General features: G+C 44.2%; 3 protein-coding genes across 3 annotated transcripts in view; 1 reads left to right on the forward strand and 2 right to left on the reverse strand.

The window, feature by feature from the left end:
• Nucleotides 1-43,560: 43,560 nt before the first annotated feature.
• Nucleotides 43,561-52,959, reverse strand: synm (synemin, intermediate filament protein; the record flags this gene model as incomplete). Its single annotated transcript, XM_083654297.1, has 4 exons — nt 43,561-46,178; nt 46,330-46,409; nt 49,381-49,505; nt 52,162-52,959. 4 exons carry the CDS (start codon nt 52,957-52,959, stop codon nt 44,140-44,142), a joined length of 3,042 nt encoding a protein of 1,013 aa, XP_083510423.1. The 3' UTR covers nt 43,561-44,139.
• A 1,285-nt stretch (nt 52,960-54,244) lies between these two features.
• On the forward strand, nt 54,245-56,079 carry pgpep1l (pyroglutamyl-peptidase I like; the record flags this gene model as incomplete). The annotated part of the gene is made up of 5 exons (XM_083654801.1): nt 54,245-54,275; nt 54,375-54,427; nt 54,539-54,655; nt 54,862-55,088; nt 55,905-56,079. 5 exons carry the CDS (start codon nt 54,245-54,247, stop codon nt 56,077-56,079), a joined length of 603 nt encoding a protein of 200 aa, XP_083510927.1.
• Nucleotides 56,080-65,654: 9,575 nt separating this feature from the next.
• Nucleotides 65,655-70,000, reverse strand: part of igf1ra (insulin-like growth factor 1a receptor) — a gene marked incomplete at its 3' end in the record, with an annotated part of 164,779 nt that continues 160,433 nt past the window's right edge. The window contains exon 21 of the mRNA XM_083654296.1: nt 65,655-66,177. Coding sequence (XP_083510422.1) covers nt 65,655-66,177 — 523 coding nt within the window. The remainder of the gene's footprint in view (nt 66,178-70,000) is intronic.

Below are 70,000 nucleotides of genomic sequence, written 5' to 3' on the forward strand. Positions count from 1 at the left end.
CACACACATACTGTGTTCCATCACTTCAGGTTTGAGAGGCTGCAATGTTTACAGTTATGCAGTTTGGCTGATTCTAGTCTGACTGGGTGGAAGCAGCATGGACATGGTGGACTTAGCTCTCTCATTGGTGCCGACCATTTCGGTCGGTGCCGGATGGAAATCCCATTCCGCTGCCTGCAAGCTCTGCAATTGGCTCTGACTGTGGCTGCGACCATATTTGGATTTCCTTTCCACGCCCCCGCCCCCGTGTCAAATCTGTCTGCCTCTGCTGCTGTAGGTGTCGAATCTGCTGAGCTCAAATGCCTGCGCCGCTGCCTTTGAACCAATAACAACAGCAGCGCTAGTCGCTACGCTAGCTCGTTGCTACACGCTGAAAATGATTGATGTGGATTATGCAATGAAGCCAGCCTGCATGGTCCGTTCTGTGGATGGCTGTAAAGAGCCTTTTTCCCCTCTAATCCACAATAGAAAGCGTCCCCAGCCAGACTCTCTCCCCGCCCCTTTGCTGGGAGAGTCTGGCAAGGGAGACTAGTCGGCCTGGTAGGCCGATTGTGGACTGTATTTCATTCCAATAAAGTGGATTCAGTTGTAAATGGATCTGGCTTGGTTGTACGTCACTTCTTTTGGGGTAAAGAAAGAAGAGAGTAACTAGTAACGTAGCTAGTAATGTAACTAATTACTTATGAAAAAGTAATCCTTAAAGTAACTTTTATTATTTTTTAAGGAGTAATCAGTAACTAATTACATTTCCCAGGTAACTTGCCCAACACGGCACTGCAGTTGATTTAGAGTACATTTTTGATGCGTGTTGATTTTATAAGAAGCAGATATAGTGAGCAGACAAATCCTTAGATTGGTTCCTTCTTTGACTCAGTTTATCATTATTCTTATGCCATTTCCCATTTCAGACCTTTAATTGGAGCAAATGTTAATTCACACAAGCTTAAATGATAACTATTCATCCAACATGTTGTTTGGATGAGAGGTGAAGACTCTAACTGAACAGTGTTCATCGATGCTCTATGTAACATATCTAGGCGAGAGTTATCCGTTTCAGTGTATTCGTTCCTGCTGCAGATATGGATACAGACATTCTATATTTGGTAGCAGAGATTTTGAAAGCAACAGCACTGGCTACTGCTCAGTTAGCATTGATGGAATATAACTTTACAGTATACAGTATTGATGAGGAAGTCTGTTAGTGAGATACTGAGATACCTGATCAAAGATATTTTAAAAATGAATGTAATCCTATTAGCAGTGCAATGTAATAACAAATCCCATTGCTATGATCAATGTTAAATAGCATGGACTCCTCTGTCTAGGTTAGGCTTCTTTTTGATGGGCTGAACACAGTATCTCAGCACACCTCTTTCAAGCTATGCCAAAGTCCAAAATCCAGCTGCGTTCTCATCTCTCTGGTTACACGTGCATCCTGTTCCATCCATATGTAACTGAGGATCTGACTCTCTCTTCTCTTTGTTCCTTTGCCATTCACAAAATATCAATATGACATTTGGTGGATACTTCACTTCATCCTCATTTTGACCAAACATATCATGCTGATGTGGTTTGACTTTTTCACTGCTGGACACTAACGAAAAGATTGTGTTCTGAATGTTGATGAGGTAGAATACAGAACAAAATGTGATGAGATGTCCATATCTAATCTATGCATCTGTGTATCAATAGAGCGGTTTGCTGTATATTCAGGATCCAGCTGTTGTGCAGATGCCACATTGTGTCATGTGATGCAAGATTGTGATAGGTCTACAAGTTACATTCTACATAAAAGTGTGTCGATTTGATGGTTTTAACCCAATTAATGTCACAAACATATAACAGAGATTGTATGCATTTTAATTTTTTATTTTAACACGTTGCAGTTGGCCATCATACTTTGAGAGAACATGGAGGGATATGGGGTGTGGGGGGGGGGGGGGCATGTAAAAGAATGTATAAGAATTTAGAAGAGGAGAAATAGTAGGACTATGAGTACAGAGGGAAGGGCAACATCTTCTCTCTCGCCTTTCCAGCTGATGTGTAGGATGGGGGCCCCTTTGGTGAGCGCTTGTTGTCAGCCGAGACAAACTGCAGCTCCTGGGAGTGCCCCAGATCTGACAGAATCCTCCCCCTCCATCAGTCACGTCATCTGAGTCAGTGAAGGAGTCTGCGCCCTGCTCGCGGTCACACTAACCAGGAGACACAAGCTGTTCCTCTCCAGGTGCTCATTAATGCACTTGTCCTTGATACCTCCACCATACAACAACACAAAGACAAACACGGGCCTGCCGTGTTCTAATTACACTTGCGCACACACACACACACACACGCACACACACACACACACACACACACACACACACACACACACACACACACACACACACACACACACACATACGGATGTGCATCATGCATTTCACTAAGAGACTTGTAAATGTCAAACAATGGCAGACACCCCGTTACTTCCCCCTCCTGCTGTTGCTACTGCTGTTATTGTTCCTTTTTTTGGTATCTCTGTCTAACAGTATCTCTGTCTAACGGTATCTCTGTCTCGCACCGATACTGAACGCGTCTGAGTGAGATAGAGAGCATGCAGTGCTGACGTAAAGATGGTGAGACCATGCAGTGCTGACGTAAAGATGGTGAGACCATGCAGTGCTGACGTAAAGATGGTGAGAGCATGCAGTGCTGACGTAAAGATCGTGAGACCATGCAGTGCTGACGTAAAGTTGGTGAGAACATGCAGTGCTGATGTAAAGATGGTGAGCGGATGCAGTGCTGATGTAAAGATGGTGAGAGCATGTGCTGACGTAAAGATGGTGAGAGCATGCAGTGCTGACGTAAAGATCGTGAGACCATACAGTGCTGACGTAAAGTTGGTGAGAACATGCAGTGCTGATGTAAAGATCGTGAGACCATACAGTGCTGACGTAAAGTTGGTGAGAACATGCAGTGCTGATGTAAAGATGGTGAGCGGATGCAGTGCTGATGTAAAGATGGTGAGAGCATGTGCTGACGTAAAGTTGGTGAGAGCATGCAGTGCTGACGTAAAGATCGTGAGACCATACAGTGCTGACGTAAAGTTGGTGAGAACATGCAGTGCTGATGTAAAGATGGTGAGCGGATGCAGTGCTGATGTAAAGATGGTGAGAGCATGTGCTGACGTAAAGATGGTGAGAGCATGCAGTGCTGATGTAAAGATGGTGAGAGCATGCAGTGCTGATGTAAAGATGGTGAGAACATGCAGTGCTGACGTAAAGATCGTGAGACCATGCAGTGCTGACGTAAAGATCGTGAGACCATACAGTGCTGACGTTAAGTTGGTGAGAGCATGCAGTGCTGATGTAAAGATGGTGAGAGCATGCATTGTTGATGTAAAGATGGTGAGAGCATGCATTGTTGATGTAAAATTGGTGAGAGCATGCAGTGCTGATGTAAAGATGGTGAGAGCATGCATTGTTGATGTAAAGATGGTGAGAGCATGCATTGTTGATGTAAAGATGGTGAGAGCATGCAGTGCTGATGTAAAGATGGTGAGAGCATGCAGTGCTGATGTAAAATTGGTGAGAGCATGCAGTGCTGATGTAAAGATGGTGAGAGCATGCATTGTTGATGTAAAGATGGTGAGAGCATGCATTGTTGATGTAAAGATGGTGAGAGCATGCAGTGCTGATGTAAAGATGGTGAGAGCATGCATTGTTGATGTAAAGTTGGTGAGAGCATGCAGTGCTGATGTAAAGATGGTGAGAGCATGCAGTGCTGATGTAAAATTGGTGAGAGCATGCAGTGCTGATGTAAAGATGGTGAGAGCATGCATTGTTGATGTAAAGATGGTGAGAGCATGCATTGTTGATGTAAAGATGGTGAGAACATGCAGTGCTGATGTAAAGATGGTGAGAGCATGCATTGTTGATGTAAAGTTGGTGAGAGCATGCAGTGCTGATGTAAAGTTGGTGAGAGCATGCAGTGCTGATGTAAAGTTGGTGAGAGCATGCAGTGCTGATGTAAAGTTGGTGAGAGCATGTGCTGACGTAAAGATGGTGAGAGCATGCAGTGCTGATGTAAAGATGGTGAGAGCATGCAGTGCTGATGTAAAGATGGTGAGAACATGCAGTGCTGATGTAAAGATGGTGAGAGCATGCAGTGCTGATGTAAAGATGGTGAGAACATGCAGTGCTGATGTAAAGATGGTGAGAGCATGCAGTGCTGATGTAAAGATGGTGAGACCATGCAGTGCTGACGTAAAGATGGTGAGACCATGCAGTGCTGACGTAAAGATGGTGAGAGCATGCAGTGATGATGTAAAGACGTGAGAGCATGCAGTGCTGATGTAAAGACGTGAGAGCATGCAGTGCTGATGTAAAGATGGTGAGAGCATGCAGTGCTGATGTAAAGATGGTGAGCGGATGCAGTGCTGACGTAAAGATGGTGAGAGCATGCAGTGCTGATGTAAAGATGGTGAGAGCATGCAGTGCTGATGTAAAGATGGTGAGAGCATGCAGTGCTGATGTAAAGATGGTGAGCGGATGCAGTGCTGATGTAAAGATGGTGAGAGCATGCAGTGCTGATGTAAAGACGGTGAGAGCATGCAGTGCTGATGTAAAGATGGTGAGAGCATGCAGTGCTGATGTAAAGATGGTGAGAGCATGCAGTGCTGATGTAAAGATGGTGAGAGCATGCAGTGCTGATGTAAAGATGGTGAGAGCATGCAGTGTTGATGTAAAGATGGTGAGAGCATGCAGTGTTGATGTAAAGATGGTGAGAGCATGCAGTGTTGATGTAAAGATGGTGAGAGCATGCAGTGCTGATGTAAAGATGGCGAGAGCATGCAGTGCTGATGTAAAGACAGTGAGAGCATGCAGTGCTGATGTAAAGACAGTGAGAGCATGCAGTGCTGATGTAAAGATGGTGAGAGCATGCAGTGCTGATGTAAAGATGGTGAGCGGATGCAGTGCTGATGTAAAGATGGTTTGCGAGCCTTTGAAGTGGGGGACATTAGGGACAGCTGATAGGAGTGCCAGCGTTGGAGTGGAGAGCCGGCCTGGAGGAATTCATCGAGCTTCCTCAGCAATTAGCATATGGGCCTAATTATCATATGAAACCAATCCTCCATAACCAGTCTCTGCCTCCAATATGACTTCCTATCCTTCTACATGATCACCCATCCCGCTGAAAGATGGCGAGCGGGGACGACCCCGGCGTTTGTCTTATACCTCCTCTCTCCGAGGCCCGCTTGAATAACTACCACACCTCCAATGTTCCTTTTTTCCATTATGCAGTTAAGCCAGACAGTTAATTATCCGGGAGCAGGGAGGCCGGGGCTCTTTGCTGCCTGCGATAACGATATGCTTTGCTGGGCAGAGAATGAAGAGGGCCAGCCCATAGGGAGCTGTGCTGATGTCAGGCAATCGTTCAAAAAAAGGCCCAGGCAATTAGATGCACCAGTGCTACCAGGGATGACTAGTGTTATTGAGGATACTGGCTAGCTTCTCTAATGGGGGTATTTAGGGCAATTATGATAAAGATGTCAGGGCGACCTCCCCGCACACTGCTGCTCTTACATGTGCTGCCTCTCTAAGTGCAAGATCACAGAGCAGAGAGAAAGAGTGACTAAAGATGTGGCCAGTCCCGTGTGGAGGTATCTACCAGCAGCAACAACGCTGCTCTAAATACCGCTCTCATTTTTGGAAGTACTCGTCTAGTGTTGCTAAGAGGGCCTAATCTGCACGCGAGGGTACAATAAGTCTCTCAGTGGAATTTTGGAGAATTATGAAAGGTAAAATAAAAGAAATAAACGCAACACAGTGGTCAATCAAAGCGTAAAAAGGCTGGCTAATTTGTCCCCCTGTAACACCGTTCTGATTCAGCACATCTGGCCTGGTGGGGAGAGAGATGGGAGGACTGTTATTATTTAATGGACGTGGGAAGCTGACCATCTGTGAGGTAGCGCAGACCCACAAAGACGTCCTTTCATGTGGCTACTGTCGACTACACACGGCTCGTGTCTGAATTGTTTCCATCCAGCCTCTTCGCCTCCGTCATCACCTTTCCACCATCGGCAGCAGCCACCCCGCTTCAGATCAAAGTCGCCGGCGCTCTGCGACACGACCCACAGCTACTGGTCACCACATAGACCTTTAACCAGCGAGCTAAAAAAAAAAAAAAAAAAAAAACATTGTAATGTTAGCATATGCCATCCACATGGCTGGCATGACACTAAACACACATTGGCTATTATTGTTTGAAGTAGGTTCAAAGAGGCACAAGCGGAGACAAAGTGCAACGTGGAAGCAACCCATGTATCCTCCTTCCTCCTTTGAAACAGCCGTGCAGCTGCTCATGTTCTTAATACAATACATTCCTGTAGGGTTTTTTTAAATAATGTGCAATAAGAGCCCTCTCTAGCTCTCTAAAATAACACCTCTGGATGGATATTGGAAAGTCATCGTGGAAACAGCAAATCTATTGAGATGAAGAAAGGCTCTCCAGTGAAGCACATAGCAAAGCTAAAAGTAAGTGTTTCTTTCTGGTGTAGCTCATGGAACACAGCCACATCCACCAGCGTCCAGGAGAGACTGCTCTGATTAGATATGGAGTGTAACGCACTAAAGGCAGCCCTCACGACACAATGAGCCTCTCGTCACCGTCCTGCGATGAAGGGCTGCTGCTGCTGGAGATAATTAGCCAGATGACAGAAATGTAAAGATTAACATAATAAACCGATATTGTGTTACGTGTTTGTCTTTGCGCGCAGGTATTTATAGTATCGCTGTCTTCCTGACTTTGATATGCGAGGTACTTTGAGATTTGTGTATTATTGGGTGTGAAGTTACTGCTTCCTCTGTTGGCAGTTTTATTATTAATTTACCAAGAGTTATGTTAAAAAAAAAAAAAAAAAAAAAGTAGCAAAATGTCCACAGAGAATTTTGACGTATATTGAATTTTTACTCATGAAACACCTGCACCTTTGTCCTGTGAAGTGAAAGATCAGCAAAGCGAAGCAGCGATCAGCTTTCATAGTGCACTTTGTTTTGCTTAACTATAGAAGCGTTAGAGGTTATTCTGATCTGTTCCTTTGGCCCCGTTCTCGTTCACCCTCAATACTTTTCATTATTTGTCTCTCCACCTTCTACTGTACCAAAAGGCTTCCAAAGCATTCCAGCATCATAAGCAAATGGGCATGGGGGCCTCTCTGAAATACTAGCCAATCAATCAGGCCAGGTTTGCCCTTCTGGAGCAACAAGCCCCCATCCCACTCCAGCCATCAGTCATGGCCCACCTCTGGTTGTCCTCTTGCCTATTTTCACACCATCTCTTTCACTCCGCGGCTAACACGATGACTTATTATGTTTTCCCACTTGATTCCCCCCAATGTTTGCGCTGTAACTCTCTCACCGCGTCAGTTACAAATCCCCCCTCGGCCCGATTTTCCATCACGATAGCTAGGAGAATTAGCACCAAATGTCTGGCAGAGCGTCAAATGCGAGCGGAGGGGGATTGCCGGCAAGAGAAAAGAGAGCGCTTTGAAAGATTTTGATCTTAATTTTCCAGCTATTTGCCTCTGTCAATAATATTCATCATGACAAGAAAAAAGAACATCTGTTCCCTTTGAATATACCTACAAAGGGGGGGTTTGTTGTGATTGAGGACATAATTCCGACACGAGGCTCGTAACAATCTCTGCAGTGTCTTCAGTTGGCCGCGCTTCAAAGTTCAGCGGTGAGTGAAAAAGTTTCCATGCGTGCACGCACCGCTCTGTACAAGGGCAGTCAAAGAGGACACTGTGTTAAAAAGCGTTCAATGACAAATTGCCACTTGTGCAAATCAAATTTATAACGCCTGTATTGGGGGGGGGGGGGGGGGGGGGGTGTATTGTCTTCTTGAGCGCATGGGCCTTATAATAAAAATGAAACAAAAGTCAAAGCTTTTCCCAAAAGGGTGATACATACGCCGACACTGTATGAGGTGACCTTTAAGGCTGCTGTGCTACACTACACACACCTGCCTAAGAGGTATATTTAAAACTACAGCTAAGCTGAGCAGCAACCAGCAGTGTCTCTCTGCGTGTCTATTGTTTATTATTGTAGATTCTTACTTATTACCTTGTGGGCTGTTCCTTCATCCTCTACATTTGATCACAGACGTGAAGAGAGATGAGATCAGTGTGTGTTGACATCCCATAATAAGCCTGAATTTGCGAGCAATGTAATCTTGAACATTACCGTAAGGGGAGCTGCATAAATCAAAGCCTCACAGACAGCCACATGTCATCCAAATGGAATGGCACACCTCACAAAGTGCAACAATTTGAGTCCCCCCCCCCCCCCCCCCATTCTGATTCCCCCTCGGTACTTGGCCAATTTCCCCCTGCTGCCCTGGTCGCTAGCTGCTCCACCCCCTCTGCCGATCTGGGGAGAGCCGTAGACTAGCACCATGCTTCCTCCGACACATGTGCAGTATGTTGCCAGCTGCTTCTTTTTTTCACCTGACAGCGGGGAGCTTCACCGGCAGGACTTAGCTCGTGGGAGGATCACGCTATTCCCACCAGTTCCCTTCCGCCCCCAAACAGGTGTCCGGGACCGACCAGAGGAGGTGCCATTGCAGCGACCAGGACACATAACCCTAATCTGGCCGCATGCGTGTGTTGGGTTTTCTTCTTCTTCCACCTGTATGGACACATGATCAAGCCCGAGGTAACACGGACCTAACACGAACCTGCAAACAATTTGAGTGGTTTAATGCCATGAGGGAGAGTTGTTCCTCTTAATGTAATTCATTAGGGAGAGGTGTTTCTCTTAATGCGAATGGTGTGATCAGGAGCTGTGCAGCAGGTGCAGGACAGTGCACCAACATGACCTGCTGTGTGTACATAAACCACAGCTGGACTGATGGATAGCTGGCTTGACAGGGTGTTGTTCTGTGACGCAGTGCAAGAAGATTCCCACTGTGTCAGTCCACACACCTAGCTACTGCCTCCGTCTCCCATACACCATCATGCACACACACACACACACACACACACACACACACACACACACACACTTGCATGCGCGCACTCCATGCACACACCTTCCAGGCAAACCACCACATGCCAAAGTAAGTAGATGCTGGATTTGAGGATGTCAAGAAGTTGTATGCTTACAGAATATTAAAGTGATGAACTTTGGTAGTACCTTGGATTGGGAAATCCAGTCAGAAGAAGTGCACATTACACTTGTAACTGAAAGGTTTAATGGATTCACTTAAAACAAAAAACAGCAGAATTACTATTTTTTTTTGTAATAAATTGTCAATCTGCTTTGTTCGCATGTGTTTATGTGCTATAGCATAGTGATTTTGATTTCACCATATAATGGCAGTGGATGGAGAGAGAGAGAGAGAAAAAAACTACTTTCCAATTGTCTCTATTGGAGCAACAGATTACAGAGAATAGCCGATTTTGTCATGGCCATTATACTATACAACAACCCTCCCAAGGCACTACCAAACTTCACCATCACTTTAAAATGGTGTTTGTTGTTACCGTAGAAACTACCGTAGAGGCTACAGCTCACCTGTCTGGTTACACCCAGAGGTCAAAATCACAGTCACCTCTGCTACAACTTCTACTCCTCTGCTGCTCTCCACTCCATCAGCGGTCAACCCAGGGATAACAAAGGCAGAGAGAGAGAGAGAGAGAGAGAGAGAGAGAGAGAGAGAGAGAGAGAGAGAGAGAGAGAGAGAGAGAGAGAGAGAGAGAGAGAGAGAGAGAGCAAGATCCACCACCCTTCCAGGAAGGACCCTGAAGGGTTTGGGGGCCCTGAAAAATAAGGCTAATTTGAAGGTCGTTTAAAGAGCGCCAGGCTGTGCGGCTCAGAAGGGGGGCTGTGAACAAGCGCAGGGGGAGCGGCTTGGGTTGCAGTGCTCTGAGGTAGGCGCTCCGACGCTCTCCCTGGTGCTCTTCATCAATCTCCCCCATCCGCCGAGAGCCTCCCCTGACCCACATAGCAGCCGGAGGGAGGGGCTCTGCCTTTCCCTCCATTATTGATACCACTGCATCACATGACCTGCACTTACCTGAACCAAGTCAGCAAAGGAGCCGCAAAGGTCAGAGGACCACAGGCACAGACGTTTAGCCTCTCATTCACAGTCACAAAGTAAGTGACCAAAAACCCCCCTTTGAGGTTACTATTGTATGCAAACTATACATATATATATGAGGCGTACAAGAAGGAAGGTGGCGTGCACCCTAGAGGATTTCTCATTGGGACCTCTGCGGAGGCGCAGAGGAAAAGTCCTCTGGAGCACAGTTAACTTTTCAGACACAGAGTCTGAATCTCAGATGTTATGTGAGGTCAACTGAGACAGGAAACATCTGATCTTCATGCAACTGGAGAAACTGAAAGGCTTTTAATGGGGAGACCGTTTTTTTTTTTTTGCCCGGTCAGGTGCTGCACATTTATTGAACATAAACACCAGGATGACCGGGGGTGTGTGTGTGTGGGGGGGGGGGGGGGTGGGGTTGTCCACCAGGATGACCGGGGGGGGGGGTAGGATGGGTCAACCAGGATGACTGGGGGGGTGGGGGGGGTTCCACCAGGATGACCGGGGTGGGGGGGGGTTCCACCAGGATGACCGGGGTGGGGGGTGGGGGTTTCCACCAGGATGACCAGGGGGGTGGGGGGGGTTCCACCAGGATGACCGGGGTGGGGGGGGGGGGTTCCACCAGGATGACCGGGGGGGGTGGGGGGGGTTGTCACCAGGATGACCGGGGTGGGGGGTGGGGGTTTCCACCAGGATGACCAGGGGGGTGGGGGGGGTTCCACCAGGATGACCGGGGTGGGGGGGGGGTTCCACCAGGATGACCGGGGTGGGGGGGGGGGGTTCCACCAGGATGACCGGGGGGGTGGGGGGGGGGGGTTGTCACCAGGATGACCGGGGTGGGGGGTGGGGGTTTCCACCAGGATGACCAGGGGGGGGGGGGGGGGGGGGGGTTCCACCAGGATGACCGGGGTGGGGGGGGGTTGTCCAACAGGATGACCGGGAGGGGGGCCTGATGGGTCGGGTTGGACCACAGTGTACCAAGGACAAGGAGCTGCACCACCTCATCATATTGAGGGATGTTCTTGGCAGTGTGTGTGTGTGTGTGTGTGTGTGTGAGGGGGGGGGGGCAGAGCGCTCTACATCCTTTTGGAAACGTCTGGTGAACAGTTGCTGTGCTCTGCCTGTGTTTCAGCAGCTAAAGCTTGATCGCAGAGCCATTGGTTGGCAACAAAACCTCCCCTTTACACATGATCTCCCTGTCACAATGTTACTAAAACTGCTATTACAAAAGAATGTACACGCTGTGGGCAAACAAAACACACTTATTGGTTTAGAGCGACTATTGTCTAAAGAAAAGAAGGCGATATCACCTCGAAAGCTCTCCGTAATCTTTTGATTTTGACACTGAATGGGAAGGAGAGAAGCTGCTTTAGCGGTGAAACAATGGTAGATTTTGTTCCCTGCATATGCCTCAAATTAGGCCAAGGTTTGGGGAAGGATAAACACAAGTTTAAGCCATTTTAAGTCTTTGCCATCGCAGAAAACAATTCATATTTGAATGTGAAGCTATTGTTAAACAACGTGCAGGAAAGGAATGATGGTGGTGCCGGATGGAAAGACGGCTTATCTTCTCGTCCTGTAACTATCATGTCGCTGCTGTGGACTCAGTTCAAAGCGAGGGCCGCCTGGCTTCAGTGCCTGGCTTGGTTTCTTCTTCCAAACTGTACTCGTCGCACCAATACTTTGATGAAGGTACTGGAACACATTACTCATCTCCAATGTGCGAATAACAAGCTGAAGCTTTATCTGAAGTGCAGCAGCTGTGAAGACATTAGCATATTTGCTCTTTGACGTGTTAAACCACTTTATTTAACAATTTAACAGCCACGGAACTGTGTCAGTTTTTCCTAAATTTGGAATTTCAGCTGAAAACAAAATGATCACAAGATGATATAGTGTAAAGTCTGAAGTACATCATTCTTAAAGAAATAAACTAGGAGTCCCCAGTCTCAGACAGGTGGCACTATATTGTAACTTAACACTGCTGTAAAAGTCTGGGAGAGAAAAGATAGGGAAAAAGTATACAACTTTTGACACTGATCTGTATTAAATACTTGTCAAATGTAAAACACAGCACTGTATCGGCACTGTTATAGTATCTAGTGTAGCAGTTTCGACATTAGCCTACAACTCTTTCTGTAGGTTGACGTAGGAATCGTGTGTATTGCTGAGGGATGGCTGTCTGTGGGCTAACTAACACAGGAAGTGGGGACAGCTGTATGAAAGTTAGGTGCTAGTTTGTGGTTTTGACAAATAACTGCGACATATCTGACGAGCATGAGCACGAAGTGATCAATGACTCACGATGATTAAAGAAGATCAGAGTTTGTAGGCGTTCGGGCTCTGATATTTCCATTCATCTTGTGGTTTCACCTTAGATCTTCTTCTTGATATGCAAGACGAGCACATTGCTGCTCTGACAGGCAGAGGAGTGAACAGTTGTGCATTAAGAGGTGATAATAACACAACTCAACTGTGCTAAGCTCACTCGTGTCAATCAACAACAATCAAGCAGCATAAGCAGTCTCTGTGAAGTTGCTGTGACAGTTGGCGGAATTGAAGTTTACTATCAATGGCTGCAATGTAGAATATTAATTAGCTACAGGAAAGAAACACGCACTGTGTCACAGACAAATTACCCTCGATGCACGACGATTGGAGTAGAAAATAAAGGGAAATGTTGCACGGTGCTGCTGTGTGGTTCTTTTCATCTTGAGTCAGCTCAATAAAGACGGTGTTTCTATCAAACCTGTTCCAGTTATGTGAATTATACTGAAAAGCCTACATACAGTACAGGATGAAAAGCCTACATACAGTACAGGATGAAAAGCCTACATACAGGATGAAAAGCCTATATACAGGATGAAAAGCCTATATACAGGATGAAAAGCCTACAGTATAGGATGAAAAGCCTACATACAGGATGAAAAGCCTACATACAGGATGAAAAGCCTACATACAGGATGAAAAGCCTACATACAGGATGAAAAGCCTACATACAGTACAGGATGAAAAGCCTACATACAGGATGAAAAGCCTACATACAGTACAGGATGAAAAGCCTACATACAGGATGAAAAGCCTACATACAGTACAGGATGAAAAGCCTACATACAGGATGAAAAGCCTACATACAGTACAGGATGAAAAGCCTACATACAGGATGAAAAGCCTACATACAGTACAGGATGAAAAGCCTACATACAGGATGAATACAGGATGAAAAGCCTACATACAGGATGAATACAGGATGAAAAGCCTACATACAGGATGAATACAGGATGAAAAGCCTACATACAGGATGAATACAGGATGAAAAGCCTACATACAGGATGAAAAGCCTACATACAGGATGAATACAGAATGAAAAGCCTACATACAGGATGAATACAGGATGAAAAGCCTACATACAGGATGAAAAGCCTATATACAGGATGAAAAGCCTACATACAGGATGAAAAGCCTACATACAGGATGAAAAGCCTACATACAGGATTGTTCCTTCCTTGGTATTTTGAACAAGCTGGGGACAGCGTGGCTTCACAGCTGCATGCATGTGACTGGGTAGTTGTGTGGCAAGAGTTCAGAGCACAACCACAACGACACACACACACACACACACACACACACACACACACACACACACACACGCACGCACAAACACCTAAAAGTGTAAAGCAAACACCTTGAGCGAATTCGCCCCGAAACTCCGTGTGCGATCAGACGCAGGACTCAGGTTTCCAGTGAATTGATGAACTAATTACGGCGTACGTGGCTGGCAGCTGTTATCCTGTCTGCAGATTCTCTGAGTGCTTCACTGCTGCCACCTTCCAACAGACATGAGGGGTTTCTCTGTTCATCTGGAGCTTTGAGGTGTGCAAGTGAAGTTGCTGCCACCAACCTCTTGAACTGTGAACAGGAAGGGCAAGTGCTAAAGTGCTTGAAGGAAGACTTCTATGGTGGGCTGTCTTGACAGATGAAGATGGTGTAATTTCAGGCACACGATGAGCAACCTGATCTCACAGAAACATGTGAAATGACTACGACCTCTTACAGTAACACCGCATCACGTGGTGGTGGCACGTACACGTCATGTGTTCACATGATGTGTCAATGCCAATGGAAAGTCAGTTGGTCTACCCATGATCCTCAACGACCGTTACTATGAGAAAAGATATCAAAGATAAAGTGTGGTTTCCAGACTGAATTTCAATCAGGAAGGCCGCCATATTTGCATAATCCAATCAGCCCGTGACGTCAGTCAAGTTCAGGTATGACGTCAGTCATGACGTCAGTTCATCCTAGTACATAGCAAGGGTTCTACGTCACCTCCCGCTCTGGCGGATCGTAGCGGCAGCTGGCATCACGGCTGTTCGTCTCCTCTGAAGCTGTCTTTTCGCTATCTTCTACCATCTGCGGATCGATCCGGGTTCTGGTTATTATCCGTGGATCAGTCAGATTTCGATCGGGAACGGTGGCATGCAGCTGTTTTCGGAGCTGTCTAACCGGACGACGCGGCGCGTCACAGGCCAGAAAACGTTTCATCTCCAAGGAGGACAGAAAGGCCGGGCGCGCGAGCACTGCGAGCGCCCCTATCGCTCGTGGCTTTGTTCCTGTTCCTGAGTCACCCTCCTTTCTCATCGCTATGAAGAGCTATTACGTTTTTTGTAAAATATTTATCTCCAAGAAATGTTTATCAGGGTCAACTTAGTCTCGCTGGCCAGCCTCCCCTCCCTACCGTGAGAAGAGTCGTAGGATTGTGCTTGCGATGGGCGGCGCTTGGCGGCAGTGCCCTTGGAAAATAGTTTCCAACAATCCAACTTGCCATTTTCAGCGTGTAGCAACAAGCTAGCGTGTAGGTTTCTGCTGTTAGCTTGCTAGCTAGTTAGCATTGTTGTTTTCACTGAGGCGGCAGGGCACTGTTTACAGCGACACACAGGGAGGAGGGAGGGGAAGCCGCTCTGATTGACATGGTCGGAGCCAATGACAGAGCTTGTAATAAGCCGGGAGCGGACATCCGGCAGCGACTGAAACAGTCGCTCCAATGGGAGAGCAGCTGTAGAGCAGGGGAGGGCTTATCCCAGTAGCCTGTTTCCGTGCAGCCAGACGACTCTCACGGAAGGGAGAGGAGGCTGGCCAACGAGACTAGGGTCAACTCAACTGCGGGATTCGATGTTGAACGCTGGATTATGTCAGAGAGCATTATTACGTCATTACTGTACGTTACGCCAATCATCAGGAAAAACCAAGGCCAAGTTGGGAAGCGCCAAGTTGGGAGCCAAGGAGGCCCAGTCGAAGCGCCGAGTTAAGACATTAAGACGCCAAGGTTGAAGGCCAGGCCAAGTTGGGAAAGGCCAGCCGTGAGTTACTGTAAGACGTCAAGTTGAAGGCCAGAAATGATAGTCAAATGATTTGTTATTTTCTAGTGGAAGTAAGTCAAAGTAACGGACTGATCTCAATTAACCACGGGAAATTAGAGCTTCCTTTTTGGGGGATTCTCTATCCTAGCCTATACAGATGCCCTCCTCTCACCTCAAGAGGAGCGCCACCTTACAACGGAGTCATACGCCAAAGTAGTTGTAGTAGGCCTAGTACAGTACATGCCATTTGCTAAATAAAGCCGCTTGTTAAATCTTACCAACTGGCCTCTCATCATTGAAGTATATTTACAACTGAATATATCAAATATATATATCAAACTAGTAATTACACTGCATCTAGATGATCTATGTTAAGAATGGTGGTAATCAGTATTTTTTTTTAAGAATGTGTTGGATACATATCGCTTCACAAAATATGATGAAGAAATAATGTACTAATAAAGAGAAAATTAATCTATACAACTACTCAGGTTGCAGGAAAATGGTAGTCGTAAGATTGTGGGTCTCCAGAGAAAGGGCTGCTGTAGAGGGTGTAAAGTACCACTTGATAGTAACCTATTTCCAATTGATAGTAACCTATTTCCAAATCTTTTTCAATGTTTTAACTCTTTAATCGTAGCCTTGGGGTCCCAGATGATTCACTGCTGCAACATCGCAACACAATTGCCTTGAGCAGAATGCTATTGCAGTGGACGTCCACACATCTGCACTGTACGCTATAGCTTTCGCCCTGCAGACGCTCAGCCGGGTTGGAGTACAAGGGAAGAATGATTAGAAGAGCTTGAATGGAGTTTGGCACGGGTGAGAAATTTTAAGTGCTCACCCCTGGAACCTGCACCCCCACATACACACTCCCTTGAATGTCTACACATGCACACACGTACACACGTGCACACACACACACACACACACACACACACACACGTGCACACACACACACACACACACACACACACACGCACACACGCACACACACACGCACACAGATGTAAGAGAGGTCTGAGTGACTCGACTCCTGTCACTGGGTGCCTGCTGTGAAAACAGCCCCCTCCCCCCTCCTCTCCCTCTCCTCCCTGGACGCCCGCCTGACATACCAGACCTTGTTCGTTAGCGCATATTTTTACCCACCGTTACTAAATTAGGAAGCCAGAGAGAGAGCAAACGCAGTGTGGCTGCCAAGGCAAGAAGAAGAAGGGTCTGATCGGGCCTGGGTTTGCTGAGGGCCCATGCCAACCCTACCAGCTTCATTAAGAGCCACTTGGGTTTCAGAAATAGAAGCCCAACAGGGACCGGGGCCAAACAGAGCCCCTGAACGGCCGGGCCAGAAACTCACGGGACAAACAAACAAATAAACGGCTCGTCTCAAGGCCTGCCAGTATCAACCGGCAGCAGCCACCCCAAGGAGCCAGAAGAAGTTATCTTAGGCAGTCTTGCACACAAAGTGCGCCCCTGCCCAGGGTTTAAAAGCAGTGACAGTACACAGTACTGCCAGCCCCATACAGAATAAATTCACCCAGAAAAGCTGTCTCTGGAGAGCAATCTCTCAAAGCAGCCACAGAGACCTTACTTCTTGTTTGTTTGGCATGGGTGTTGGGCACCGATGTAAGCAAGGATATTTTCACAAGGAAATGTACATTTCCTCCTCTCTCTATTGGCATATAGCGTTCATGTCGTCTGAAAAAGTAAGGAATGATACATGGCACACACAGGTATTCCTTATCTTCGGTCTTTCTGCTGACATGGCACTGAATATATTGTAGACCACTTTAAAAAATATTATTTATAGGCTCTCGGTTGGGTAGTACAGCTCTAATTATACATAAGATATCTATATATACTGTATATATATCTGTGTGTGTGTGTGTGTGTGTGTGTGTGTGTGTGTATATATCTATATATATATCTATATATATATATAGATATATATATATATATACATATTATATATTCAGAGGGGAAATGTGGTTCATTAAAATGTATTCTTGAGGGATTAAAAAAAACATTTTTATCTTTATTCTGAAAAGTCTAGCTGATGACAAAATAAATATTAGTTAAGTTAAGATGAGGTAAGATAAAATAAGATAAAGTTCATTTCATTATCCCTGCAGGTAAATTTGATGAGAACAAGCCATGAATACAAACAGCAGAATTGGACTAATACACATCATTGTGGCGTAAAGAAAAACAAAACACACCTTATAGGCCAGATCAGTCCATAACATGCTGCAAGCCTGAAAAAATGCATATAGGCTCATACATTCAGTCAATATAAATAACTTCATAGAGAGCGAAGCAAGACACTGTCTTGGAGATGGGGGTGAGGAGAGGTTCTGCGTTAATCAGTTTTATTGACTGGGGATTTGGACTGAAAACAGAATGAAAATGAATCAAAATATATTTGTCTTTATCTGGTAGGGTACATGTATTTTCAGAGAAATTTCCCGGTCCAAATCAAATCCTCAATAGTGGAACCAGACACTCCTCCTGCACACACCATAGTGACAATTCCAAGGTTTTAAGTTCAGTCCATTTAACGTCCACCCAATATAACTAATAACTCATAATGAGTTGTTAGTCATTATAACTAATGAGTCGTTAGTCATTGACTTTGAATAACTTCAAGGTCACTGTTGCTCAGCCCTGGATTAATTCTCTAACCTTGGAATGTGCTAACCAATGAGGATGGAGAGAATGACTGGTCTTTGAGGTCTACAGATACACAGATATACAGATGTATGGCCAATGCAGATGTACAGTAAGAGTCTTTATAATACTTTGCTAGCATTATAATGATTAGTTCTTATCATTTTGCATATAATATTGTGAGAATATTCTGCTAAATTGTGCCTGTCAATCTCCTAGACTTTACTATCACACAGCCTAATGCTAATGTATGTGAATAGGCCTAATTGCGGAGCACTAAAAAGCCAAATTCTTAATCCTCTCTTACTTATTATACATCCTTCATTCCTGATAAGAGCATCTGTAAAGTGCCTACAATGTGAAATGTAAGTCATTTCATTAATATGCTTAGATTTTAAAGGAGTTGACAGGCCTTATTATGAGGACAAATGTTAAATAGCCTGTGACAGATTTATAATCTAAGATTTTAGGAGAAAGTGGACTCTGGATCAAAGGAGAGGATTCTCACCTGTTTACTGTACTTAGTCTTGGATATGATTTGTTTTAGGGGGGAAATGTAAAAACACTCAGGCATCTTCACCAAACACAGTGACAAAGATGAGTAAAGCTTTGGGGCTGCAGCACCATACATGGCTGGCCCAGGCAGTAGTTTCTACATCTTGCCAGTTTAGCATTTTGTACTGCGCATGCCCCAAACGGCCTAGGCCTAGCCGTTGTGAGGACACCAGTTTTGCTATAATAACCACAACCACAGACCCTGTAGGCCTAGCAACTCGCTTGGAACCGGGATTTTGGTGTTGCTACACTGACATCTTCTGGAGCTATCAGAGCATTACAAGCTGTTCAAAACATGTTTGGGATTTTTTTTAACTCAATCTTAGCTGTTTTTATTTTATTTGTATTTTTTTGTTACAGTTTAGATTAGATTTAGTTTTGTTAGGAATAGGCTTATCATTGGGAGAATTCAAGTATTGTGGGACATCATAAGCCTCTAGCAGAGGGTGCTATGTATAAAAGCACTAGAAATCTTGTGCGTTCGATTCCTAGGCTCGCACGCTGCGCGGCCTCGCCCACCCTGCAGCTCGCCCGCTGCGCGGTGCTCACATATGCAGCTCATCCGCTGCACGGCCTCACCCGCAGCTTGGCTGCTACGTGGCCTCTGCTCTATTGGCATGCACAGCGCACATTTGCTCAAATTCGCATCACTGATGACATCACAATTGCTCGAGTGACCATCACTGATCACATCATGGAGTGCTCGAGTGACGTCACTCAGCGCACAATTGCTCAACTTCGGCCTTGCCCGCAGCTCAGCTGCTGCGTGGCCTCACCTCCTCTATTGGCATGTGGAGGGCACAATTCCTCAACTGATGACATCACTCACTGATGAGATCACAATTGCTCTCATGACATCACTGATGTCACAATGCCTATGACATCATCCAATGTGGGACAAAAATTGAAACAAACAAACAGACAAACAGAGCGCACTTGCTCCCTTTTATATTGATGATTATTTGATTGCTTTGATGTCAAGGGCAAGGTAAGATGATTAAGTAAGGTTAGTCTGTCATCAATCACAAATTGTAACAGATTATTGTGCGAGTGATATACTGAGACAACAAATGTAATAAAAGGTTGCCAATAAATTTTCTACTCCTTTTATGTTAACCTCTCATAAAATTATAACCTCAAGCACCCTAGGATTGACCAAAAGCAAATGAATCAATAAGTGATCAATCAATTCAGTAACCAGTTAAGTGATGAGGACAGCAATTTGCCCTTGACTCTACTGCCCCCCCTCCCATAGGCTACATCCAGTTACAACACTCTTGCTGATACTATAGGTACTACTTCCACCCATAGCCGGATGACACGGAATGAGGTTTTTGGCCCCAGACTACTTATCCAATGAGAGAGAGAGAAAAGCCATTTGGATCCCTTCAGTAGCCAATGATAGAGAGAGAAGCTGTTTGTATCCCTTCAGTAGCCAATGAGAAAGAGAAGCAGTTTGTATCCCTTTAGTAGCCAATGAGAGAGAAGCAGTTTGTATCCCTTCAGTAGCCAATGAAGTTAAAAGTTGGATCGTGTAACGTGCACATTTACATTGATAGTTATAGGTAATTTAAAAAAATGTTCTGGCAGGCTCAACATATCACCCATGCAAAAGTTTAGATGATAGTTTTGTTTAGCCACAAGATGGCGATATTTTCCAGTAAATTTAACATGATTACATTGCCTCTAACTTAACATCCTTCATGGACTATTTTAGTTGAAGTTTTGTTGTGATTATGAAATGCCGTCATTCTTAATGATGAAACATTACTAGCATTTCCCTGCCTGCTGTTATTGTCCAGTCACTGGGTGTTTTGTGGTGTGTGGCTGCAGACCTGCTGGGTGGGGTTTCTGCATCACTCATCCAGTCAGCCACACAAACAATCCTCTTCATAAGCATTTCTAACTATTCAGAGGAAGCACCAATCATTATATATTATATAATATAATAATAATATAATAATGATATTATATAATATCATTATACAGCTGACAGATGGAATTGTTGCCACCGTTTTACAGCATGTTTGCAACCTAATGGTGATATTGACCAGAGAAGTCCCAAGGGCAATGCTGGCTCAGTGAAAGATGAAGGAACCAGAGTATCATGATGGAAACGCAAACCACAAACCTTCAGTGACGTATTTGAAGGCACTTGAATATTAGAAAGCAGAAATAGTGATCCAAATTCACCGAACAAACGGACTTATTTTGCACATGATCTCACACATAATATCCAAAAACTGTAACCAGTTTTGCAGACATTAATTTTGTTTTAGTTATTTAGTTATTTGAGTTAAGTTGACGCCAGCGATGTCATCGGAAGGCTTGCAATTAATACAATCCAATGATTCAGTACCTTCCGATGACATCACTGGCAAATCAACACTCAATAACTGTCAAACAAAATGAATGTCTACAAAACTAATTGACAGTCTTCTGATATGCGTGAGATCATGTGCAAAATAAATCAGCATTGTTCGGTGAAGTGGTGCCCCTTGTTATTGATGGTGCGGTAAAGACAAAGCACCCTCAAGCAGCATCTGAACAAGCCTTATCTGCTGTTGCTGAGGTGAGCTACTCTGTGAGGAATGTGTCAATGCTGCCACCACCTGTGTGGGGTCCGTGTGATTCGCTGAGAGTTTGTTGACATGATATGCGTAATTGAAAAAATGTGCAGACTCTGGCTGGTGTGCAAGCTTGCTTAAATCTCTTTTGTTTGGTGATGACGAAGAATTTGGCACGCTTCTATAGCTCTGTCAGTCAACACTGACTGTTGTGACGGAGGGGAATGTTCCCACCAAAGCCTGGAACAATAAAGTAAGCTCAACCCTGTTATAGATCCTGCTCGAAAAAATATTCCACTCTGTTCCAGATTCATACTCAAGGTGTGTGCCCTTATCATCCCAAACGGGATGTTGTCTTCAAGGTTTCAGAGTTATAGTTTGGTTTGTATTTGTCTCCGCCTTTTTAGACTTGGGCCTCAAAGCATTTTTGCTTGTTGTTTAAATACCACAATCTGCATTGCAGTTGACAGATTTGATTGATTTGAATTCAACATGTTGAAATGGAGGTCACAGGTCACAGGGGCGCCCAGGTAGTCTATGTCTATTCCCTCACCTACCAACATGAGGCCTGCACGTTCGCGTCCCCATTGTTACTACCGGCTTGGTCGGGCTTCCCCGCAGTCACAATTGGCCATGTCTGCGGGTGGGAAGCTGTCCATGTCCTGCACTAGCTCCTGTTCAGCGGGGAGGGGAACTGGAGGGAATAGTGTGTTACTCCGCACAAGATACATCCTCTTGGTGAAATCCCTCGCTGTCAGGTGAAAAGAAGCGGCTGGCAACTTGCACATGCATCAGAGGAAGCACTCTCACTGTCTACTGGAATCAATTTATTTTAACCCACAGACATTTTTGTAAAATTGCACGATTACTCCGGCCTCCTTTTGATGAACTGCAAATTATACCAACTTTGTACTAATAGTTTCCAGAATCTGTCCTGCTGAGGTCATTTTTGGCCTGGTTCCCCTTACTGTCGCTCGCATTCTGCTTTACATCTGCATAGCAAATGGACTGGCTTTCAAAGGCAACGCTGACTCATTTGCAGGCCTTCGTAACGGCAATATTATCTCTGTGTCAAAGTGTCTACAGTTTCAGGGGAGGCTCAGTGAATAGAAGTGAACAAATATGACACTGATTATTACATTAGCTATCAAAAGGAGATCACATAGATGTGTGTGATTTGGTTAAAGAAATAGTTACAGTTGTTTTGTGGAATTTTACTGTTTTTCCCACTTTCCCCAGAGTCAGAAACAAATAAATGCCTTCAGACAGACCCTTTTTAACGTTTAGTCTGATATTGCTGTTTAGTCAAACAGCAATATCAGGCTATGTTGGCTCAATTGTTGAGTGTCTATCAAATACAGTAACATAATCATGATCCCATAGGCATCCCATGGGAACTGGCTTTGTCTGAGGGGAGGCCCACAGTCTCAGACTTTGAAAACCCCTGGTCTAGATGACACCTGCTGTTATGAGGCACACAAGAAAACCTCCTCAGTCAAAATGTGTTCAATTAAAAGAAGCACAGTACAGTTTTGCACAGAACTGTTATTGTCCCTTCAATGTTTCCACTGTATCATTTTCCCTGAGTCGAAGCCCAGAGCAAACTTACGTCAAAAGTGTTCTGGTAACATTTACCAAAGAGGGTCGTGTGGCGTCTTTGGCAACACATGTATAAATCTCTAATAACATTCATTCCCTCTCTGCCCTGTGGACTCAGTGGCATATGGCATATTCTTTAATGCCAGGAAGTGTGTCAGGAGGATGCAATGTGAATGAGAGGATAGAGGGGCATTGTCTCCAGCTCTGACCATGCAGGCAGACAGGCAGCACTCTGTAGTCAGGTCTGACCATGCAGGCAGACAGGCAGTCAGGTCTGACCATGCAGGCAGACAGACAGCACTCTGGAGTCAGGTCTGACCATGCAGGCAGACAGGCAGCACTCTGGAGTCAGGTCTGACCATGCAGGCAGACAGGCAGCACTCTGTAGTCAGGTCTGACCATGCAGGCAGACAGGCAGCACTCTGTGGTCAGGTCTGACCATGCAGGCAGACAGGCAACACTCTGGAGTCAGGCAGCACTCTGGAGTCAGGTCTGACCATGCAGGCAGACAGGCAGCACTCTGGAGTCAGGTCTGACCATGCAGGCAGACAGGCAGCACTCTGTGGTCAGGTCTGACCATGCAGGCAGACAGGCAGCACTCTGCAGTCAGGTCTGACCATGCAGGCAGCACTCTGTGGGCAGGTCTGACCATGCAGGCAGACAGGCAGCACTCTGGAGTCAGGTCTGACCATGCAGGCAGACAGGCAGCACTCTGGAGTCAGGTCTGACCATGCAGGCAGACAGGCAGCACTCTGGGGTCAGGTCTGACCATGCAGGCAGACAGGCAGCACTCTGGAGTCAGGTCTGACCATGCAGGCAGACAGGCAGCACTCTGGGGTCAGGTCTGACCATGCAGGCAGACAGGCAGCACTCTGTGGTCAGGTCTGACCATGCAGGCAGACAGGCAGCACTCTGGAGTCAGGTCTGACCATGCAGGCAGACAGGCAGCACTCTGTGGTCAGGTCTGACCATGCAGGCAGACAGGCAGCACTCTGTGGTCAGGTCTGACCATGCAGGCAGACAGGCAGCACTCTGTGGTCAGGTCTGACCATGCAGGCAGACAGGCAGCACTCTGTGGTCAGGTCTGACCATGCAGGCAGACATGCAGCACTCTGGAGTCAGGTCTGACCATGCAGGCAGACAGGCAGCACTCTGGAGTCAGGTCTGACCATGCAGGCAGACAGGCAGCACTCTGTAGTCAGGTCTGACCATGCAGGCAGACATGCAGCACTCTGTGGTCAGGTCTGACCATGCAGGCAGACAGGCAGCACTCTGGAGTCAGGTCTGACCATGCAGGCAGACAGGCAGCACTCTGGGGTCAGGTCTGACCATGCAGGCAGACAGGCAGCACTCTGGAGTCAGGTCTGACCATGCAGGCAGACAGGCAGCACTCTGGGGTCAGGTCTGACCATGCAGGCAGCACTCTGTGGTTAGCCTAGGTAAACCCAGCCACCACGTGACCTCTCTCAGTTCCCAGTCACTATCGTCTAGCGAACGGGCCATTCAAATCGATTTCTGCGGCGATTGAAAGACTCGCGCAGACCCGCAGCCACCCCGCAGCCAATGAGTGACGGCGTGACTGCCAACATCAGTCCTGCCGTGATCGGCCAATCAGAGAGTGCGTCTTTGTCAATGATGTATAACAGCTGCAGCGGCTAGCCATTAGCTTTTGGTCTTTCCAAAGCATAGCTCCCGAGCTAGCTACTAGCTATGGCTATGAACAGCTACAGCTACTGTATTGTTGTGTCGCCGTTAAATGCGCTAATGGAGGACCAGATACGCGAGGCTTCTAATCTGGGAATCAAGGCGTTGCAGATCGGTGGGGTGAATGATAAAGACAAGGACATGGACGCTGCAAGCTTGTGTATGCAAGTCCAGAGGCCTTGATGAAGAAAAAGTGGCGAAATATGCTGGCACCGGCTACACGAAAATTAACGTTATTAAATGCTGTAACGTTAACGGTAATTCTCATGTGTATGGTTTATTTAGCCTACTCAATCTCTTCTGAGATTATAACGTTAACCTGTTAGGACGCTGTGAGCTTGTGTATATAAGTCCAGAGAACTTGATGAAAACAAAGTGACAAAATATCCTGGCATCGGGTACACGAAAATTAACGTTATTAAATGCTGTAACGTTAACTGTAATTCTCATGTGTATTGTTTATTTAGCCTACTCAATCTCTCAGCCCATGTTGATGCTGAACCAAATGACCAGTCCGGCTGCAATGGTTGATTTGTGAGGTTAATGGCAGCCAACAGAACTTCATATTCTTTCCATACTGTACTGCATGTTGTACTGCATGTTGTACTGTTCATACTCAAATTGTACTTTTTTGAATGGAACTGAATAAAAATGTTTTTGTTTGATACTCTTCTGTTGTATTGTCATGTGAGAATGAAAACAGCTATAGTAATAGTACTTCAAAACAGTGGTTCTCAAAATGTTTCCACATAAGGATCCTTAAACTGAATGTGATGCTAGGTCTGTTGATCAAAATAACACCTATATCGAAATCGGATTTTAGCGGACCATACAAGCCGGGGCTTCAGAGCTGATCACCTGGACACATTTTACGGCGAAATTATCTGATAAACTTGTCTGTGCAGCTCTGTGGTGATCAGCTAATGTCTTCATAGCATTGTGATTATGATTTAATGCATTATGGAAGATAAATGCTGGAAGGCTGGGTAGCATTATCTAACGTCATCCAGGCTACTGTAACATTAGGCTATTATAGCTATGAAACGCTGATTCAAACGTTACAATAATAAGACACAATAGGAGCCAGTTACCCTACTGTAGATAGAGTAATTTCAGACCACCAGATATCACCATATTTATGTTATTAAATGCTGTAACGTTAACGGTAATTCTCATGTGTATGGTTTATTTATAAGCATTCATTGATTGAAGCAGAGTGCTGGTCGGTTAAGTTTCTCTGTAGTCATGTCCTCTGCTCCAATCTTCGGTTTCGTAGTTTCTTCTGTCTCTCGTCCAGCAGCTGCAGATGTCATCATTATCCACGTTATTAAAGATTATTTATAAAAAAATCTCATTGTGTAAATATTTTGTGAACGCACCAATAGTTAGAGAAGGAAACCTCTCTTTGCATTTTATTTTGTTTTTTAATAAAAGTAGGCTACTTAATATCTCACGTGGCTTTGATTCATCATTGCAAATTTAGCCCAATTTGTATAAAATGCAGATGTGAACAGCTAGGTTTAATGACAAATATGGAATATCACCCAAGGAAATACCACGGTTTAATGCCAACAGATAAACCATACAGATTTGTTGTAATTGTGAACACAAAGGGAGCAAAGACATGGTTTTCAAGTATAACAATGTACAACTTTTATTCAAAGACAGGATTGAAAAATATAGGTCACTTGTATTCACTTCAGACAAGACACTACGTTAAAGTCTGAAATTTACCTAGATTTGCTATACGAATTGACATTTCAGCTTGTCACCTGATGTCATTATTAATGGACAGTACAGTAGTAAAGATTTTGAAAATTTTGATTAATCAATCCAAGTCAGAAACACGTGTACAAATATTGAATGCAACAGTCTCGTTCTGGAGCGAACCCCTCAGCTGAATTCACGTTGGAATATGATATCAAGGCTTGATAGATTTGATTGTACTCATACAGCAGTGTGGAGCTTAACATCTAGCTAGGTTGCATCTGGAATATGATCTGGATTATGTATAATATACAGTATAACACTACGCTCACTATCATGACATTCACGTTAACGCTATAGCCTCCAAAAATCTACTGTAGCTAGCTAGCGTCAGCTACATCTGTAACCACGCTGAAATGCGAGTGCATTAACGTTATTTCTAGCTAGGTCAAACACACCTTACCGTTATGAGTGTGGCCGTTTTTGATTAACATTAAGTCCACGATCATTTCCGGGCTGCAGCAGAGTCGAGCCCCGGAGGCAGCCTGGAGCTCTGTGAGCTCCAGAGGGGGTGCGCGATACACTGCTGCCTGCCCGACATCCCTGCACCCGACCTCGGGCTGCAGCAGAGTCGAGCCCCGGAGGCAGCCTGGAGCTCTGCGAGCTCCAGAGGGGTGCGCGATGCACTGCTGCTGCCCGACACCCTGCATGAGCTTGATTTGTTTTGAAGGTTTTGTCTGGTACTATTCAATATGATTTATGCAGATAAGACAGCGTGTCCCTGATAACTGTATAGATGATGACTGTTCTTCACAGCCACAAATATCTCTCCAGATCTGCGGCCATCTGCAGCAGGGATCGAGGTTTGGGTCCGTGTAGACAGTTGTCCTGTTCATTCCCTGACCACCGTCACAGGAGTCATTGGCAGAGGCGATGTTCTCTCTTCTTGGAAGCTCTAATAATATCAAACGTAGCAGTTACTGTATGTTACACGTGGCTAACGTTAGCTAGCTTCTGACATGTTTTTCTAGAATTCATTAGATCGTTAAATGCTCCCGTAATTTAGCTAACCCCCACACAGCCGATGAGGAAAAGTCAGTCATTTATCGAATGTCTTTCTTACCAAACACAATTACGCTAGTTTCTGAGATAATATATAGTGTGGCATATACCTGTGAATAACATATTCTTACCTGGAAATCACACATCGATCCGTAGGCCAGCTCTGAGTCTGTTTACATTTCGGGCGGAGGGGGGCTTGGTTGGTTGTAGCTGGTTGTAACCATTTGCGTGTTAGCAGTACTGAAATGAAAAGTGTTAGCTAATGCGCTAACAACAAAGGTCGCAGAGTGATGACGCCATCTGCTGCACTGCGCATGTGCTCTGTGCACTAAACTGGTTGGATGATGGTTGCGTAATGGAGCGGTCTATCGGGGGGGGGGCAACAACCGCAGGAAATCGTTTAACAATCCAGACCATAGTGACTGAGAACAGGTCTGAGAGCAGGTCACGTGGGGGATGGGTTTACCCAGGCTACTCTGTGGTCAGGTCTGACCATGCAGGCAGACAGGCAGCACTCTGGAGTCAGGTCTGACCATGCAGGCAGACAGGCAGCACTCTGGGGTCAGGTCTGACCATGCAGGCAGACAGGCAGCACTCTGTGGTCAGGTCTGACCATGCAGGCAGACAGGCAGCACTCTGTGGTCAGGTCTGACCATGCAGGCAGACAGGCAGCACTCTGTGGTCAGGTCTGACCATGCAGGCAGACAGGCAGCACTCTGGAGTCAGGTCTGACCATGCAGGCAGACAGGCAGCACTCTGGAGTTCTGCTGCAGCCGTCCTTGCTGCCATATAAGGAGTGAGAGTGCCTGTCCCATGAAATCTCTGCTGCTCTGCAGAGGGGTGCGGCCCTCCCACGCTCCATCAAGGCATGTTAGGATGGGGAAAATGCAAAGACAAGGACCATATGTCTCTACCACTGACATTTCACTATTGAGCATGAATACCCAAATCCATGTGGTCCTGTAGTGCAGGGAGGCGAGCATCACAGTACTAAAGCGTTCACCAAACGGCACACTGCATGTTGTTACAGCTTGGCTGCAGTCTGCACTCCAGAGGCAAACAAACAGTGTCAGTCAGTATCCAGACAAGCAGGCATGGACACAATCTGTGTTGCAGTGTGGATGCAGAAAGACTAATGTGTGAAAAGCTGTTTCCTGTGCAGTACTGTAGCTGGTGATGATATAGAGGGGAGTATAGTATAGTATAGTATAGTATAGTATAGGGAGTATAGTGAGTATAGTATAGGGAGTATAGTGGCCTCTGAGAAATGCAGCCCTCCCCTTGACTGGAGAGCTGAATTGAATTTAGACTCCATTAGATGGTTTGAATCCTGCAGGGAGTTGAAGCTGTTAGCAGAGTGGACTGATGGATCCAGTCTCCTTGCAGAGGATAATGCAGCCATCTCTCTCTCTCTCTCTCTCTCTCTCTGTCTCTTGCTCTGTCTCTCTCTGTCTGTCTGTCTCTCTCTCTCTCTCTCTCTCTCTCTGTCTCTGTCTCTTGCTCTGTCTCTCTCTGTCTGTCTGTCTCTCTCTCTCTCTCTCTCTCTCTCTGTCTCTGTCTCTTGCTCTGTCTCTCTCTGTCTGTCTCTCTCTCTCTCTCTCTCTCTCTCTAGCCAGACCAGACCATCCTTATAGCACCAGCCTTGTAGCACAGTATGACAGTGACAGTCTCTTCCATGTCGTATGCATTAGAAAATGTGAAGCTTGACATAATGGCAGCAACCGCATAATTTGCTGTCATAGATGTAGACTTCTAAGCCACGCCTGCCTCCTCAAAGACCATGCATGGATCATCATCTCTGCTTAGCTGGTGTCCACTGTGATGAGACTGTAGGGGCAAAAGCCTAATTTAGACATGCTGGAATGAGACTTTGCTTCACACACTGCAGGACATGTTTGTCAAGAAGAGTCTGAGAGGCTGTATGAATAATGATGAGTTAGCAGCAGAGTGACCTTCAGGCCTGGAGGAGACCTTGTTGACCTTCAGGCCTGGAGGAGACCATGTTGACCTTCAGGCCTGGAGGAGACCATGTTGACCTTCAGGCCTGGAGGAGACCATGTTGACCTTCAGGCCTGGAGGAGACCATGTTGACCTTCAGGCCTGGAGGAGACCATCACCACTTGTGAAAGGATGCAAGCCAAAACAGTTAAAGGGGCTTTGTGCAAGCCTTCCCTATTATAGTCTGCACTGCACCAGGCTTTAAAGGCAGCCATCAGCCAAAGCCTTCCCTCTGCAGTGCCCGGGTTTGGCTTGACACCAGGCAGCAGCTTCAACACTGTAGAACAGACTCTACTAACACAGTACAAGGCATACAGATAACCACGCTGCATTGTGGTCTCAGACAACTTGCCTGATCAACCAAGAGTTAAAAATATTACTCTTTCCCCTTATATCACCATAGTAATGCTAATAATGTGATGATGGTGTGATCCAAATTCTGGGCCAGCTATAGACCAGTGACTATATGGTAGGGATTCAGTGTCTTGCTCAAGGGCACTTCAGCAGGGCAGATGCTTTCCAACACAAGGGTTTGAACTCTACTCATTACTTCACACCCGCTGGACGGGCTGGACTACCACTATCTTTATCTTTGCCTCTCTTGTTTGTGAATGTCTGTCTCATTCGATGTCCTTTTCTGTCCTCTAGGGTGTATCAGAGGCAGGGCAGGCTAGAGGAGGTCTTAGGCCAGTGTGAGACGTCTCTGCTGGAGGGTCAGGAGAAGCCAGAGGAGACCTGCTCTGTCTCTATAGGGACATGACAGCCATTTCCTAATCCAATTGTGTGTTTCTATGCAAACAACCACTATAGATGACAATAACACAATAACAAAGGAGATGGATACCATTTAGAATTTTTGGACCGTTTACACTGACTTCAAGACCGTTTAAATTATTTTTTTGGGATGGTTCCCGGGGCGGTGATGTCATTCTGCTACTGCTGTTATTTTGTTGAAAGTAATCCGAAAGTAGTGTAATAAGTAACGAGTTACTCTCTACACAGACGGTGATATTGTAAAGTAACGTATTACTTTCAAATGGAAGTAACTAGTAATATGTAGTATATTACATTTTGAGAGTAACTTGCCCAACACTGCTGAGGAGCTGCTTGTCGTTATGTAATGTGCATGCGGTTCTTATTTGGAGATGTGTGAGCTTGTCTTATTTCATGGGGGTGTTTCTAATAGGCTCATTCCATTGCTGTTAGTCAGAGAGCCCAGGGAGGCCTGGAGGAGGGGGCTCATATCTCCCACAGCCTGGCCCCCTGCTGGAGGAGGGGGCTCATATCTCCCACAGCCTGGAGGAGGGGGCTCATATCTCCCACAGCCTGGCCCCCTGCTCCTTTCTCCATGCAGCAGAGACCCACCACAATGGTGAGTCTATTCACAGACACGGGGCCTGAGCTATAGGCACAACCAGCACTGTATGAAGGGTTAAATAGGATTTGAATCTCTCATTGTCTTCCTATTATGTCAAGCCCTTCCAGACGATGTTTTTGAAAACGCTATTATAATAGCTTTATGAAGGACACATGGAAACTACGCAGCTCAAGTCTAAGTTCAACCACGTGTCACCGTGTGATCTCCCAGCTCAACTATGTCGAGATAAATTGAACTTCCACGGTGAAGCAGAAGGTTCAGATTGAGAAAGTTAGGAGGCCTTATGTGGGCTGTGGCTCTGTGGCAGTGTACTGTATGGCCTGCATTTTTACTGTATGTTTGTGGCTCTGTAGCAGTGTACTGTATGTTTGTGGCTCTGTGGCAATTATTGCCGTAATTGAAAACTTGAAGAAGGTTGTGTTGTTTGTGTGTTTTTTCCATGTTGTCATAGACTCTGCAGGTTACTACTCTGAGCAGGGTCTAAGTCACACATGGGCAAAATACGGCCCACACTGTGTGGCCCGTGATGGAATTGCATTTTCTTTTTTTTTTTACAGTGCACCTGAACACAACATGCAAGATACCCGCTGAATAAGTACCCGTTGAATAAGTGTCCAAATGTTCATCTCATTCTGGCCAATACTCCACTTCTGTTATAACATTTCAGTCTGGAATATGGAATAGGCTATCTTTCAATAATCTTTATGACTAAAAGGCTAAAAGTAATCTCATGTGTAATAAATGACTGTTCTACAGTCATTTCTTGCGGCCCTGGGGCAAAATGCGGCCCCAGGGCCAGACTCAAAGAAAAACAAAATGACCCCCAAAAACTCAATAAAAGGCAGGATTATGCTACTAATAAATCTCATCTGCTTCAGCCGTTGGATTTGTATCACTATTATATCTGGTGATTAACAAGACATTACCAAACACAACGGGAGAGAGGGTTAAAAATAGGGAGATTCCCATGAAAATCAGGAGTGTTGACAGTGTTTGAGCCTCGCACGTCCTAATATCGCTGTGTTGTTATTGTTCCCGGACCATCATTTTCTCCTAATATGGGCCGGGATGACCACGCCCTGAACTCACTTGATTGGTCGCCGCAACTGCTTCTTCTTGAAAACGTGGCACATGGCAGAAGTCTGTCCTGAAGCCTTTCTGTAAGAAAGCCACAGCCTGGACTCATTTGATTGGTCACTGCAACTGCTTCTTCCTGAAAACGAGCACCAAGTAAAAGAAATTGGTTAAGATTAGGATTAGAGTGTGAAAATAGTGCAGTTCAGGGTGTCAATGGTCTTGTGGCTTAATGGCTAAGGTGCTTGCCTTCCAATCTGTGGACTGGGTTTCGATTCCCCGTCAAACCAAACACATTTTTATAAAACATTAGGGTTAGACATTAGGTTTAGGCAAGTACAACAACTTGGTTTGGGTTATACTAGTGAAAAATGATGGTCCTGGAACTATACCAAACCTAACCAATCATCACTCATCATGCCTAAACCCAACCAATCATCACTCATCATGCCTAAACCTAACCAATCACTCCTCATGCCTAAACCTTTGCATGTGAAAGTTTCTGCCATTGCCTTGTGGTCACTTGTAGTATTATAGCTATATATTTTTTATATTCTTTGGCCAAATTAATTTAAAAACTACATTTATTTTGAATGACGGCTAAAGTGCTGCGTGCCATATCTGGTTTTATTTGGGGACGGGGGGGACTTCATTATAAAGTAACTTTGAAGTCATGAAAATTGACTATTTTCTTAGCACCCCCACAGATTGGTCTAGCCCCCCCCAATCCCCCCCTTAGAAAAAACCCTGGAGCCGTGCCTGTTCCTTTCATTTTATTGCCCAAAATTGTAGTTTGTAGTCTGAGTAGTTGAACTACACCAAAATGACCAAAAAGTAGTTTAACTACTTGACTCACTACGCAAATATGAATGTAGTTGAACTACCAGCAAGCTCCTACAAAACGTAGTTCAACTACATAGTTCAACTACATGTAGTTCACTACTCCCCAACACTGTTGACTACTCAGTATGATGCATCACTTTACATTAGGGTACACAAAAAGAATAACTAATGGTCAGGTAATAAGTAAGTAATGATTCGGTACTCATGCAGTAACAACTCTGGAGCAGCACTTAAGGGGGGAATGATAAAGGTAAGTGGTGTTAAGTAATAATGAATGAGTCACTCTTTGGAGTGAACAGCTTTGATATACCTACAAAATAATCATTAACTAATGATTAACTAATCTATATATTCACAAACTCACATTTAGGCTACAGTACTAATCATTAACCATCTATTCAGGAATTGACCGACTAATCAGTAACTAATGATCAAGTAATATATTCACGAACTGACATTTAGTAATCATTAACGAACGATTAACTACTCTACTCAGGAACTTAGATACTAATCATTAACTAATGACTACCTACTCATTAACTATGATTAACTAGTGATTGACTAATGACGAAGGATTCATTAGCTACTCATTAACTAACTATTACTTAATGATTAGTTTACTCGTAACTACTACATTATTTGTGTACGTTATTGTAAAGTGTTACCCAATGATGTCCTCTGGCCATTTACAGCATCTGTGTTTTTGCTCAGAAGATTTTGACCAACCACACCTCCCTCGCTCTCAGAGCTCCACCATGGAAGATGGAACACCTCCCTCGCTCTCAGAGCTCCACCATGGAAGATGGAACACCTCCCTCGCTCTCAGAGCTGCACCATGGAAGATGGAACACCTCCCTCGCTCTCAGAGCTCCACCATGGAAGATGGAACACCTCCCTCGCTCTCAGAGCTGCACCATGGAAGTTGGAACACCTCCCTCGCTCTCAGAGCTGCACCATGGAAGATGGAACACCTCCCTCGCTCTCAGAGCTGCACCATGGAAGATGGAACACCTCCCTCGCTCTCAGAGCTGCACCATGGAAGATGGAACACCTCCCTCGCTCTCAGAGCTCCACCATGGAAGATGGAACACCTCCCTCGCTCTCAGAGCTGCACCATGGAAGTTGGAACACCTCCCTCGCTCTCAGAGCTCCACCATGGAAGATGGAACACCTCCCTCGCTCTCAGAGCTGCACCATGGAAGTTGGAACACCTCCCTCGCTCTCAGAGCTGCACCATGGAAGATGGAACACCTCCCTCGCTCTCAGAGCTGCACCATGGAAGATGGAACACCTCCCTCGCTCTCAGAGCTGCACCATGGAAACGTCCCCATTAGATCTTGTGATTGCCAAGGGAATGATTCCACCTGCTAAGGGGCAGGCGGCTACCTCTGCTGTGGGCAACAGGTGTTATTTTGAACGGAGTTTCTATTCATACCCGGGTACGAATATCACTGCCATGTGGCAGAAGCTATTCGTACCCCTTATTTCAGTGGTTCCCAACCTTAGGGTCGGGACCCTAAGTGGGGTCACCTGGAATTCAAATAGGGTCACCTGAAATTTCTTTTTTTCCCTTTCTTTTTTTACACCAAACACAATTTAATACTACCGAAGATGATTAGGGTCACTTGCGAAATTAATTTATATATTTGTTTAGTTCTGAGTTTAAAGTGATCATCTCTAAGATTTCAGCTTTGTTCTCTTGGGTGACACCTATGGCCGTGGTAATTGCAAATGTTACAGGTCTCAGAATGAAAATAATATAAGATAAGGATTCCTGTAAAGACAGTAGAATGAATGAGACGGGTGACGTTGCTTCTTGTCAATTCAGTTCCTCTCATTAGAATGTATTTGCCATTAAACAAAATATATCTTTTTTCCTCTTTTTGTATTTTTTTTTCATATTTCAATATAATTTTATCCATACGAAAATCCACTGTATCAAAAATAAACAAAATGCATAAACATGTCACACTCTTTTCCATTTTCAAATAAAACATTCCCCCTTTACCATGAAAATGAATTCAATGTCTTCATTCAGTCCATAAACTGAGCTATATTTCAATGGAGTTCACAACTACCAAAAATAAATTAAAATAAAACATTCATGTCAAATGTAAAACTGTTGGGTCTTCACATGTCCCCTTATTTAACATCACTTGTAGTGCAAAACAAATCAAACTGGTTAGGTCTGGTTAGGGTCTGGGGGAGGTTAGGTTTAGGCGTGGGGGTGGGAGAGGTTAGGTTTTGGGTTAGGGTCTGGGGGAGGTTAGGTTTAGGGTTAGTGAAAAACGGGGAATATAGAACCCGGGGAACATAGAAGCCGGGGAACATAGACATGATCCTCTGTCCAATGCCTCTTTTTTCGGACTCGTGAGGTGTCGGACTCGTGAGGTATCGGACTAGGGAGCATGCACCGCATTGACTGACTATATCAGTTTGGTAAAACTGAGCTGAGGACTGGCAAAAGTGACAATTGACAAATACTTCAAATTTTCAGAAATAGGGCCTACATTAACCTGTAGAACACCATTTACTTCAAAATAAGCTGTTGTTCAAAAACATTATAGTATTAAAGCCAAAACGAAATATACTGGAGCCTGGAGCCAAAAACCAACACATAGCCGGATCCCATCTTGGTCACAATGGTAAGTTTACGTTACAGACAGCGCCCTCTAGGACCACCGCAACACACGGACAACTATTTGCTCTCTTGCCCAAAACACACAGAACCGTAATAGTTACTCTAGCAAAAATGTATCTCACATGTAATTTAAATGTTAGGCAGCAAGTGTGCACATGTATACCAGTTTTAAAACTGCACAAACCTGTAAAGACAGGAGAATGAATGAGACGGGTGACGGTGACGTTGCTTCTTGTTAATTCAGTTCCTCTCATCAGAATGAGGAAGTAGCGAAAATCAACGAGCAAGAAAGTCCGCGGGAGGGGTTAGAAATCACGCATAGCTGAGCGCACTGCGCAGGCTGATATTCGGCTCATATTAAATGTTAACGTTAGGCCGTGTCTCCGACAGATACATTAACAAGGTAGCCTATTTCGGTCTTTATGTCTTGTAGTAGTTAGTAGTAGTTGTTGTTGTTGTTGTTGTTGATAGTTGCCATAACAACCACCCCTGTCGGAAAGACGTGCACACGCTGGGTAGGAAGCGTTGTTGTCCCGGAGGCGATATTTTTTTTTGGATGATGGCGAAGGCATAACCCGCCCCTCTCTGCCTCTGATTGGCCTAGCGTCAAACTTCCATCCAAACACATTCGCTTGGCTATCCTGCATTACATCTCTTTTCTACAGTCTGTGGTCAGACCGTCAGACTCAGTGGGTCAGACAGACAGACAGACAGACAGACAGACAGACAGACAGACAGACAGCAGTTACGCTTGCTAGCCTGCATGAAAGACGCCAGTGTGTTTATGTTTTTAATATAGTCATATCTGGTTTATAACGAGGCTGCCACTAATCAGAGGCAGAGAGGGCCAGGGGCGGGTTATGCCTTCGCCATCATCCGAAAAAAAATATCGCTTCCGGTAAGCTAGCTAGCTAGCTAATGTTAGCTGCTGGTTGGTTGGCTAACTAGCGAATGTTAGCCGTTAGCCTCGGGGGGAGGAAGTCCATATATGGTCCATCCGGTCATGGGGCGCAGGACATTACGGAGAGAGGGGGAGAAGAGGAGGAGGGGAGAGGGGAAGAGGAGAGCAGAGGAGAGAGGGGGAGAAGAAGAGGAGGGGAGAGCGGGAGGGGAGGAGCGGGGTGGGCGGGGGGAACCAGAGGAGAGGGGAGGAGAGGAGAGAGGGGGAGAAGAGGAGGAGGGGAGAGGGGGAGAGGAGAGGAGAGAGGGGGAGAGGAGGGGAGAGGGGGAGAGGAGAGGAGAGAGGGGAGAAGAAGAGGAGGGGAGAGCGGGAGGAGAGGAGCAGGGTGGGCGGGGGGAACCAGAGGAGAGGGGAGGAGAGGAGAGAGGGGGAGAAGAAGAGGAGGGGAGAGGGGGAGAGGAGAGGAGAGAGGGGGAGAAGAGGAGAGGAGAGAGGGGGAGAAGAAGAGGAGGGGAGAGGGGGAGGGGAGGAGAGGAGTGGGGTGGGGCTTGAGATGACCTCTGGCTCGCCTGGGAAGCAGGCGAGAGCAGCCGAGTGCAGTCAGCCAATTAGAGGCAGAGAGGGGCGGGTCATGCCTTCGCCATCATGGGGAAAAAAAAGATCGCATCCCAGAGCTAGCCTGAGAGGCTAATAAAAGCTACATGTTACAGAGTAAGCTGACTATCAGTACGTTATTGCACGCATAGGCCTATCTTTACATTTAAACGTTTACATAGCAAAAATAAAAAATAGAAATAGAAGTAGGCTATGTCAGTGTTTTTCCCTGAATAGCTGAGAAAGTGGACACTGTCAATAGTTCGCACTGTGAAGCTGATACAATTCAGGTGGCGGTAATGCAACATTTAAGGATGCCAACCGCCATAAAACACAGAAGAAGAAGCTGAGAAAAAGGAAGTGCTGTGGGGTTGCAGCTGGTGAACTGCAAAGGCTTCCATCAATGGACCATAGCCTCAATCAACATTGTGAGTGACTCTTAACTTTAACGACTCTTAACTTTAACTTTTATTTAGATGAAAATCTTTGAGATTATAGCTTTAAATCAGGATTCTGAGAATAAAGTCAGAATTCTCAGATTAAAGTCAGAATTCTGGGGGGAAAAAGAATCATACTATGTGACATCACTGATGATGTCACTGATGATATTATCGATAGTGTACCGGAATTTGAATGTCTCGGGTCCCTAGATTTTTGTGACGTCAAAGTAGGGTCACGAGCACACGCGACTACGCGTGCAGAGAGATTTATATTGTATGTACCATTGCAGAGATGTGTGGAGATGCAGAGATCGTCCCTGGCTCTGGAGGTCTACATTCGGCGACTTGAGCACTGAGGTGGCAGACAGCCTTCAGCTGATAGCAGGTGTGGAGATGACCCAGGGCAGGATCAGACAGGCCCACAGGTCCATGAGCAAGGCACTGTCAACATATAGACAACAAACAGGCCAGCACACGTAGTGGTGCTAATGTATGTTTGTAACACCCTATAGATGCACAGGCCTTGTTACACCCCTATTTTGGATGCATGCAGAAATGAGAAAATTTAAAATGAGGCATTCTATAGAACAGAAAGAAAACAAAGTAATGTAGCTATATTTGGACTGGTGGGCTTACTGATGAATGTGAAGATGTTTGGATGCATGCAGAAAACCAGAAAAGGAAGAATACTATAGAACAGAAAGTTGTAATAGGCTGAATGTTGTGTATATTTTGTTGAAATATATTGATGGATATGAAAATGTACTTTCTGTTTCACTGTAATATTACTGGTAAGTGAAAGTTAGTATAAGTCAGTGCACATACTTTTATGCATGGTGTGTGGGTTTCAGTGGCAATGTTTTCTTTCCAAACCGGCTGTTTGTGAAAGAACATGATTAGATGGCTAAACCTACAGTTTGTGTTTGTTAGTTACAATTATGCTGACAGGACACATAAATATGGCTAAAAAAGGTTAAAAGAAACAATTTTTTTTTTTTTTTTATGAGATATTCCTCTAAATATGGCTAAAAAAGGTATAAAAAAAAAGCTCAAACCTTTTGAACCCACCTCCCCTCCTGCCGTCCTCGACCCTACCAACTTTGAGACCAAAACGACGCCCTTGGTAGTGGTGCTAATGTATGTTTGTAACACCCTATAGATGCACAGGCCAGCACACGTAGTGGTGCTAATGTATGTTTGTAACACCCTATAGATGCACAGGCCAGCACACGTAGTGGTGCTAATGTATGTTTGTAACACCCTATAGATGCACAGGCCAGCACACGTAGTGGTGCTAATGTATGTTTGTAACACCCTATAGATGCACAGGCCAGCACACGTAGTGGTGCTAATGTATGTTTGTAACACCCTATAGATGCACAGGCCAGCACACGTAGTGGTGCTAATGTATGTTTGTAACACCCTATAGATGCACAGGCCAGCACACGTAGTGGTGCTAATGTATGTTTGTAACACCCTATAGATGCACAGGCCAGCACACATAGTGGTGCTAATGTCTGTTTGTAACACCCTATAGATGGACGTTTTATATGAAGATGCAGCCATTCCGTAATGGCACTGTAGCGTTCACCCACGCAGACATAATATTGACCTTTGTGTCTGCCAAGCGATTTGAGAGGGCCATAATAAAAGGCCAGGGGTCAGAGGGCGTGGCCACCTCAAAACAAGACACACCAGTGAGAGACCTGCTCAAATATATATACACAAAGAGCCCCTGTCATAGTGAGATGAGCTATTTCCAGCGTGGTCTCTACAGCTCGGAGTAGATGATGCTAATCTTGGAAGGTTGCAGTGTGCAGAGCCTGGTGTAAAATGTCACACAGAGTGACGCTGTGCTTTCTCAGTCTGGATGGAGCCTGACAGATGGGCACCTCAAGTTTGGAAGGAGAGCGGCACTTTGCTAACTGCTTGTCAATTAAAGGGAGACTGACCCCAATTAAACCAGCATGCCATTATATCCTTCTAAGCAAAAGTGACATTCCTGAATCATCCAGGGCATATGCATCAAATTAACATCAATAGCAGCCGTTTAGTTGGTTTAATCATCCTCTTCATCAACAGCTGTTACTGTGTTCAACACCATAAAACATCAATTGAGCCATTTAGCATTTAATATGATAAAGGATGTCATTTTATTCAAACTAAACCATGTTTCAAACTCCTTGGTGTCCTTCTAAGCTTGGTTCCTCTGGTCACCAAACATACTAAAATACATCAGTAAAGGGGGATTTCTCCCACACTAGTCATGACATGCCTGTAAACGAAGGAGCATGCCAGGTTGCTATGTTGTTTGTTATTGTATCTAAGAGGGGCTCCAACTACCACGGGGTGCATCAGAGAGCTCCTTCACTCTACACTTCGTCATGCTGCTATAACCTTTCTGAGTTATATCCTGACACAGAACAGATCTCTCTCAGTAACATTTCTGAGTGATGCTGCCACAGGAACACATGTCTGTCAGTAGTAACCTCTGTGTGATCCTGACACAGAACACATCTCTGTCAGCTCAGGCCATGATCATGACAACCCAGAGAAGTATGTTTTGTTTTCGTATGGACGTTCCAAAGGAAGCCTGCCTCGCACATACATGATACCACGGTCAAAGTGAAGAAAGAACAATGGCGCACACACACACACTTGACATTTTCCCCTTCCTCTGTCGTGCTGCTGGCTGGGGGGAAAAACCTTCCATTACATCAACCTTAGCAACAGTGAAAACATCCATCAGGCCAGATGGATCTGGTCCAATACTTTCCTTGTTCAAGAGCTTGCTCCTTCTCTTCCTGACCTGACTAAACTAAAGTTCTGTTGACACCCTGTAATTTATGGTGATTGTGGAAATAGTGGGCAGTCTTTTATTGTGGCTGTTACATCACTTTTGTGTGTGTATGTGTGTGGGATACAGTACATGTATGTGTAGTGTGTGTGCGTGTGTGTGTGTGTGTGTGTGTGTGTGTGTGTGTGTGTGTGTGTGTATGTGTGTGGGATACAGTACATGTATGTGTAGTGTGTGTGTGCGTGTGTGTGTGTGTGTGTGCGTGTGTGTGTGTGTGTGTGTGTGTGTGTGTGTGTGATACAGTACATGTATGTGTAGTGTGTGTGTGTGTGTGTGTGTGTGTGTGTGTGTGTGTGTAGTAGTGTGTGTTGTTTTACTGAGTTATGTTAAATTTAGCCAGCATATTCTAACAGCATGGCGATAAGCAGTCACGGCTCCTCTCCTTTGATTAGAGCAAACTAATTGTAGAATGGAAAGTCCTGCAGGAGGCTTCTCTATTTCGTCGGGTAAACCAGCTCGGATTCCTGGGTTGTTACTTTTCTGTCCTAGAAATACATCCAAGATGATCCCAGATGGTCAAGTCTACTCTGGCCAGCAGAGCTGTTATCTAAACCCTCTGATTGGTACAGTGTATTTTGGGACGTTAATTGCTCCATTCACACGTTACTAGGAAGTATTCATATCACCTCTCTCATCTTCCAGTCACCACTATGCTGCTTCTTTTAGTGCCTGGAGATCCAGAGTTTCATGTACGCTCCTCGGCACAAGAAAGACGAGAGCTACGCAGAAAACATGAGGACATGCTGGCCCGCTAAAATCTTAAGATGTGCAGACCACTGGGTTGTATCTGCCACAAATTAAACTATACCTTAAACATTTGACCTGCATGTTATGCTTTCCTGTTTTGCTTGAGGCGTGAGGCCCACTGTTGCTGATCATTCATTTTAATTTACAAGTCAGTAGTGCAGTGTAGTTATTTACACGAACAGTTGAGAAAAGAACAGACAAATGTGTGTAATCCTAGGAATCTGACATCATCATGTATGTTTTCCAGGGCACCAGAGGTGGCTGTAGCATGTATGTTTTCCAGGGCACCAGAGGTGGCTGAGAGGCAGTCGAGGCAAGGCCGTGGAAAAACCAGGGCCTTCTTTCTCTGCACTTGTACCATCCTGAGGAAAAGAGGGCAACGCCAACATCTCTGACTCTTCAAATGATTTCCCTCTGAACGTTGCTACAAGAAGGTAGATGAGTTGGAATCAAACCAAGGACAACCATTTAATTTCCTCTGTTCTTGTCTAAATGTGTGTCTGTCTGTCGGCACGATTAGACAGGCAGGTGCCACTGCTCAGGATGGACTTCATTGCTCCCCTCCATGTTCACGGGCAACACAATTGATTTTGTGTTATTTTGTACATTCTGTGAAATAATGAGTTTGAAGAAAAAGTCACACTCAGAAGGCATATTTTACTCACAGTAGTTTTTAATTGTTTTTAAGGGATGAACCAATGTCCAAATAAGTGCTGGGCTGGCACCTACAACCAATCAACCAAAACCAAAATGACAATTTCTTCAATATAAACGATTATCTCAATAAAACCAATGATGATGGGGTGCCCACAATGGAAACACTTGTTAAACATTGAGTATATAATTATGTATTTTCTGATGTACACTACTAGTTTATGCTATGAAATGGCACAGTGTCCAAATTATTACATAATAAATAATCTAACAAAGGATTGCCTTATTAAACCACAATTTAAGTATACTGATGTAACAACAGTATTCCAGAATATTTTTTTTTCACAAAATACTGCCGTTTGTGCAACAGTAAATTATTTAAATGCACTGTATCAGGGCGTGTAAATGCAGTACATTACGGTAGTTTTAATAAGGGTCCTTTTTTAGATTTCTAAAGTGATAAACGTGTTAAGAGGCAATTTGAAAGCATGAAACTCACACTCAACACTGCATTTCTACACTTCTTCAATATGACAGTGCCAATAAGGCAATATTTGAAGAGTGTGCTCAGCTGTTAGCAAGTGAGCGTTATACAGCAGCGTAGGGGAAACATAAAAGAAGAGTAAGAGACTGAAACCATATCGGATCACTTCTGCTACTACAACTAGTACACAACACACCCTTGTGAGTAAGCTGATGATCCAAAAATAGCCACGGGTCAGGAACACGCTATCATCTCAGAGCAAAGGTGAATCCTACAAGCCAACACTCTGGTCAACAAATGTGCACAAGCAACACACGTTCAGACAAAATATACTGTGATTCATAAAGAAAGATTACAAAACGTGATTATATTTCATTAACTGCATCCGTCTTAATGCATCCGTTTCAATCTACTTTTCCTTTTCGGTCTTTCATCCTACCACTGGCTCTTCAAATTGACAGCACTTTCTTTGGAATTCAAAATACATACAAAGTTATATATATATATATATATATATATATATATATATATATATATATATATATATATATATATATGGTGATAAGAATGGTATGGTACAAGACACCATGTTTTTATTGACATGTTTTGCAAGTTTTTCATTTTGATTACCGGTACTTTGATCAGGTAACTCATACTCATCTTTCAGTTTAAAGGTTAAGGGATTTCTGTCTAGGAAACTTACGTATGAGCCTACTTTTTCTTGTCCACAGCTGAGCTTTACCAGAGACCTTTGATGGATAGACACCCCACTGCAGGCTCCTCCATTAATAAGAAATGGTACTCTTCCGGTCTCCTAAATGGGTGTGGTCATCAGCTTGTGATTGGTGGTCTGTCAATGGTATGAAACTTCATTGGCTGACCAGTCTCCTAAATGGGCGTGGCAGTGGCGAAACCTCTGTGGCACAGATACAGGAAGTGACTAGAAGTTGGGGTGTCTCTATATTAAATGTCTCTGGTTTTGCTATGTTCTGTACATGTCAAATACTACTTAACATAAACCACCATGTTCCACAATATATAATTTATAGGGGTGTCACAATATATCGTCCCACGAAATTTCGCGATAGTAAAACGTCACGATATGTATCGTTGAGAGGAAATCTCATATCGTGATTTTTTTTTTTTTTTTTTTTTTTTTCCAAAAATAGACAAAGAAACGTCTTTGTTTGTTGAAGTTCAATGTGTGGAAAGTAGTTCAGTTGAACAAGTCTCTGAAGAGACACATGAGAAGTTATACAGGAGAGAAACCATTCAATTGAGTTTCTGGCAAAACTGTTTACTTGACAGGAAAAACTGAAGATGCATAAAAAATAGACTAAGAAAAGTCTTGTTGTTTGAGTTTGAAGAAAAACTGAAGATGCATAATGAGAATTTATACTGCTGAGAAACCTTTTAGTTCAAAGTAAATCTAAGTGACGGTGTAACTCATTCTATTTCAAGATAAGCCTTATCTCCAATCTCATGTTTTTTCTAGTTGTTATTGTAATAACAATTTCCCACAACAGCATGTTTTGTATTTGTGCATTTCAAATAAAATACTACTTTTCCAGTCATATATTGTCATTATTCAAGTTTAAAAAAATATTGTTAAAATCGTATCGTATCGTATCGTTATCGTGAACCCAGTATCGTGATACGTATCGTATCGTGAACTGAGTGTATCGTGACACCCCTAATAATTTACTAACATAATTGCATAAGTAGTGACTCAATCAAAAAGAAAGATAAGATTACAGCTGTGTAGCACAGGTTAGTACAAAAATAGAGAAATCTAGAGAATATTGAAGAAATCTGTAAGAACAAATGAAAGCTATAAAATCAGCCAACCAATGCCAACAAAATATTCCATCAACAATGCTGCCATAAAAAGTTGCTACAATATATAGATATTAGTCCTAACTGAAGCTAGCCTATAAAAAATGAACACATCGTCAGGCTCATCATTAAGTCTTTTGTTTGGCTGTGTAGTAATGCTGCAATTAATACCATAAAATATACATTAATCGAGCAGTTTAACAACTCCGTTTATTATTATTATTTAATGTTGTAATGTACTACAAGAAAGAATTACAGCCTTATTACATAGTCTGAGACAAATATGACTGCCATATGTGTGGATTGCTGCATGAGAAAGCCCTGTGGATGTGTGATTCAACAAGTGTTTAAATTGGCTATTGAGTATTTTTGACTGGATTCTTCACTAGTCATCTGAAGTGCTTTCAAGGTAAACTGTTGTGACTCTTTTCTCATGAGAGACCTTCTGCAGCACCGGCTCTGAGCTGGCCTGAGCTTGGCTGTTGTTTACGTCCATCTGGAAGGTGAAGGACTTTTCTGATGGCCCCAGCTGGGTGTGCCACTCACTGATGCCAGTCACAGACTCTCCTTCGGTGGCGAAACCTTCTAGCTCTTCAGCGTGCGTATCATCCTGATCTGTGGAGACTCTCATGCTGTACCCTCCCCCTGCTCCGCCCCGGAGGGCCTTCTCGAGCTCTGGATTAGAAGAGCGAAGAGCTGCCATGATCTGCTCCTCAGACAGATCATCTCCTTCTGCCTCCAGCAGCCCAGAATCCTCCAGAGTTTGACTGACATTCAGCTCTGCAACAATGGTGGTGGTTCCATTGTCAGTAGACTGCTGCACTTTTTTTACATTGAACGCCAAATTCTGTGGACTGTCGCTACGGACGTTTGTGAAGAACGCCAATTCGTCCTTCAGGTGACCTGACACTGAGCCTTGTATCTTCTCTAGTGCTCCCTTTAGCTGCTCTTTGGGGTCCAAAGAGTCCTCTCTCAGGAACTCAAGCATTGACTCCTGCACTGTTGGGGAGACATGGATCTCCTCTTCAATTATGCACTCTGGGAAACTCTCTTTGACAAATGAGTGATCACTTGACATGAACTTATATTCGTCACTTTCCTCAGCAGCCATTCTGTTCATTGGAAGTTCTTCATCTTGGTAATACCTCTCATCTGATAGGTCATCCAGAACTCCATAATGGCCATATGAGGTTATGCCACCACCCTCCTCATGTTCAGACAGATCATCTGGTGTGGAGACAAAATACACATCAGGCTCTTGACCATGGGAGAAGTATGGAGATTCACTCTCTCTGGAGACCTCTTGAACTTGCACAGATCCACCCTTGCCATAGCCTTTGTCGGTTTTCAAGGTATCGTCATCACTCTTCTGAACTTCAGAGTCACAAGGGACATTCTCAAGCTCCTCGATTTGGAAATATGTTGAAGAGGGCTGGAAAAAAGTAGACGTGGTCTGCTCAAACTCATACTCCTCATCGCTGTGACCCTCCACAGGCTCCTCAATGATCTCCACACTGACTGACTTATTTTCCAGATCCTCTCCTCCTTGCAGGCTACTTAGCAGATTCTGGATCATACTTCCCGTCGCTGTGTCCTTGATGTCCTCCAGTGTCACCGTCTTCACCCCTCTGCCGAGGAGGGCTTCCAGGGCAGTGTCCTCAGAGAAATCCAGCTCCTCCTCCACCTTGGACTCCAACACAATCTGTGTCTTGGTCGTGCCGTCCTCCTGCTCCGTTTTCTCCACATGGTATGTGATCTTTGAGTCTCCAGAGGAGCTCACTTTAGCATCCAAACCTGCCGGTTTGATCACTTTCTCGATAATCTCCTCCACAGACACAGTGTCTAATATCTTTTTCTCTCTTGGCCCTATCTTAGCCTCACTCTGATATCCATTTCCTTTCTTCTCTTTTTCCTCACTCACTTTCCTTTTGCTGTCCACCTCTGTGTTATTGCCCAGGCTCATCATGGGTGGTGACACCACTCTCACTGACTTGGAGTGAACTGTGGGGGAGATGATGATGGGGCTGAATTGGTTCTCTGGCTGTGATGCCGCGATGATTTTCACACTTTTTTCTTCTGTCGCCTTTTTCTGCACCTTTTCTGCATCCCGACTACGTTGGCTTTCATTCTGGGCCACTGGTTTGTCTTTGGTGGTGGTGGTGGTGGTGGTGGTGGTGGTGGCAGAGGCAGAAGCTTCAGCCCGAGCTTTTGTGAATGAGATCATATCCCTCCTGGACGCAGGACTCTGATTCTGAGCCCAGCCGGATACTGAAATAGGAATGACCCTAGAGGGACTAAGTGACCCAGAGGGAGGCCCAGGGGATCTTCTCAGGTTCGACGTCTGCTCTGTGTACCTGACATCCACACGCTGTCTGGTCGAGGTGGCCGCTCTCGGAGCGTAGGGTCGGGAAGGCATCTTGATATCTGAGGCAGAGAATGAATCAACAAACATTTTCTATTAAGTCAAAGCTCTTGATTACTTACTATTGACTGCTTAGTAAAAGAAATCCACTCAAAAACTACTCTTGTGTGATCAACATATAACAACAACAATTAAGTAAATACTTTTCAATACCTATTATTCTTTCTCTTTGATGTTGATTTGTCCTCCTGTGTGCGTCTCGCAGATCTACTCTCTCACCTTCCAGGAGGGCCCTGAACCAGCAAAAAACAAATAAGAAAAAAGAAGACATTCAAGTCAAGGGCAAACCCTTCATGGTAAATCATTAGGTAATCTTCTTCCTATTTCAAAGTCATTCACGTTTTCCCACTTGCGTGTAAAAAATGATGAATAGATACCTGACGAGGCGATGCACATCGTTCAGCTCTGCCATCTCAAACCTCAAACATAAACACCACAGCCTTACAGGACAATATCAATCCAGGGACCTGCTGGCCATATATGGCAGTAGTCAGCAAAAACACGAGAACAAACCACTGTCATCATCTCACAATGAGCTGAGAAGAGTTTGGTAAAAACAGCTCACCTTTCTTTGGCCATGGTTCAACCAAAGCAAACAACAAGACAGCGAGTAGAAGTCCTTCAGAAAAGGAATAGGCTCTCCGGAGGAGCTTCCCGAAAGACTGACCTAAAAATAACAGCTACAATGCGCCGCTGTCTGCACTTTGCTATGAATCCCAAAGCAAAAGCAGGGTCCTGACATACTGCAGCTAGGTCCTAAAACACAAGGCACCGCTACGCCTCTGAGGAAACATTCTGCCTATTCCAAAAATCCCAAACAAACCACATGTGCCAAGCTGGAGATTTGGCCTTATAGAGACACACTGAAGCAAAAACATCTTGCAAATTGATTGGATACTAACATAGAAAATCCCACAACAAATCTGTTTAAGGCTGTATAGATGACATGGGATATGAGATCATGTGATGACTACTGAGTAAAGTTATGAGTTATGACATTTTGTGGATGTCTTTGATGAAAGCCAGTAAATACAACCTTAATAATACTTCAGGCTACTTAAGGCTGCTTTTTATGTATTTTCTTTATTCTTCTGAAATCCCCCCCCCCCCATTTTCTCCTCAATTGTACTTGGCCAATTCCCCCTGCTGACCCGGTTGCTTAACCTGACTCTGCCAGATGGGGCGGTATTTACTAGGGATGGGCATCGAATTTCGAATTTTCGAATAATCGTTGTTATTATCAAGGTCGACTTTTATTATTGAAAGTCGAAATTCGATTTTTTTTTTTTTGTGTGAGTGAAATGTTGCATTGTCTCCCCTGATTCTAAGTATAGTCGAATCGCTTGGTTTGAGCAAGTAAAACAATTTTTATAAGCATTTTAAGCAAGGTTTATGGAAAAATGAATGGCGGATGAAATCCCATGAAGAGAGAGAGGGGTGACTTTGGCACCCCTTTGGCACTCAGACCTGAGCTTACTAAATATTTAATGAACCACTCATGATTGTCAAAACTGTTTTTTATTTTCGAAAATGGCAATGTCATGTAACATGTTCTTTACTTCAGTGGTGCAATGCTTGTTTGAGCTAAAAATCCACAGCAGAAGCTTTTTCTATTAATTAATAAAGCCTTAGACTTAGAATCAGGGGAGACAATGCAACATTTCACTCACCAAATTTTTTTTTTTTTTTTTTTTTTTTTTTTTTTTTTTTACATTTTTTTTTTTTTTTTTTTCGAATTTCGATTAAAAGTCGACTTTGGCCAGCGAATTTCGAATAGTGTTTTTGCTAGAAATGCCCATCCCTAGTATTTACCGGTTGCTATCCCCTCTGCCGATCTTCTTCCTCCGATACATGTGCAGTTGCCAGCCGCTTTTCACCTGACAGCGGGGAATTTCACCGGCAGGACATGATAGCACGTGGGAGGATCACACTATTCCCAGACACTAGTGCAGCGATCAGGACACATACCCTCATTCCGGCTTCCCACCCGCAGACACAGCCAATCGTGCCTGTATGGACGCCCAACCAAGCCGGAGGTTACATGGGGGCGCGAACCTGGGACCCTCATGTTGGTAGGCAGCCAATCTACCGCTACACTATCCGGACGGCCCTACTTAAGGTTGCTTGATATAAATAGCTATGTAAATGGAGCCAAAGAGTGAGTGCCTTTGTAAAAATAGCAGTCTGTTGTTATGATCATAGAGTGGCTACTGTTTGACAGTAGCATGAAGACTGAACACCTTGTGCAGGATATGAAATGCAATTACGTACTTGATGTCTTGCTTCCTATAGATTCACAATGGATAGTAGGAAATATTTACGTCAACGGTCGTCAAAGAGTATAGAAGCCTCGAGATAAAACTGCCACCATTTTGGACTGAAAATGCTGCCTTGCACCAATGGGACAACAGGACAAAACCATGACAGAGAGACACACAACGATGAGGAAGAACACAGGCAATTTTCGATAGAGGTGCTTTTGTGTGGCACTTTGTAGGTGGGACGTTTTGCTCATTACGGTAGCCTCCTTTAGTCCAAAATGGTGGAGGCATACAGTAGCTCTGCTGCTGTGCACTGATGCTGCAATGGAACGACCTATAGACCCTTCTCACGGGGGCCATTTTGTGTCGAAAAGGCAGGGTAAACACAGGTGCAAGCAAAACACTAATGAGGGTTTCCAACTTCCATGATTGGAATTTGGAAACCCTCATTAGTGTTAGTGTTTTGCTGCTATAACCTTGACCCACCCACACACCCCCCCCCCCCCCCCAGCAACTTGCCCCTTCACTCTCCACGCCCCTCCCACCACCCACATCGCCATAGCCACTCCCCCTATCCACCCCTTGAATCCTGAATGTCTACGACCTTCCTATCCTTAGCTATGCCCCATTTCCCCTAACACCCTTGACCCGGATCAGATCGGATCAGCGCCAAAATTGAATTGGTTCTTCCCTGGCCCATTCTACACGTCACCCACCCTTCCACCAAGTTTCATGACTGACAAACGGCACCGGGACCATAACCTCCTTGGCGGAGGTAATCAGGTATTTTCACCATCAGAGTGAACGGTGACCAAGTTGATCACTTATATTTCATCTTTCATTTTTTGAGTACGTTTGAGAAGCTACCTGTTGAATAGCACTAAAGTGCTATCAAACGAAGTTCTATTCAGACTGGACAAATGATGAAAAGCCGTGGACTCACCTGTAGGCAGCCACCTCCATGCCCAGATCCATCTTGACCTGAAGGAGCTGCTGATGGTCCTGTAGCTTGTCTGCAATGCTGTCAGCCAAAATATTCCGCTCATGCTCCAACTGCTCAATAATCATCTGGTGGGAAAAAGAAAGAAAATAAAACTGACATTAACTCTGGTCTTGTACATATTGTCATATTTTGACAGTAATGTCCATTGGGATGTGATTTTTTGTTTATCTCACAATTTAACTGAAAGTAACATTACTGTCTCATTCATCTCCGTTTTACATGCTCTATGAAAACATTATATTTGACTAAAGCACTGAAAGTTGTGAACTTGGCATAGGCTTGTATTGTCTATTGGTTTTCAAAGTGGGGGCCACCAGGGGGCACTAGGGGGGCCTCAGGAAATTAATGGAAATGCTTAAAAAAAATAGCATCTTTATGGAGAAGGGAATGATTCAGTTATATTTGTTAATACTACAGTATAATAAATCAAGAATATTATATATTTTTTTACATTTTTTATAATTATATTTAGTGTGGTATTAACAAATATAATTGAATATTTTCCTTCCACATAAAAATCATACTTGCCAAGTCAATCTGTCTAATTGCCTGCCAGTCAAAACGTCATCACATTCATTGTCATTTCCCCCTGGTGTGGGTAATAATCTGGAACATTGTTTATAACAGAAAACAGAAATATTGAATATGAAGAAATTAGAACAGATTTGAGATACTGTACAAAGGTAATTATTAGGTTAGTACATTAATAAAAGTAAGTAAAAATATTCTGAGGCTATATGGATGTGATTTGTGACATTTTCAATAGTATTGGGAATGGGATTTTAAAGACATCTTGCAATAGAGGGGCCGTGGCCAAAGGCGAATGCTATTTGGAGAAGTTTGGGAACCCCTGGTCTATATCAGTGCTTCTCAAAGTGGGGTCCTTGAGGGAGTCCCCAGCAAAGAGGGAAATACATTATTTTCACTACAATTCCATCCATAAGTAACACAATGACAGAATGTATGACTATTTTGCATACACGTTATCCTTTTTATATCTAATAAAAAGGGAGCAAGTGGGCAATATCTGTTTGTCTTTTTCAATTTTTGTCCCACTGGTGATGTCACAATGTCTATGACATCATCAGTGATGTCATCAGTGACATCATTATTGACCAAAATCATCTTATGACATCACTGATGATGTCATAGGCACTGATAATGTCATAGGCATTGTGACATAATCATGATGTCATAGGCAATGTGACATCATCATTGATGTCATAGGCATTGTGACATCATCAGTGACAGTGATGTCATCCGTGATGCGAAGTTGTGCAAATTGCGCACTGCGCATGCCAATAGAGCAGGCGATTGTGCACTGTGCATGCCAATAGAGCAGGCAAGGCCATGCAGCAGTTGAGCTGCGGGCGAGGCCACGTACTGGCCGAGCTGCGTGCGGCGAGCCCGCGCAGTGGAGAAAACTATCACAAGGGGGGCCCGTAATCTAATTTGTGTCAGTTTAGGGGTCCTTGATGTGGAAAAGTTTGATAACTCAACCACTGGTCTATATTGCTTGTGTTGGTTAGGGATAGGGTTACTTAGCACCATTTGCAGAATAGATAGATCTGGAATTGGGCCAGCACTTCCTGTGTACTGTAAATCAAGTCTGATCTCATTAACAGATTGCATTTATCATGTGGAGCAGTTAAGCCAGTGTTTGTCCCAATCATTCTTGTCTGAAGCTTGTCCCCTAAATGACAGTTGGCATCCCACAACAGATGCCGTGTTCAATTACAGATTGTAACATGGGGTTAAACTGTGAGAAAAATCTACCCCCCCCCCTTCAATATGAAAGGGATGCCTATATGAGCACAGTAGCCCCCCCCCTGCCTATATGAGCACAGTAGCCCCCCCCCCTCTTCAATATAAAAGGGATGCCTATATGAGCACAGTAGCCAGTCGCAGCTGACTGACCTGCTTGGGGCACCATCTTTAGGAGGGTAATAAGGATTTGTCAGTCTGACAGCTAATTGGTTTAAGTGGCTGGTATAAAGAGCCATGGAGTGCTGGGGAGGTAAAATGCCATTTAGCAAAGCTATTCAATCTCTCTATAGCTACTGGGGTCAAATGGGGTCAAATGCAAGCTCTGTGTTTGATGGTTATGAGAACACAAACTTGCCAACCACCACCTTATGTTGGTAATTCCAATACATTTAGAAGTGATACGTTTTATTATTGATTTCAGAGCCAACATCTACAGTATGTTGTAATAGCTCTTGAACACTAAAGCCAGAGTGGTTACAGAGGAGATTTCTTATAGACATGATATTTGCACTTGTGGCCATTTTTTTTACTGACTTTAGGCTATACAACACAGGATGCCATATTTTGCATCGCATGAGCTTATGTTGTTATTGGTTAATAGGAGTGAATGGATTCAGATGTTATATTCTTGAATTAAAACAATTATTTCAGCTTTATCTCCCCTAAGAAGCAGACTGATCAGATGTCAAATAATGTGGCTGCCTGGTGTGTAGCACTGTGCTTATCCCACTTCCAGTGGGTGTGGCACTGTGGCAGGGCGCAGAGGGAGCAGCAGCTGGGCTTTAGTGGGACAAAGGGGAGATGGTTCTGGAGATTTTCCAATTTTGTATATTTAGGCTTTGAATTCTGACTTCACTTCACTCCCTCTAAAAAACAACAATAATAACAATAAAATAGTAGTGGCCTAAACCATTACTGTCTCTCTCACCACGGTCATAACGTGTTCATCCGTACCTGAAACTCATTGAATTCCCCCCGAAAGGTGTCCTGCATGCGTACGAGTTCTTCTTCCAGATGTATTTGGATCTTTCCTTGTTGTTGCGCCTCGGCGCGTAATTTGTCGAACTCCGCGGCGTAAAGCATCTTCTCCCTGCGCAGGTCTTCCAGTCTCGCCTGGTCCGCTTTGATCGACTGTTCCATCTCTTCCACCTTTTGCTGATACATCTCGAAGGTCTCCATCCACCCCTCGGACAGACCTCGGGCATACTCTTGCACTTCTTCCACGGAAGCCGTTTGAGGGCCACGGTAAGTTTGCGTGATGATGGGTACCACCCGGGAGTCGACCTGACGGCGCAGATGCGCAATTTCTTGGTTGTGCGCGTCCTCTAAGCGTTTATACTCGTTCTCTAGTTGGAATAAACGCTGCTCCAGTGCGCTGTTGGAGTTGTGAGCGTGGTGGAGCTCCTTCTCGCAGCCTTTCAGCTCGCCGCCGATGTCTTTGCACACCGCAGTCTCCTGGCTGCACAGAGACTGGAGCATCTGCAACTCTCGCCATTGCTTCTCTCTCTCCATCTCGGCCTGGGACTTTTCGAACGACAGCTGTCCCACCATTCTCCTCAGATCCCGCACCTCGGCCTTGTATTGGTGCTCACATTCGGCCTTCTTTGTTTGCCTGAGTTGATTGATTTCACTAATTAGACAGGCGTTTTCCTGCTCCAGCTGCTTGGTTCTTGATAGGTACTGGGAAAGTCTGCTGTTGAGCTCCTGCAGTTGATGTTTTTCGCTCTCAAAAGTTCTCCTAAACTGCAACATTTTGTCACGAAAAGTAATAACAAATAGTTTTTTTTAAATTGGTTCCTTTGCCGTGTGGATTCAGAGGACCGGTTCGCCTGGTGTCATTTGCGGGTGCGTGGTCTGCATGCAGAACTGCCTGTGTGATGCGAATTGTGATCAGTGCCCTTTGACAAGTGCAGGAGGAGGTGGGCGGGTCCATCTGATCCGTTTCCCTGGCAGATCAGATGTGATGATGCTTTAATGTGCCGTCAGAAATATAAAGGACCTGTAGAGTTTACACTCTGCCCCTTTTCCCCCAGTCTGTGGTTTACCACACGAATGGCGCAAATAAAAATAAATAAATAGGCTACATAAATACATAAATAAATAAAATACAGAAAATTAAATAGTTTGTTTGTATAACTAAATAAAATATAAATATGCTTGGTGACATTTTTTTTGTTCATCTTGCTTATGTGCAGGGTAAAAAGCGAATGGATTTTGAGTGGATAATGTTATCTACTGAACGCTAATTACGCCACAAGATGGCGCTATCTTGTAGATCTATTTGTTCAGCCCATGAAAGTAGCCTACAAAAGGGGTCCAGAGAAGTTATTTGACGTCAGATTGCTGTTGAGTCTGCTAGTGCATTTGCAGCAGGATCTAGGCCTAAAAATTTATCAAAAAAAGCAAAGTTGTGATTTATTGTTTGTTTATAGTACACATTTGTTGCAAACAAAATATCCTTTCTGAACTATCATTATACCTAAAAATAACAACACCGACCAAGAATACTAAACTGAAGCTAAAACTAAATACAAATCAAATGTTTAAAATAACAAATAAATAATAATAACAATAAATACACTATAAAACAAAAATGACCAAATTAATACTGAAAACTACAACTAAATTCAAATGGAAATAACTGAAAACTACATGCGTATTATGGAATTGATTGGCATTCCACGTAGACAGTTATTTTCAATGTTTGTTTTTTGCTGCTCTTCGATTGTGCCTGTTTGTTTCAGACAAAAAGCAATACAGTCAATGTTGTCTTTCATGACTTCTGATTTTGAAAATCTAGGAATTTACGAGGAGCACATGAAGGCAGCAGAGGCTTCATCATTTCCAAGGGAACGGCTCCCCCAAGTGGACAAACAGAGAGCTGCGGGTATGTGGTTTGTCTTCATAAGATTGAGCTTGATGCACAAATAGAAGTGAACATATTCTTCACTTGTTTTAGTGTCTTGCTGTTGAATACAAAATGTAATGTTTTATATAATATCTTTCCTTTGCGCCTATAGACTCTGGAAACTTGACCATGGATGGATGCGAAATTGTGGTTGTTACAGGTAAATGAAAAGGAAAATATAGATTCACAATTCTAACTCGTAAACCTGGAGTTTATGATTTGGAGTTGTAGGAAAATTGAAGTCTTTTAATCTTTTGAGGGTTTGGACCTTTCAGACAGTTCTTGGTGAACCCCAGCTGGAAAGCAGCCCAGGTAAACTTTGAAATATTTGACAGGCCCTTGCCTGGTAGTGATAAGTCTTTACATGATATCAACAATATAGCACATGATATTGACTTAAAATGCCTACACGTGTTATTGAAGGGCTTGAAGGTGGTTGGACTGGGAGAGGGGATAGGTGTTTACATCAAGGAGTTGCCAGTGAGTTATGTCAAAACACAACAGATCATCGCTGAACTTTGGCAAACTCTCAACCCAAAGGTATGGTCTTCTTAATGTGTCTGGACACTTGTTAAAGCCTATGTCAATCCACTAGCCATTATGCTATGACAAGTTGAATATCTCACTCTACCTGTGTGTGTGTGTGTGTGTGTGTGTGTGTGTGTGTGTGTGTGTGTGTGTGTGTGTGTGTGTGTGTGTGTGTGTGTGTGTGTGTGTGTGTGTGTGTGTGTGTGTGTGTGTCCAAGTTTGCTGTGCATCTGGGGATAGCCAGAGGTTCCAGAGTCGTCATGTTGGAGCAAACAGGGAGGAACAGTGGCTACTCGGACAGAGACGTGTGCGGCTTCTGTCCCGACAGTGGCTGCTGCGTGCCAGGAGGAGCAGAGAAGCTGGACTCAGTTATAGATATGAAGTCTCTCTCCAAGCTGTTGAAACGAGCAGGGATGGATGTGATCTATTGCAGGGACGCCGGCAGGTAGGCTCTGTGGCTGTGCTTCCTTTCTAAAGCTCGGGGTGCTGTAAAAAAAACACATTGCTCTATAACAGAGCTTTTCAAAGTGGGAGGCTCCGCGAAGGACGTGAAAAAGATTTGACATTGGTTAACAAAAGGAGATCACATAGAATAACCCAAACCTGTGTGATTTGGTTAAAGAGATCAGTCAGAGGATACAATAGTTTGGGGGAATTTTACTGTTTTCCGCACATTCCCAGAGTCAGTGTCTTGTACAGGTGGTGTTCTTCCAACAAATAAATGCCTTCAGACAGACCTTTCTTTATGTACTTGGTGTCTGAATGATGTCAACAGCAATATCAGGCTATTTTGTTGAGTGCCTATGGGATCAAATAACATAATCATGATCCCATAGGCATCCAGGAATTGAGCAAAACTAATGAAGTGAACTAAGGAGGTGGTTCCAAACCTTGTGTGAGAGGAGGCCCATAGTCTCAGACTTTGAAAACACCTGCTCTATAAGTTCTGACAATGACCGATATATTTGAGATCAGGACTCTGACTACGCACCAATACAGAACAATTTCTTTACAGTATCATTTTAGAGAATTTCAAAGTTAAAGTCTCACATTTGTATGTTAAAATGACTCAGGGAGCTGTGAAAACACATGCTCCACCATTTCTGACAATGACTAGTTATTTGTGTTCAGGAACCCTGACATAATACACTAACCCAAAAGTCAAATGCACGCACGTCAGTAAACATGATCAGTCCGATCATCTGTCGTGCGTAGTCTGCACTCGGATGCGATAAGCTAATGCTTTCCCTCTCCTCCTCAGGTACCTCTGTGACTTTGCGTATTACTGCTCGCTGCATCACAGTCAGGGCAGAGCAGCACTCATCCATATACCTGCGTCCGGCAGCCTGGCCTCAGCCGACAGACTGGTCCCTCTGTTGCAGAGCGTCGTCCAGGCCATGCTCAGACAGCTGGATGGTCGTCCACTAACAGCCTGAGGTGCCGTCACAGTGGGCTTCCTGGGGACACCGATCACGGTGACCTCAGGCTTGGTGGAGCAGTGGTTCTCAGATGTTTTGGCTCGTTGTGACCCCCTCAAAATGACTGCTTACCACCCACATGCATTTATGCATCCTCCATAACGTGCAACTATGCAGAGTGGGGAACAGTTCAACCAACAACAAAAAAAGCTTTTCCCAGCTTTCAGCTCATTTTGTTCCTGATTACAAGAGACTGAAAACCTTACTAAAAGCAACAATTTGAGAGAGAAAACCTGAAAAAAAACATGATAATGGATTTGTACTGTAGATGATATTTGTATACAATTGTGTTTTTCCCTAACCCAAAAATCACCTCTCACCCCCCCCACCCCAATTATCTTGCAAGTGCTCTAGTTTGAAAACCACAGTGAAACCACAGATTTAGATCATATAATATATAGATAATACTGTTAATGATCGAGGAGTCATGGGTTCCCAGGTGATTAAATATAACACAACAAATGGTGATAGTTCTCATTCACTTTTTTTATTCAAATTTTCAAAAAAGAAAAAATAATGAAAAAAAAATACAAGAATTTCTCAGATACACATTTGGAGATGGCATGTCAAAAATACACCATCTCACCTATAGGGGTGAAAAAATTTGAGGCCTCAGTTACAGAACTTGAAAGAAGACAGAGGCCTAGCTAAGCTTTTTGACATATTTTCTTTTCCAATCATTGAATGAACACACAGAATCAGGTTTTGTGAAAGGTAATAAAATAATAGTTGATCAAGGCCCCCTCTGAAGTTATAGGAATGCAAATCATCAAAAGAGAAGCGCAAACTCATTATTGCAATTTGAATGCATTTATGCATCCTCCATAAACCTGAGGTTTGCATGAAGAACATTCAGAAGAAGTTAAAATTGAAATGATAAAGACGATTAAGTTGAATCCTTTTTCAGTCAATCTATTTTTACACTTGCAATCTGGCAATGCAAAAAGCAACTATCTTCTATTGTAAACGTATACGCCTGTAATCTGATTCTAGTCATGTTGTTTACTCTTTACCATGACTACCCGTAATCTACTCCACATCCCTGTTCTATTCATGTCCGTGTGTTTGTTTATTTACGTTGTGGTTTTGACAGGTTTGTGATCTACTGGTAACTAAGAAACCATGGCAGCACTCCACATGAACAGATATTCACCTCTCAACTTTATATGGATTTCCATGACTGAAAGTGCGGAAATATATCACAAATGTCTGTCTGTATCTTATCATTACACACCGTACATCCAAACTGGAAGGGAAAAAAACAACAACAAAAGCACAGTTGGCCTTTGTCAGTGGTGATTTCTATACCGATCTGTGGCATGATGTCCAACAGCAATCCAACTGTCTGTTTTTCCACCTTTTTATATTTGTATTCTCTTAGATCATACATGGATATAATTATTAGGAAGAACCTACTTTGAGCCCCCAAATGTAATCTCATGTCCTAGTGGGCGCTGTCTGTCTGTGGACTCGGTGTCAGGTCTGTCTGTGGGCTTGGCGTCAGTCACGATTTGTGATGTCATCAGTGATGTCACTTGAGCAATTTTGATAATCATCAGTGACATCACTCAAGCAATTGTGATGTCATCAGTGATGTCACTTGAGCAACTGTGATTGTATAACTGTGATGTTACTCAGGCAGTTGTGACGTCATCAGTGATGTCACTCGAGCAACTGTGATGTAGTATGAGCCAATGGTGCTCTGTCTGTGGTGGTGGTGTCAGTCATGATTTGTGACGGGGGTGATGTCACAGTGATGTCATCAGTGATGTCACTCGAGCAATTGTGATGCCATCAGTGATGTCACTCGAGCAACTGTTAGCCGATGGCGCCTAGGTGGGTGGGCGGTGTCTGTCTGTCTGTCTGTCAGTCATGAGTCATGGCTGCATAACTGCAGCCATGGCGCATCATCTCCAGTCTCCACCCTAGGAATTGAGTGCACGTAGCGCGCGAGATTCAGTTTTTTTTAATTGTTTTTGGGTTGTAATTTCAACAGGTTTCAAATAATTTGACATTTTACGCCTGCAGCCCAGGAGCCCATTGCCCTGAGACAGCGCCCTCCACAGGCCTGTGAGGAGAAAGTGAGAAGAAGAAGAAAAGTGGGGGTTTTGAGAAGCTGGGGGAACTAAATGCTACATGGCCTTTTGACACCTGATACTTAAGACAATTTAGATCCGCTCAATGTGACTCTTTGAACCAGCAGCATTATCGTAAGCAGCAATACAATAGGCAGGGAAGGTGTATTGTTTACTTCCAAATGGTCAAAATGTTGGCCGAACCCATTCCAATTACAGAATGTTCTGAAAAGGCTCTTTATGGGGATGCACACTGTAATGCTATTGGCCATTAGCCATCGTTGGAGCTAGATTGTCAATCAGCAATCAGCAGGTAAGACATGGTGTGCAGTAGAGATGATCAGCAGGTAGACATGGTGTACAGGAGAGATGATATCAGCAGGTAGACATGGTGTACAGGAGAGATGATATCAGCAGGTAGACATAGTGTACAGGAGAGATGATATCAGCAGGTAGACATGGTGTACAGGAGAGATGATCAGCAGGTAGACATGGTGTACAGGAGAGATGATATCAGCAGGTAGACATGGTGTACAGGAGAGATGATATCAGCAGGTAGACATGGTGTACAGGAGAGATGATATCAGCAGGTAGACATGGTGTACAGGAGAGATGATATCAGCAGGTAGACATGGTGTACAGGAGAGATGATATCAGCAGGTAGACATGGTGTACAGGAGAGATGATATCAGCAGGTAGACATGGTGTACAGGAGAGATGATATCAGCAGGTAGACATGGTGTACAGGAGAGATGATATCAGCAGGTAGACATGGTGTACAGGAGAAATGATGGTGTTAATAGCTATAGTGAGATGAAGGGCAAAAATTGTTGGAGTAGCAAATTATAATCCTAGTGATAAGCGCAGGGGTCTCTTCTGAGGCTTTGGTTCCCACATTGAGCCGAGAAATCACTCAGAAAGTCGGCCATCTTGCGGCGTATTGAAGGTGGAGTTGCTGCTATCGCTATGGAGCGTTTGAGTTATCGATGGAAGTTTTGTGTAGTGAGCTATCTGCAGAAACATGCTGGTATTTTCTGAGAGCATGGTTGACATCTCAATGTTTGGAATAACTCAAAGGGATTGAAGGTTGTAATGTTGATTTTTGTTGATTTGTTGTTGAATGTTGATTATCGGAGTTCAATAAAATGTTGTCCCTTTTTTGTTTTTAACTTCCCATGATAACTGATGTGCTCTTTACATAAATGGATTTGAGATGATTTAGTGTCTGCTAACCCTCTTTTGATGGATTTGAGGTTGTAAAAATGAAGGTTGTGAGTCAGTGGAGCTGGAATGTCTGATGTGGACGTTTTGCACCTGGCCTCAACTCATATAGCCTCATACATACATACATACAGTATATACAGTATGTGTGTGTGTGTGTGTGTGTGTGTGTGTGTGTGTGTGTGTGTGTGTGTGTGTGTGTGTGTGTGTGTGTGTGTGTGTGTGTGTGTGTGTGTGTGTGTGTTCACTGGTTCAAATCCCACCTGTCTCACTCTTTACACTTTCAAATCAGATGCCAAAGCCTACAGTTTTAGGCTGCATCCCCTTTGCACCAATAAAATGCATTTACTATTTCAATGTCGGTGAAAGTTCAGCAGTCTGTGCTTTCCTCTCTCAGCTTTCACTGAGGCTCAACCCCAAAACCCCCAAACTGTGGTGTGACCATAGGTGTCATTTACAATGGGGACATGTCCCCTGCCCAGTCCCCACCACTTTTCAACACAAAGTGACACCCTCATGTACTCAGATGTCAAATATGGTCTGACAGAGAATTCTGGAAATTTGAGTTTGGAAAAGTATGGAATTTTATGTGCAGGAACCCTGTGTGTGTGTGTGTGTGTGTGTGTGTGTGTGTGTGTGTGTGTGTGTGTGTGTGTGTGTGTGTGTGTGTGTGTGTGTGTGTGTGTGTGTGTGTGTGTGTGTGTGTGTGTGTGTGACTGTGTGTGTGTGTGTGTGTGTGTGTGTGTGTGTGTGTGTGTGTGTGTGTGTGTGTATATATATATATATATAGTCATTATATACACACACACACACACACACACACACACACACACACACACAGCACTGTTCAATGTCTTACAACACTGCAAACAATCTAGTCAAAAATAAATAAAATAAAGGTCAACATTATTATGCTAATCCTTTCTCATATGAGGACCAGACGACAGCCTGAACCGATTCTGACCACACCGTGATGAAGGCCTCCATTATCGCCCTACACCACTCTGTACTCTCACAACTATAAACTTTCCTTCTGAAAACCAGAAATTGGCAATCTTACAGCATTCAAACCTCCACATAGATATCCCCTCTCCCACCCTATAGTCCAAACCTCCACATATATATCCCCTCTCCCACCCTATAGTCCAAACCTCCACATAGATATCCCCTCTCCCACCCTATAGTCCAAACCTCCACATAGATATCCCCTCTCCCACCCTATAGTCCAAACCTCCACATATATATCCCCTCTCCCACCCTATAGTCCAAACCTCCACATAGATATCCCCTCTCCCACCCTATAGTCCAAACCTCCACATAGATATCCCCTCTCCCACCCTATAGTCCAAACCTCCACATATATATCCCCTCTCCCACCCTATAGTCCAAACCTCCACATAGATATCCCCTCTCCCACCCTATAGTCCAAACCTCCACATATATATCCCCTCTCCCACCCTATAGTCCAAACCTCCACATAGATATCCCCTCTCCCACCCTATAGTCCAAACCTCCACATATATATCCCCTCTCCCACCCTATAGTCCAAACCTCCACATAGATATCCCCTCTCCCACCCTATAGTCCAAACCTCCACATATATATCCCCTCTCCCACCCTATAGTCCAAACCTCCACATATATATCCCCTCTCCCACCCTATAGTCCAAACCTCCACATATATATCCCCTCTCCCACCCTATAGTCCAAACCTCCACATAGATATCCCCTTTCCCACCCTATAGTCCAAACCTCCACATATATATCCCCTCTCCCACCCTATAGTCCACTTGTGAGGTTTCATCTAGATCCCTGTGGGTGTGATCCAGGATCACGAGGTTTTCTCCAGAGACTAACAAGGTTATTCTATACAAACTAACGAGAAAGAGTGAGATGTACTTTTTTTCATACGCATATATATATTTAAAGAGTGAGGTAGATATATACTTGAAGGGAAAAAGGGTTTTAAGTCCCCCAGTCATGACACCAAAGAAAATACATACAAAAAAAATCCAACTTTATACTGAATCATGGGGCATTTTATACAGTGATTTAAACTGATATCACAAAAGGGGGGGAAATAGAAAAAATAAAAATAAATAAATAACACTCCTACAGAAAAAAAAAACTTCAAAGAAGGGGGGAAAAAATCACCAAGCAACATTTTCAAAAGATGAGGAGAAATCCTTCAAAACACTTTTACTATTCAGCCTCCATGTACAGTATAAGACCTATTCAGCCTCCATGTACAGTATAAGACCTATTCCATTGATGACATTGAAATGAGATCCCTTCCCTGGACTTTAACCCATCCTTTATTTGGTTTACAGAAGCAATGATTATGAAGACAAATAATAATAAGACCTGTTTTCACTTGAAAGAAGTACCGTATCAACAGAACGCAGAAGTGGCATCATGATATCGCGCTTGAGAGTTTTGACACCCAAAAAAAAGAAGAAGTAAGAGGGAGAAGAAAAAGAATGCTTTTCCATTTGAAATGGGCAGCAGACGGTTGGGTTAATTAAGGCAAACAAGACAGCCCAATTAGCCCTATTAATTTGAGAGGCAGGAAATGGATGGGTTAAAATACCAGATCTGGTATAAACAAAACATCCTGTATACTGGAACTAATCCTGACTTCAAAAGGAGGCACGGGGGGGGGGGGGGGGGGAGTAGGTTGCTGTATGTCAGTGATGGGCATGGGCGAGAGGGAGGGGGGGGGGGGAGTAGGTTGCTGTATGTCAGTGATGGGCATGGGCGAGAGGGAGGGTGCAGGTTGCTGTATGTCAGTGATGGGCATGGGCGAGAGGGAGGGGGGGGGAGGGTGCAGGTTGCTGTATGTCAGTGATGGGCATGGGCGAGAGGGAGGGGGGGGGCAGGTTGCTGTATGTCAGTGATGGGCATGGGCGAGAGGGAGGGGGGGGAGGGTGCAGGTTGCTGTATGTCAGTGATGGGCATGGGCGAGAGGGAGGGGGGGGAGGGTGCAGGTTGCTGTATGTCAGTGATGGGCATGGGCGAGAGGGAGGGGGGGGAGGGGGCAGGTTGCTGTATGCCAGTGATGGGCATGGGCGAGAGGGAGGGGGGGGGGAGGGTGCAGGTTGCTGTATGTCAGTGATGGGCATGGGCGAGAGGGAGGGGGGGGGAGGGTGCAGGTTGCTGTATGTCAGTGATGGGCATGGGCGAGAGGGAGGGGGGGGGGAGGGTGCAGGTTGCTGTATGTCAGTGATGGGCATGGGCGAGAGGGAGGGGGGGGGAGGGTGCAGGTTGCTGTATGTCAGTGATGGGCATGGGCGAGAGGGAGGGGGGGAGGGTGCAGGTTGCTGTATGTCAGTGATGGGCATGGGCGAGAGGGAGGGGGGGGGAGGGTGCAGGTTGCTGTATGTCAGTGATGGGCATGGGCGAGAGGGGGGGGGGGCACTACACTCAACAAAGCATTTGGGGGGGGGAGGGCAGTCATGAGAATGTGTGGAGAAAGCAAAGCCTTTACTTTGACCTGAGATTGAGTCGCACCTAGAGGGCAATGCTAGGCGCAGTGCTAGACAACAAGTACAAAAAGGGTGCAGAAAGTACACGCTCACACATCGAGCTAAGGTGTCCATTCCAAATAATAATAATATTATTAATAATAATAATAATAATAATAATAATAATAATATAGACATCCACAACACGAATACAGGAGGAAACGGTTCATAAAAAAATAAAAGGCAATGAACAAAATGTAGTATTACAGAAAAGCGTTTGGGGGTAACAGAACAGAAAAAATAATTTTATATCTAAATGATCTTGTTTTTTGTTTTTCTTTTCTTTGTTTTTTTAACAGAGTGTGAGGATATAAGAAATGGACTGTAGTGGAGACCATAAATACCAAACCTGAAGGATTTCTGTATATATATATATAACATCCGAAAGAGAAAAAGAATAAAATAGCAGCTTTGTTCTGTACAGACATACGTAGAGGCCAACATTTGAACGGTAAAAAGGTTAAAAAAGTGACGAACCAATGATGTGTATAAAAATGATCCTGCAGTCTAACATACAACTGTAAGACCTTTATATATGTTTGAAATGTAGAGATACTAGGACTATTCTAAAAGAGACCTGCTGTGACTTTTACAGTTCTCTCGAGGCTACTAAAGTCTTCGCTGATCCAGTACGCTCTTGTTTTCTGTCTCAGGTCTTTATCTGCATTCGTGGCATTATTTGGTGCCAAGTCCATCTGATTTAAACAACACAGTCTCAGCGAATGAAGTGTACAGTTAAAAATGACAGATATGGGCGCTGGTCTGAGTAATTGAAGTGGAGACAGAACAGGCAAATCCCTTGATTGTGAAATTCAGTGATTAGCGTGTGTGAGAATGATGATGCTTTCATGTTGTTTTATTCTTCTGACATGTTGAAGCAAAGACAGACAAAGGCTGCGATTCAGAGCTGCAGGTGAGTCAAGTCACACAGATGTGTGCGTCATTACAAACGATGAGCGGGGAAGTCATTCATACTCAGACTCTGTGTGTGTCCATTATGCTCTGTGTGGGCCATCACCTCTGGACTTGGGTGGTGCATCGGAGATGTTCGAGAAACCCGTCACAAGGAACAGCCTGCTGGTTTTCCTCATTTCATCATCTGAAGGTATTTGGGGACTGGGACTTGAAATGGTCCCCTTGAAAAACCACTTGTTTGGATTGAAGCCAATATAAACCCCTTATTTGGATTTAAGTGGAAGAATAGAATGAACCTTATTATCCACGGCATCTGACAGAAGCTGTTATCTTCTGTGTGTCATATCAGTAGATAATGATTCTCAAAATAATAGTGACTTATGCCTAAATTATGGATATTACATTTGTAGATTTGTATATTCAAACCTATCTTTTATCATCTGATTATATCACCTGCCTAGTGGTTACTTTGATAACTGTGGGTAACTATTAATTATTTATGATGGAAAAAAAAGTTAGTTGAAATAATCATAAATTATTCATCTGAATTACAACTATTGTGTGACATTTTTGAAGTCATAAGGAAACCAATATAAACTGAATGAAAGAGGCCTTTGTTTATATTTCAAATAGATCATAGGTAATTAGCATGAACCAAATGACACTCATTCCTACTATGCTAGCCACGGTATGCAATTCATAAGTATCACAAGTTTTGCTATATTTATTCCACCCCCAGCCCAGATTCTGCAAATTCTACAGAGCTTTGCAGGTCTGAATACGGCGCATCTCAAGAGACGATTCAATTGTATTCTTCTATCCCGCACCACACACACTCAACTGCTCAAGGAGCAGTTAGTACCAAAAGATAAGCATGGTCTGAATACCAACAATCAACTTTGGTATTATCCAAAGACTTATCTCAACTCTGAATCACAGCCTTAAGCACAAGAAGGGAGACCTGTACGAAAAAAGAAGAAACTTTGATTTGGCAATAGTTTGGCAGATACACACTAGACTCTCCTCTTCCATTTTGTCCCAACTCCTGAAGGGATCTAACCTGACTCTGCCAGATGGGGGCGGTATTGTTTTCAGAGTCAGGTTAGAAGGGATCTACGCCCCCACAGAAATATCAACAGGAAAATGAAACAATGATCATAAGTCCACAATTCATAATTGAGGCATCCTCACACGACATGAGCCAGTCTGAAGCTCATGGAAAGAAAGTCATTTTGATGGAAAGTCATTTTTTAGAAATGGAGCCATATAGAGAGAATCATGTGTTTGTATAAATACACACTCAGATATCCACAACATCCTCTCTGAAATCATCAGGGAAAAAGTGCTCTTCTGTTGGATTTGCTGGCAGATATGCTAAAAAAAAATATTTTCTCAAGTCCATGTCTCACTAGATCTGTAAGTCAGGATAAATGCCTGTATTGTTTTCCTTCTTAAAAGGACTTATGTAACAAAGACTGTACAATACAGGCTGCACAGGAAGGAGACCGCCGAGTTCCCCAGTGTTGAGTCTGAGCTACCATACTCCAAACGATACTCCAAATGCTTTAGCGGGTTGCTGTGCCGTTTCAGTTTGGAGAGTTGATCTTTGACCAATAATGCAATCAGAAAAGAAGTGGAGAGACATCTACTGCCGTACACAGTAGAAGAACGTCTGTCATTTCTGACCTCATTCATCCCTCCTTCAGTGACGGGGGAGAGGTTTGTTTTACCCTGTGTGTAAAGAGGAGGAGGAGGAGGAGGAGGAGGGGCTGGTCTGGCCACAGGGGGTGGGGCCGATATCAGCAGGCCGACGACTGCGGCAGTTGCAGAGCGCGTTGGTTCTTTCTGCCCCCGTTCATGTGTGCATAGGGCTGAATCTCCTCAAAGTTGGGCCGCAGCAGCACCACGGGCCCGTTGGCCGAAACCTGTCCTGAGAGCTTGTCCACGGCCTGGCCCGGAGACGACGAGGGAGACGCCGCCGAGGCGGCCGGGGACGACGGAGACGCGGGTCCCAGTAGAGGAGTACTCGGGCCGCCCTGCATGGGGGACAACTGCTGGGCGGCAGCAGGAGGGGGCGGGGCGGGGGCGGAGGGGGCAGCGGAGGGCTGCCTGGCGGCCGAGGCGGGGTCCAGTGGAATGTTCTCCATGTTCTCCACCTCCATGTCCAGCTCCTCGGTGTCGGGCGGCTTGTTCTCCTCGCTGTAGAAGAAGCTCATCTCCCGGAAGGGCGGCTCCAGGTCCTCCTTGATGCTGTTGATGATCTCCAGGAAGGACGGACGCATCTTGGGGTTATACTGCCAGCACATCCTCATCAGCTCAAACCTGCCAGTGACACAGACACAAGATCAACATCCTAATCATCAGGTCAAACCTGCCAGTGACAGACACAAGATCAACATCCTCATCATCAGGTCAAACCTGCCAGTGACAGACACAAGATCAACATGCTCGTCAGCTCAAACCTGCCAGTGACAGACACAAGATCAACATCCTCGTCAGCTCAAACCTGCCAGTGACAGACACAAGAGCACAGGGCTTTGAAACGTGCTGTAGGTGATTCAGAAAGGAAGGGTTGAGTCAACACGGTTCTCATTCCCAAGTAGTAGTAGTAGAACACCAACCCAAAGCATCAGTATTTGACTACCGTAAATTTCGGACTATAAGCCGCGGCTTTTCCCCCGTTTTTTGGCCCTGCGGCTTATATAACGGTGCGGCTTATCCATGGATTTTTTCGGGGGGAAAAAAAAAAAAAAAAATGAATTCTCTCTTCTTTAGCACTCTTTCTAACTATAAATCCACTTCTGTTTTAATTTCCTCTCTTGCCCTCTTTTCACCACACCGCGGACACTGTGTGCACTGTAAAAAAAAACACAGGTGGTGTTGTGTTATGTTGTTTTGTTGAAATGTTAATAAATGGGAGCTTCCTCAAACAGCCATCTCTTTCCCGACAATCCCCTCTGTGCATGAACCCTTACATATGGTAATTAAACATTAAAACACAATAAAAAAAATAAAAAAAAACATTAAAACACCTGCGGCTTATAGTCCGGTGCGGCTTATATATGTAACAAACAGGCAATTTTGCTGCTGCGGCTTATACTCCGGTGCGGCTTATAGTGCGGAAATTACGGTAGTTTGGAATTTTTCTCTTCTATTTTCCCGCAAAGCAGAGGGACTGGGAGACCCATGTTACTGACCAAACACTCTCTATCAGTGATCGCCATCAGAATATAGAGCTATTAAACACTTACTTTAACAAAAATATATCACTTACAGCAGCTTTAATTAAATCTTTGTTTTTTTTGCTTTTACTTTTGATGCTTGAAATTGGCGAGATTTGCAGTAATATTTACTGAAAAAATAAGGGGACAATTTTTCCGCATCTTTTTAACACCAGCAGGTGGCAGGGCACACTGAACCTTAGGGCCCATTTCATTACATATATATATACATATATTAGTTATATCAGTTCCAGGTAAGTCACTATATTGAGAGTAGCTTAAACCACGTTGTATGGACAATACATGACTATATAAAACAACACTGATGGCAGTAAATCCTTGCTAATTCTCTGAATCTCATAGAATGGATGTTGTAAGGATGTACAGTGAAACGTTGCAATGATTAAAACTCATAAAAATGGTGGGCAAAGTCTATTCAAAATAAGAAACGTGTGCAGGCATATTCCAATAAAGTCTTGTTAAGACAAATGTGCAGTTAGCAACAAAACTTTGAATTGCACGTATTGAGTGAACTGAAAACACACACACAAACGCAGTCAATATATTGACTGTGTTTGTGTGACAATGCATTGTCACATATTTCGCATTATTGTATCGCATTGTATTATTGTAAATTAACATTGCCTGTTCATTGAACTGGTAAATTCAGATACTGGGATTTTGGTTAAGTGAAGTTCTACTTTGTTGCTATATCACAATAGCCTACCTCAGATCAATAATGCAGCATGTAGTGTATACAGCTCAATAAATCACGTGAGGTTAGTGTGCCAGGCCAGCAGCACAGCTTAGGGAACGTCAAAACAACATCATAAAAGAGAGAATTATTACAGTTTGGTGTGGTGCTATACCACATACCACAACTTCAATTATACACAAACAAGCTAAGAATACCCTCAAGGCCTACTGACATAAACACCTCACTCATCTCTCTCTCTCTCTCTCTCTCTCTCTTTCCCTCTCTTGATTTCTTTCTCTCTCTCTCTCTCTCTCCCTCTTTCTCGTCTTGCACTCTCTCCCTCTCCCTCCAGTCACTTTGCAGTCTACGACAGCCTCTGCAGCTGGCTGGGTGCCAACTCCTCTCTGCACCACAAGGAATTATGGGTAGGCTAGTGCTTTCCTAAGCATTAGGGAAATCACAAGTTTCATCACGATATGATGTTATATTGATTCTTTGGACAACAATACAATATTTGCTGATATCACGAAGTCTGCCTACGATACGATTTCAATCCGATTCAATTCAGGGGGCCTGTGATCGATAGTACGAGACAATTATATCATATTAATGCATGCATAATATATTTATTAACACCACTCGGTTACATTTATAACCGCTCACAAAAAGCAACTAAAATATAATTTGACAATTTTATTTCTGAGCTCTTCCAGACATTCAAATGAAAAGGACGGAAATGGTGACATAGACATGCTATGTGGGTAATTTCAAAATAAAGTCGTATCTTAAAGATGATGATATATATATCGATATTTTCACTTTGCACCGATGATATTGGATCATTGATCATTGACTCTATATATATCGCCTCACTTCAGCCGTGAAGCAGCAGGAGGGCAGCTCTGAGAGGTGCAGCGAGTGTCTCGAAGCTGACATTCTGATGTCCAAACCCGGCCCACGCCCCAGAGTAACCTGTCTTTGGCTTTGGCGTAGTCTTGCTACAAATTCTTAGCTCGCCATCTGTTGCTGCTGTGCATAATGTTTGCTGATGTGACTTGAGAAAAAAAACATTGCAGTAAATCCTGCCTTCTTGTCATGACACACACATGCTATTACCATGAAGCAAAATGGACTTACATGTTGTTGACATGTCATGATGAATGCGAGCACCACAAGTAAACGTGCAACAGAGTAGGTCACAGTGCTATAGGGACTGTATACGTTATATATCTAACCGCCTTCTTCTTCAGCTGACATAAGGAGAGCTCCATAAGGTGTCGCACTCCTTGTTAAACTTGTTACACAACTGCAATCACAGTATTGTACGTTGGGTGTCGTCACACAGACATCTGATATCGGCAGCGTTACAATAGGATCTTAAAGATCAGGGGCCCGGTTGCACAAAGCACCTTAAGTTAAGATTTCCCTTAGGGTCCGAGTTAAGGTGTCCATAAAATAGAATCGGGTGCACAAAACACCCTTAAATGTTGTGCTTACGTTGTCCTTAAAATGTTTAACCTTAAGGAGAAGATTTAAGGGTGTTTTGTGCAACCAATTTTATTTGATGGACACCTTAACTCGGACCCTAAGGGAAATCTTAACTTAAGGTGCTTTGTGCAACTGGCCCCCAGATTCTGGAGGCGACGAGTCCTGTGTGGATATCTGCTCTAGTCTAGACGCGAGCGCTCATCGATGCGAAGAGATGGACAGAAAGAGCATGAAAAGTAACGTGGACACACCGCCAGATACAAAATCAAATCAGAAATGGGAGATGCATAACCGACAGTTTCATTCAGACCAAGTGTGGACACAAGTTGGTCTCGAAGCATCTATGGAGGGAGAGCAGGAATCTGCTGCGGCTGAACTTACAGTAACACCCTCAAACCACCTCTTCCACATGCAATATCCCCTAGTGTCGTGAAAACCTCGACGGATAATAGCGCCGTAAGTGATACTGCGCATTCCACAATAAATCACAATGTTTCATATGATCACCGAATCTGTCTCTCATTTTCGCCCAACCCTGTGAGACAGAGGCTGCACTTTTGTCCACGTGAAACCCGAGAGCGAAACACAATCGCTGACCCAGGGCTACCTGACCATGGGAAAACAGCGCAACGAGAAGATATTCAAAGCTCTCCAAATGTGACTCATCTCTCTCTCTCTCTCTCTCTCTCGCTCTTTCTTTCTCTCTCTGTTGTGTCTCTCCTTGTATCGCTCTATCCAG

The sequence above is a fragment of the Poromitra crassiceps genome (assembly GCF_964638095.1).
Source record: "Poromitra crassiceps genome assembly, chromosome: 18".
Lineage (NCBI taxonomy): Eukaryota > Metazoa > Chordata > Actinopteri > Beryciformes > Melamphaidae > Poromitra > Poromitra crassiceps.